Here is a 58,388-nt window from a genome sequence, read left to right on the forward strand (position 1 = left end):
GTTCTCTGGCCCGCTCTATACTTGAATGTCAATTGTTCTTTGGGCTGTTTATTTGGAGATTGTCTTTCTAGGTCCCCGAGGCCTGGAACTTTGAACTCAGTAAATGAAGTGGAGGGACAGGTGTGCTGGCGTGCACTTTTAATCCAAGCACTCTGGGAGGCAGAGGCAGGTAGATCTCTGTGAATTCTAGTCTACAGAATGAGTTTCAGGACAGTCAAAGCTACACAGAGAAACCCTGTCTTTAAAAAAAAAAAATCCAAAATCAGGCTGGAGTGATGGCTCAAGAGGTTAAGACCACTGGCTGCTCTTCTGAAGATCCTGAGTTCAATTCCCAGCAACCACATGTGGCTCACAACCATCTATAATGAGATCTGGTGCCCTCTTCTGGCCTCCTGGTTCACACACAGCAGAATACTGTATAGATAATAAATAAATCTTAAAAAAAAAAAAAAGTCCAAAACCAACCAACCAACCAACCAACCAATCAAAAACTAACTTAAACATAAATAAGTAGGAAGAAAGGAAGAAAGGAAAACAGAAAGAAAGGAAGGAAGGAAGAAAGAAAGACAGACAGACGAGGAGCATGAAAGTAAAGAGAATAACTTGGTAGAAAAAGAAGGGTTCCAAACAGCTAGCTCTCAGGACCAGAAATGGTGAGCCATTACAAACACACTAGTGCCTGGAGCATTCCCTCACACGTTCAGTCAGGTTTAGTTTTTCTGGATCACTGCCTGGCATTTAAAACTCTCTGAGCGATCCACTGGGAACGAAGTTTGAGGGTCTCTGAACTAGCCCTGTGCGATCTAGCTTTTTGAGCCTAGACATACGACTGCCTCAGTTTCTCTTGAGGCCACGTTTCTCATCTCTGTACTGAAGATAAGGAAGCCTACCTGTGCTGTCTCCTTCCCAACTGCTACAAGGTATGAGGTTTTGAATCTGTCTCACACGTTACATCTCTTATCTAAAATATAATCGGGGAACCACCAGAACACAGATACTGTCAAATACAAGGATGTAGCTAAGAATGGAAGAAGACAATACAATCCAACATTAATTTTGACCTGTGCCAAGCTTAGGCCTCTAGTTAAACAGCCTGCCTGATGAGAATATTATTATTATTATTATTATTATTATTATTATTATTATTATTATTATTATTTGGGGTTTATATTTCTGTGATGAGGCATCATAACTAAAATCAAGTTGGGAAGGAAAGGCTTTATTTTGCTTACACTTCTACATCTTTTTATTTTATTTCATTTTTAAGATGTATTTATTTATTACATATACAGTACTCTGCCTGCATGTACACCTGCAGGCCAGAAGAGGGCACCAGATCTCATTATTGATAGTTGTGAGCCACCATGTGGTTGCTGGGAATTGAACTCAGGACCTCTGGAAGAGCAGCCTCTGAGCCATCTCTCTAGCCCCCACTTCTACATCTTTAAAAATTATTTATTTATTTATTTATTTATTTATTTATTTATTTATTCACTTTACCTCCCAATTGTAGCCCTCTCCCTCCTATATTTCCACACCCTAGTGCATCATTGAAGGAAGTCAGGACAGGAACTCAAACAAGGCAGGAACCTGAAGGCAGGTGCTGATGCAGAGGCCATGGAGGAGTGCTCCTTATGGGACCTTTCTCAGCATGACTTTTTCAGCCCAAGGATAGCAGCAGTCCTCTAATGGGCTGGGCCCCCCCCCCCCATCAGTCACTAATTAAGAAAATGTCCTATAGCAGGATCTATGGAGGAATTTTTTTCAATTGAGGTTCCTTCATATCAGATGACAATAGCTTGTGTCAAGTTGACATAAAATTAGTCTGCACATTGTTGTTGTCATTTTGTTATTATTATTAAAGGCAGGGACCCCAGCTGTAGCCCCAGCTGGCCTGGAACTCCCTGTGTAGACTAGGCTGGCCTCAAACTCAGAAGATTCTCCTGCCTCTGCCTGAGTGCTGAGGTTAAGGATGTGTGCCACCACACTCGGCAAGAATGAATATATTCCTAAAAAGACTCTTGTGCCCTCTCTTTGGCTATGAGTCTTTTAAAACAACGAACCCAAAAACATTTGGAATCTCCCCGGTAAGCTCCTGCTGGCGGAAGAAAAATTCCTAAGAACAGTCAGAGGAGGAACTTTCTCTGGGAGGAAAATTACTTGTCAGAGACACAGGGGGCTGAGATGGTCCTCTGCAGATGGCCACACCTTGGTGAGATGATCCTCTGTGGATGGCCACACTTTGGCTGGACTGCTTAGTTACGCTGCTCATCTCTTCTATTTAAAAATTTAGAAAGCCGAGCAGTGGTGGCTCTCGCCTTTAATCCCAGCACTCGAGAGGCAGAGGCAGGTGGATCACTGTGAGTTCAAGGCCAGCCTGGTCTACAAAGCGAGTCCAGGACAGCCAAGACTACACAAAGAGACCCTGTCTCGAAAAACCAAACCAAAACAACAACAACAACAAAAATTAGAGAAATTTTACCATCCCACAGATGGACTGAGGTGAGGGAAGGTGGCTATATTGAAAAAAAAAAGCCTCCCTTTTCCCCTTTTTGTTCACCATTTATCTTTTGAAGGAAAGGTGGCTGGACCTACCTTGTGGTGGCACAAGCTGTGACCCCCAACTCCAGCAGAATTTTTATCCCCATGTTCTTATAGTATGGCTGAGGACTGGGGGACTAGGACCAGTCTTGGTTTTGAAGATTTATTTACTTAGATCTATTTTTTATTTGTGTATAGGTCTTTTGCCTGCACAACGTGAGCCTGGAGAGCACCAGATCCTCTGGAACTGGATTCACAGATGCTTGATAGCCTTCATGTGGGTACTTGGAAGCCAACCTGGAATCTCTAAATAACACATCAGAGCTCTTAACCCACTGAGTCATCTCTCCAGACCTCTTGAAGGCTTTTATACAGAACCTATGTGCCTGCCTTTGGTTTTTTTTTTTTTTTTAAGACTTTAGATCACTACAGTAGAGATCACATTCATTACAATAGGAACTATTGGAAGGAGTGGTTGAATTCAACTCTTAACACACAGTTATCAGTGAAGACTTTGGGAGGGGCAAGATGGAAGAGTGACGTATTATGAATGGTAGCAGCATTAGAGAAAATCTGGCTTCATAAGATTGTTTGGCAGGATCAGGCTCAGCAAAGCAAAAGGCAAGAAAAGGGCCTGATTAAAGATTTTCGTTAAGAAGTTGAGAGAGAAACTAGGTTGGTTTAGATCTACCTACCTAGTTTGACCTCATTTCCCAGGTAAAGGATAACAGCTAACCCTCACAGGATGCAGTCTGGCTGTGCAACTGTGAAAGAGTCATCGCCTTGGCACGGTATAAACTCTACACCTTGCACTCCTTCCTCAAATCAGTTGTAGCAAAAAAAAAAAAAAAAAAAAAAAAAAAAAAAAATCAAAGCGGTTCTTATCTGCCCTAGGCGCAGGCGGCGAGCTAGCTCTGGCAGGACTCCCAGGGCGTCGACCCAGGGCGTGCCGCGCGCACCTGCCAGGCGCCAATCACTGGCAGGCGCGCAGGGGCGCAAGCGCCACTGGCCTGGGCGGAGCCTCTGCGGGTTTCAATCTCTGCTCCTATTGGCATTCTTGGGATGACGTTCCAGTCGTCTCGACCAATGGCTACGGAGCCGGTCCGCAGGCCAGGCGGAAGTAGTGTAGGCAAGGCGGCCCCCGCCGTGAAGGCGCAGCGCCGTGCTGCAGAGCCGGGTCTTGGCTCATGAACCTTGGCCCAAGATGCCGCGCTTCGCTTTGACTGTCATCCGCCAGTGAGTATCGCAGTCGCCGGGAGCGTCCTGGCCTGGGTCTCTTCTAGTCCTTGCGCGCTCCAATCCGGGGAGGGTGGGCTTTCCATGTACTTTTCCTTTGCGTCCTTTCGTGTCTACTTTTATCCGCGCCACCGTGAGTGAGGAGGGCAGATCTTAATTAATTGTCAGTAGCTCTGGGTTTTTCTGGGGAAGCAAGTGCAGAGAAGTACATGATCACGATTCTCAGCCATTGAGTGAAGATCCGACCTGGACTCTCGGCTTTTTAGCGTGACCTTTCTGCTACCTAGTAGATTCCAGAGTTTGCAGAATTGCTGGGCTACATCTCATCTTTCCGCCCTTGTACCCCTCTTTCCCCTCGCATGGGGGTTACTTTTGAAATTTTATCTCCCTTCAAAGGTTATAGTTCTGAGGAGAGAAAGAGGGAGAGAGAGAAGGGGGGCGGGAGGGGGCGAGAGAGGGCTCCCCGAGCTGAGCTCTTCTTTCCGAACAGCTTGCATGGAACAGAATACGCCTTTAAGTCACCTATCATTTTCTTTCTCAGCACATGTTTGCCTCGTGATGATGGGAGGCGAATTCCGGGTAGGTAAGAGGAGGGAGGTTTTCAGGGCAGAGAGACATTGGTTGGTACTGGGGCTCCATCTTGGTGCAGCCTCATAGCCTAGGCTTCTGAGGACAGACTTCATCTTTCTGACCTGTGTCCGGATAAGCGGAACGGTGGTTGCAGTCCTTCAAATCTTTCCCTGGTTCACCGTGAGAATTACACAGAGAAGGTGAAGCTCACGGCGGCAGAGAGGGAGAAATACACGCTAGAATTAAGTAACTTGTTTTTCTATAAGCAAAGCTCAGATGAAACGCAGTTAATTCTCACCTATGTAGGCAAGGCTTATCAGAACAGCTTTTCAGAACAGGACTGGTTGCCGTTTTGCCTTCTTAGGGCTCGCCTGAGCTCTGACAACATTTGAACCTTGTCACACCGCCTTCTTCAACCGATGCCTTCTCTGTCTGCTTCCTCCTTTACAGAAAGTGAGTCCGTGGCATCATGCGAAGTGGGCCTTTAGGCTTCAAGGACTTTAGTGGCCAAATTAGAAATCTGGTTCTCTGTGTTTTCTCCGGCACCCCGTGTGCTTTCTAGAATGTTCTGGGGGGGGGGGGTTGTTCTTAACTTTCTTAAGCTAATACAGCCTTATTGGGAGTACTGTAGGAACTTGAGTCCCCATTGCCCCCATTTCAACCTGAGAACGTTCTGGACCCCAGCCGGCATTCTGTCAACCCTATGGGCAGGAAGCCCCTTTGCAGCTATAGGAAATCTGGGCCAGGGAAACCCCTCGAAAAGTAAAGGTGACTCCTATTTAGATTCTTAGTGGGCAGTATCTCTGTAAATAGGAAGTTTCTGGTTTTGACACTTGTGGTTCCCTGGTGAGTATAGGGAGGGAGTCAGACTGCAAGTCACTTGGTTGAAATCATGAGGCAAGTTGGGTAGGTAAGATTTGAACCAGAGCAAATTTAGCCCATTACTCTCTCTGCCTCTTAGTTACGTTAACTGTAGTGTTGGATGGTCACCTGGAAATATCACCAGCTTTGATGATGGTCACTTGAAACTGTCACCTCCTGATATAATTTTAAGGGGTGGTAAGAGTAGCCCCCCCCCCCCCACGGCTTTGGTGGCATCCCTACAATCCCAGCAGTCTGGAGGCAGAGGGGTTCAAAGCCAGCCTGGTCTACACAGCAGTGCTGGGCCAGCCAGAGATAACATAGTGAATTTTATTCTCTTGTAGACACAGGAAGACAGGGCTGTGGTTACTTGCTTTCCTGACATCCCAGCTCTCCTCTTTTTGTTTGAACCATGACAACTATGAAACTGTTGGTTCAAGAGCAGACATGCTTTCAAATTTGACTGGTAGTCATCATAATGACTATGATTAAGTTGGCTAATTATGTTGAACTGTGTTATAATGCAAGGCAATTTTAAAGCAACTTTCTTGTGCCTAACCAACTCCTTCATGAATCTTTTTTTTTTTAACTAATTACTTTTATGTGTCTAAGTGTCTTCTTCTCTGTGTAGCACAGGAAGCATGTCTGTGTGCCCGGTACCCACAGAGGCCAGAAGAGGGCATCAGATCTCCTCGAACTGGAGTTGTGGACAGTTGTTAGCCTACCACCTGGGTGCTGGGAGGTTAAACCTGGGTCCTCTGGAAGAGCAGCCTGTGCTCTTAGTTGCCAAGTCATCTCTTCAGCTTTGTATTAATATTTTGAAATGGAGGTGTGTGGTTTGTGGACCAGAACACCCTGTATTTTCAACCTCAGATCTCGCATTAGTACTGCAGTGTAATTTCTCAGGGAAAAGTTACAGCATTGTAACCCAACACAGGGAGGCTGATGTGAGTGTTCCTACATTACAACCTCAGATGCCTTGGTCCTCTAGAGTACTTGGGTTTGTAGTTACATGCAAAACCATTTCACTTCCATTTTTCAGCCAGCTCTTAAAACCATTAATTTTTTTTTCTTTTACAAACTAAATTTAATTTACTTCTTCTATGGATTTCCCCCTCTGAGCCTAGCGAGATTTGATTATGCAAATGAAGGAATTGGTAAAAGGGGATTAGGATGCTGACTAAGCATCAGATGATATACCAGGTGAGGCTGTAATTTACACACTGGAGTTAACGAGTTATGAAAACCCCACGTTTGTGCCAGTTCCCCAAGATTGGCTTCTCTGTAGTTTCTGCCTGGCAGCTGTCTATTGAATCTGAATCCGTCTAAGCATCTAGCAAGGGATTAAACACATAACCCTGAGCTACGGAGCTAGCTTTGAAGTAAGAGCAGATGGTAATCTGCAGCCCGGGTGGGGCCTGCCTTCTTATGTCTTGTGTGTCCCCATCCTGTCCCCTGCAACACCCTCCCCGCCTATAAATGGCTGGTCATGAGACCTCAGATCTTGGCATAACTGTCTAGGCTCCTGTGAAGCCCGGTGTTCTGTTTTGGAAATGGATAGCCCCTGCAGAGTTTGAAAACGAGCAGCGTACCTCTGACTGCTTCCAAATACATCACGCTGACCTTTCCACACACAGCCTCTGCCTTCTCTCTCTGTGACAGGCCAAAGTGTGGTTCAGGGAAGTGGGTCCCCAGCACAAGGGCGAAACTAACTTGGAACACCCGCCTCAAGGATTTACAGAAACCTTTTAAAGCTGCTAAAAGCTGTAAAACTAAATATGTACTCAGGAGGTTTGGGAGGAACAGTTCTATTTTGGGATGCCTAGCCTGTGTGTGTGTGTATACACTGCGCCCACTCGCGTGGGGGTAGGGAGACTGGAAGAGACTTAAGTGACTCACTGCACTGGTGCTAACTTGGCAGCTGGGAAGCCCCAGTGATCTCTCCCCCACCCGCTAGCACTTGGGGTGCAGGCATATACCCTGCCATTTATGTAGTGCCAGGATCTAAACTCAGTTCTTTCTGCTTACAAAGCAAGCGCTCTCACCCACTACGCATCCAGCAGATGATTAACTTACGGCTCAAGGAAACCCATTCACTCCCACATGTATGTGTTTGTTTCCGTCCCACTGAAAAGGATCACTAGGTGTGGGGTGGTACCTTCGCAGAACCATCATGTTGGATTCCTTTCAGTGAGTATTCAGGACGATGCACACTGCTGACTTTAGAAAGATCTCAGATTTTTAGTCCCCCTGAAAATGTGCTGAGTGGCGTCCCGGCCTGCGAGACAAATTGAACAGCGTTCCCTGGAAGAGGGAGTGGGGATTGAAAGTGGGAGACAGAGATGAGAAAAACTGAGTCAAGTCTGGAGATTTCTGATCAAGACTCACTTTAATGCAGGCGAGTAGACTTTATATAGCAAGGTCAACAGAAGATGTATTATAATCTCACTTTCCCCAGCCCTCAGGCAAGAATACAATCCTCTGAATAGCTCCCTGTAAGGACTTCCCTATTTCTCAGGGTTAGTAATCCAAAGATAGCCTAGAACACAAGACCTTTTTCAGCAAGAGTCAACAACTTGAAGGTCACAGCATGCAGCCTAAGCACGGGATTTCTAACATGACTGAATTTAGCATGGCTCCTCACAGAGTGGCAAAATTAGTAAACTTATCATTTGTGTGTGTGTTTAATCACTTTTTTACCCCCCTGCTAATATGGTCTATAGAATGTTTAAAATTAAGCCTTTTTTGAAGGTGTTAGGTTTTTTGTATTTCTTTTTTTTAACATCTACATATATATTACACATAAATAAACTACATACAGCAGGAAGAACCATGAAACAATCAGGAATTATGTAAATGTTACATTCGTAATGATTTGGCTATTTGTATTTGGCAAACTTGAAGTATAAGTTTTATTCTTTCTCAAGTCTGGTGGGGTTGAAGACCAGATAAGTCTTACAATTAAGCTTAGTTGTCACAGGGTTAAGATGTTTTTAGGTCTAAAGAGGTGTTTAATAGAGATGAGATATGATAGATATTGATTTTCATCCAGAAATTTAGACTCACCAAGATAGGAAAGATGTTCACTCTCCTTCTTTTAAAAAATATTTATTTTTATTTTACGTATGTGGGTGTTTTGCCTGCACAAATGTCTGTGTACATGCAGTCCCCATAAAGACCAGAAGAGGGCAGCAGATCCCTTAGAACTGGAGTTACAGCTGGCTCTCACTCACCCTGTGTCCTCCTCCACCTAATTTTGTGAGACAGATTCTTTCATTGATCCTAGAGCTTCCTGATTGTGTAGAACCAGCTGGCCAGGGAGTCCCAGGGATGTTCCTGTCTCCAGCTCTCCAGTGCTGGGATTATGGGACCACCCAGGTTTTCCCTTCAGGTATGGAGCAGGTGTGGAGCTCAGGTTCTGGAACAGTTTACTTGCCAGCTGAGCCATCTCCCTTAACCCCCCACCCCACCCCTAATACTTTCTTTTCTTTTCAGTTTATATATTCACCTCACATCCCAGTCGTAGCCCCTCCCTTCTCTCCTGGTACCCGCTTCCCACCCTCTTCCCCCATCCCCTCCCACCATCCTTGATTTTAAAAGTGCACAGTGAGATTGGGAGGATGAGGCTTCTACTTAAGAGCAGTTCTGTTTTATTTCTTCAGTTTCTGGAGACAGGTCTTCTGTAGCCCAGGCTGGCCTAGGAGATTCTGTGCGACTTGACCTTGACTCCTGACATTCCTGCCTCCATTTCTCAAGTTGCTAGAATTATGACTTGTGTCACTGAATCCAGCCTTTGGTCCTTTGAGAGAGCCTTGCTTTGTAGCCTGAGATAGCCTGGGATTCAGGCTGGCCTTGAGTTCAAGAAGTCTTTCTTCCTTGACCCCGCCGAGTGCTGGGATTAAATCATGGGTCACCGAGAGGCAGTTTTATTGATCTCAGGAGATTTTTAGGCTGAGATAGGAAGTAAGCCCAAGACACAATTCCTCTGATTCCTTTTCCTAGATTAGGAAGGCCAGTGTGCCCATGCCCGCCTTGGGATGCTGACCTATGTGCGTGTCAGAGGCTAATGTCCTTTTCTGTGGCTGTTTCTTAAGATGCTACAGGAATTTGGACTCTAAGAACTCTTCAATTAATAGTGGTCCAACAGTGGTCATGGTTTTGCCAAGGCCTAAATAGTTCTGTACACAGTAACTTCATGTATATATTCATACATTTTTTAATATCTACATGTTAAGGAACCAAAAATATTCTCATTATTCCTATTCTTCTAACCATATGGAACCACATTTATTTACTTATTTATATTTTAATTACTTGGTTAATTTTGAAATGCTGGGTATTGAACCTGAGGCCTTGCATGGTAAGCAATGTTCTACCACTGAGCTATATCCCTTATACTTATGTTAAAAAAAAATAACACTACATCTTTATTTTTGAAATAGATACCCTAGCCCTGGCTGGAACTCACTATATAGTCAGGCTAGCCTTAAACTCACAAAGTTCCACCTGCCTCCATCCTCCTGCATTAAAGGCATCGCCACCATGCCTGGCTCTAGTACTACTTATTTATTTATAGTTTTTTGAGACAGGGTTTCTTTGTCTTATCTTGGCTGTCCTGGACTCTGTAGACCAGGTTGGCCTTGAACTCACAGTGATCCACCTCTGCCTCCCAAGTGCTGAGATTAAAGGTGTGTGCCACCATGCCCAGCCCTAATACTTGATTATTTCACACTTTGTCTTCTAATACTTTATCGTGGAGTTGTTCTCTTTCCACACAAACTTGGTGGGTTTTTTAAATATGTGTGTATGAGTGCTTGCCTGCATAGACGTATGTGCATCACATGTGTGCTTGATGTCGGTTGAAGTCAGAAGGGAAGGTGTTGGGCCCTTCCGGGTTGAGCTGAGGCCCACCATGTGAGTGCTGGGAACAGAGCCTTGGTCCTCTGCAGGCGCATCAACTCCTTTTATCCAGTGAGCCACCTCTCCCTCTTTTAGATGGAATCTATGCTCCGTGGTTGTTTTAAGGGATGAGCTTGGTTCCAGGCCCCTGCATGTGAAGGTCAGAGATTGACAGTAGCTGTCTTCCACCTTTGTTCTTCCACGTTTGTCTTCACTTCCCTGGTGCTGAGATAACAGGTGCATGTCTCCATAGCATGGGGATCCCCAGCCGAGCCACCTGCCAGCCCCACTTGGTAGCTTTTAATTGTAGATCCAACCTGCCATAGGCTTGGCCTGTGGCTCCCTCTCACCTCCCTCCTTCAGCCTCAGTTTACCCATTTATTTCCTGGAAATGTTTCCAGTACTGTTGCTTTAAGATTTCAGGATTGTTTTCATTTTTTAAATCCCTAACCATGTAGCCACGCCTCAGTCAGGTCCACTGTGGACCTAGCCCTAACGTCTCAGTCCGGTTCTGTTGAGCTACTAAGTGGCTGTAGCTACCTCACAGCGTGACTGTCTCGGATCCAGGACTTGAGTCAGTTCTGGTTGGGTGCTAAGGGTCCTCAGATTTCTTTTTCTTCTCATTTTCACAGCCTCTCACATGCTTCTTCAGGGCAGCAACCCACAGACTGCCGTCCTGGCTGTAGTCCTGCTGGCTGTAGTCTTGATCAATCCTTGCGTTACCTCCTAAAACAAATATGTACACATCTGCATTCTTCTAGCTTTTTCCTCCAGCAGTTCATTTAATGTCCGCTTTCCTGACCCAGATACATTGGCTTTAGGGGTGGCTTGATTTGGAATTCATGAGCTTGGGGTAGCTGATCGGAAAGAGAATATTTAGATTTGGAAGTTGAAGATCTGTTATGAATACCATTATTCTTTGATGTTATATATATTTTTAACCTCTTTTCAAAAATAATTTGTTAACGACAATTTTTTTTCTTTTATTTTAGTGGCGAAACAAGACTTAATAAGGAGAAAATCATTCAAGGTTAGTCTAATCAAATTGCTGCCCGGCTTCCCTGTTAGTGCGGTGTGTGTGTGTGTGTGTGTGTGTGTGTGTGTGTGTGTGTGTGTTGGGGGGATGCAAGATGCGCAGACCAGCGGCACTATAATAGAGTTGGATTGGACTGGAATTAGGGGATGAGGGTACCATGGTCACCACAAAGTTTGGCCAAAACAGTAGGTGAGCAGGAGGGAACAGTGTGTCTCTGAAGGGCATGCGGGAGGTTCGCCAATAGTTTTCTCTGTGCAGACTCTCAACGGGGTCCTGTCAGTGCTTTAAAAAATCATGTTGAGTTCTTAAAATCTTGAAATACCACAGTTGAGATTGAATATGATCAAAAAGAGGTGCCTGTAATCCCAGCAGGTGCCTGAGGCAGGAGGATCTCTGTGATTTTGAGGCTAATATCTAGACTCGAGTTCAAAGCTAGTTTAGCCTGTAAAAAAATAATTTCATATTAGGAAGTGCTGTAGGGATTTCTCCACCGCTGCTGTGGAGACAGCCCGAAGCCCTGGCACTCCTCTGCCTTGCCTGTGGCTAGATCTAAGCTGGTGCCGCAGCCTCAGAGGAGATAGCCCGGAGCCCTGGCCTAACACCGCCACCCTCCCCTCCCTCCGAGGTGAAAGGCTTGGTGCCCTGCCTCAGCCTGGGGCAGCCATAGTAGTCTACCCCAAAGCCATGGCAGTGCATCCCTGAGCCACAGCAGCTCACCTCCAAGCTGTGGTGGCCTGCCGCTATCCACTGCGCCTGCCCTGCTCCCCACTTCATGACAGGATACCTTCCTTAAGCTGCAGCCCACTGCCCCTGCCCCCCCCCCCCCCGCCTTCAGCTCACTGTATCACTACCTCCAAGAGCTATGGCTAGCCCTTGAGCAGTGGCCACTAAAATTTCAAGTGGCTCACTGCCAGTCTTCCTTCCCACCACAGGGCAGTCAGCCCTTCCTTCCCGCCCTTGGGGCTGTGGAGACCAGAGACAAAATGGCGCTAGCCCCTGTCAGCGCCTCAGCGGGAGCTGTCCATGGTGACTATTCCTGCCTCAGCCCACTCTTTCCTGCCTCCTCCATGGGAACTGTTTATGTTGACTATTCCTGCGTCAGCCAACTGCCTTCACAAAGGACTCTGTAAATTTGGACACATTGTAAACTTTGGCAGAAAAATGGCCAGACCTCCGCCTGAGAAAGCTCCAACAGCCCAGCACCCCCACCTCCCACACCCCACCTCCGTAACTGCCATCTCCAGCCCCTCAGTAGGACTCATCCCAGATTATGGAAATTTGGGATGAGAAGTCTGGACAAAACTCCACCAATCCCTGAGCTTCCCCCAGCTCAGGCTTGAAATCCCACCAACCCACACTCTGGAAATCCCTGGCCCAGAAAGCTCCACCCCCTAAGAAGCCCTATATAAAGTCTGTGCCTGCTCAGTTCTCTGCTGTCTCCTCCTGAGAGCAGAGGCATGCATTCCTGCATTCCTGCCGCCTCTCCTGGATTCGTCCCTCCAATTAATCTCTCCTAAGAGATTTACTGCTTGCTGGGACTCTCATTGGAAGAAGAGGAAGAAGAGGAGGAAGAGGAGGAGGAGAAAGAGAAAGGAAGAAGGAATGGGGCTCAGGCTCCAAGGCTCCTCAGCTCCTCAGGGTATGGGGTGACCCTGGGAGCTGTATCATTTCTGTTGAGGAGGCCTCCTTTAAGAGCTGTGAGGTTCCTGGGCTCCCATGCCTCAGGATACCCTTGGGACACTGTCTCATCTCGGGGCTGGGATACCTTCCCAGCTCTCAGAGCTGTGGACAGCCTTCCACCCGAGGACCAGAAGGAAGGCCACATTACCCACACAACAAATAAGATGTTACAGGCTGGCATTAACACTTTGCCAACCACTTACTCTGGTTTCTGTACTTGCAGGATAAAATTTAGTCTGTTCTGGGGTGGGCCTTCCTTGTCCTCTTACAATGTGCTGGGCTCTTGTATCTGTGCTGAGGTCTGTTAGTCTGGCTTTTTAAGGAATATCTTTGTGAACTTCTGGGGCAGACTATTTCTGTGCCATGGCTGCTTCTGAAAGCTTTGGGTTTTAGTTTTGGAGTAGGGACTTCTGAGTTACGCGGACGCTGGCTTTCCTTTTCAGTGTGTCTGGCTCCCTTTCTGGAGACTTGAACAGGCTGTGTGCCTAAACACACCTTTGCTTCTAAGTACAGTGTGTGCCCACCTGAGGTATCTTTGGGCCTGGGTCCCTCACCACCCTGACCCACATACTACTCCTTTACTCTGTCTGTCAAAGCCCGCCCCTCTGGAATGTGAGTAACTGTAATCTCATTCACATTCATTTTCAGTTTGGTTATAAGTTGGGTGCTCAGTTGTCTCCCCCTCCTCTCCCTTTTTAAAAACAAACAAACAAACAAATAAACAAACAAAGCCCTACCCTGTCTTTATGAGGCCGATGGGATGGCTTAGTGGTTGAGAATGTGATCCCCTTTACCGAGAACCCCAATTTGGTTGCCAGCACCCGCACTGGGTGACTCACAACCACCTTTCACGCCAGCTCCAGGGGATCTGACACCCTCTTCTGGCCTCTACAGGCACCCACAGTCAAATACACATCCCCCTCCACAGACATACATAATTCACAAAAATTATAAAAATAAGTCCTTAAACACAACCCTTAGCTGGCAACAGGCTGTACCTTCCTCTGGTTACTGGTATGTTTAGGTGGGAGAGATGGACTGATAGTTCCCTCAGCACCCAGAAGACACTCTCTCCCTCCTCCTGAGCTGAGCATGCAGCTCTGGAGTAAGGCTCTCAGGCTGGCAGCTGCTGGATGCTGGTCTTGTCCCCAGCACCAGAGCAGCAGCACAGATGGCATCTTGACAGCGTCTGACCATCAGGGAGCCTCTGGTTGCCTGGGAGAGAACTTCTAGATTAGGTTCATTAAGTTGGGAAGAACCGTCCTCAGTGGGCAGTGCCCTTCCATGTCCCATAATGAGGGGTACACTTGTCTCTGAGCCCCCTAACTAGATGCAGTGTGTAATCAGCCGCTTCCTCCATCCTGCATTGCTCTCCTACCATATGGACTGTCTGCCCCTTTGGACTTTGGGCCAAAATATCCCCCCCCTTTTTTTTTTTTATTGTTTTTTATGTATGAGTGCCTTGCCTGCCTGTGAAACTATGGACCCATGTGTGGTGTGCAGTCCCCTTGGAGACCAGAAGAGAGCGCATTTGATTCCTTGGAACTGGAGTTACACATGGTTGTCGGGAAGAAGGAGAAGTGCTCCTAACTGTTCAGCCATCTCTGCAGCCCCTGCCCTCCCTCCCTTCAGTCGCTTTATCTGGTACTTTGTCGGAGCATTGAGATGCGTGGCCAGCATATCACGTCTTATGCTAGACACGCCGTCCCTGTAGCTGCTGTTTAACTCTTCTCATCAATACCGGTGTTCTTCACTTTCTCCCAGTGCATCTAGAAGGACTTTTTAAAGATTTATCTGTTATTTATCCGGGTAAATGTTTTTTCCCACATGCGTATTTGTGCACCACATGCAGTGCCCCCAGAAGGCCAGAAGAGGGAGCCAGGACCTGTGAAGCTGGCTGCTGTGAGTTATCAGCCAGTGCTCCCAATCGCTAGAGAGCAGTCAATCCCTGCAGCTCCTGAGCATGAGAGGGTGGGAAGGGTGTCCTTTTTAACCGACTCTGTTTCGTGTTCATTGTGTTTTCCTCATCCCTAGACTTGTGCCTTCTCTCAGTTTCAGAAAGCTGTCTGTCACTGTCTTCACACCTACCCCTCCACCCATCCACTTCGATGGGTATTGTTGCTTGTGCTGACATTCTGGTCCCAGTGTCCTCGGGAGGTGATTACATCATAAGGGGCATCTCTCACAAAGGAGACTTACAAAGCGACACCCCAGAGAGTTCTGTTACCTTCCTACAATTTGAGCTTTCATCACTGTGTGCCTTGGCAGAGGATCTCACCAGAAGGAACCACAGCATTCTGCGTACGCAGAACTTCAGTCTCCTGAGCAGTGAGAAGTAGGCATCTCCGGTTCATGAGCCACCTGACCCGTGGTGCTCTGTTATAGTGGCCAAAGCGAAGAGAATTCTGCCTGCCTTTCTATCCATAGCATGTCGCAGAATGTCCCAGCTCCTCTGAGTGCCTGTGTTGCCATCTTACTCGTGTCTTCAGCTGTGTTTGAGGCCCTACACCCCTTCTGCCAAACTGTTGCCCAGGGAGGGGTTTTCCTCATCAGCTCCCATATACATATAAATAAATATATATATATTATATATTGTTTAGAAGACTGTCACATGTTTGGTGTGCTGTGTTCACAATTATTCTGAATGTCTTTATTTCTAATCTCTCCTGCTCGTCTTAATATCTAAAGTCTTTGTGGTTCTAAATTTCTTAGATGGTGTTCCTCCTGGTTTTCATTCATGAGGTGTGTGTGTGTGTGTGTGTGTGTGTGTGTGTGTTGGGTAGTTAATTCTTTTAAAATTTAGTCTAACCTTTTTCTTTTGAGACCATATTACTCTGTAGCCCAGGCTGGCAGGCAGCTTACTATGAAGGCCAAGGAGACCTCTAAGCCATTGTAATCCTCCTGCCTCAGCCTCACAAGTGCTGAGGTTATAGGTGTGAGCCAGCGTGTCTGGTTTTACACCATCTCATTTTAAGGGTGAAACTGAGCAGGAGGAAAGGAAGAGACTATCATTACAGTGCTGGCCCTTAGACAGTGGAGTGAGGAGCAAGCAGTGACTCTGCCACCTGATACCGCCGGCAGGGACACAGCCTGCTTGTGTTCAGACAGCCATGGAGAGGTGGGCAGACCTGACTGAGGGAGGAGCTCAGATGGCCCAGGCCTCAGTGCGGCTTCCCATGAGACAAGCAGCCTTGGGCGGAAATATCTGTACAGTTACAGATCATGTCTTGGTGCTTAGAATCAGCTTCTCAGAAGTCAGGTGGCCTTGTACCCAAGGGGATGACGTCCTGTCACAGTCATCACCGCAGCTTCTGTCCCTTTTGTGTGACTTCACTTAGATACATCTTTGAATGGTTCTGTCCCACTACAGGACAAGGAGTAGACGAACCCCTCTCTGAGACTGGCTTTAGGCAAGCAGCCGCCGCTGGTCAGTTTCTGAACGGTGTGCAGTTTACGCACGCTTTCTCCAGCGATCTCACGAGGACTAAGCAGGTGAGTTCAGGCTAAGTGTCTAGGCTGGTGGGTCAGGATCTCAGCGACACGGAGCTTGACAACCCTGCTCCTAAACCTAGTGAGATGGCTCGGTGGGTAGAGGCACTTGCTGCCAAGTCTGATGACCCAAGTTCAACCCTGGGACCCACATGAAGGAAGGAGCAGACCGACTCTTTCAAATTGTCCTCTGACCTCCACATGCATGCCATAATGACATGTACGCGCGCGTGTGCCATGCACACGCACGTGCTCGCATGCCTACACACACAAAAATAAAACACTAAACACAAAAACAAAACACAACCCATAAAGCATGCAGAGGGGAGAGAGCAGGTCTTAAACAATTTCTGTCCATCAAAACTAGCTGGACATAAAGAGAGGAGAAAATGAACAAAAATGAGCAAAACAACATAAGTACAGTCAACTTCGTGTGTGTTATCAGGTATAGACCTTATTATGTTATGTTTTGAAACAGTGTTTCTCTGTGTAGCCCAGCTGGCCTTGAACTCACCATTCCTCTGCCCCAGTACTCTCATGTGTTCAGGTATCAAGCCTGGCTTACTGCAGCCATCATCAGACATGGAGCTTTCCAAATGTTATCTTAAATCCTTGTGAAAGATGAGCCCCCCGCCCCCCCCTCCAAAAAAGAAAGATGAGCCCAGAGACAAATCACAGATCCAGAAACAACGAGGAGACAGGAGTCGGGCGCAAACTGGGAAACTGACGATTGATTGAGCCTGAGGCTTAAAGGAAACAGCAGCCATTTAGTTAAGCTGCAGGGAGAGTTAGTAAAGAGTAGGGGTGAGAAGATGGTTCTGCGAAGAAAGTGCTTGCCACACCGCCGTGAGGATCGAGCTGAGAGCCCCAGAACCCAGATAAAAGATGGGCACACACGGCAGCCACTAGTAACCCAGCAACGGGGAGAAGGGAGAGAGAGATCCCTGGAGCAAGCTGACTAACGAGATAACTGATAAGCCAGAACTAGTGAGCTCCAGGTATCAAGACACTCTCCTCAGGAATAAAGCAGAGAGCCATCCAGGAACACATTTCCAGTCAGCGTAGAGCCTGCAGGAGCACACTAACGATGAACACACATGCATGTCTACACACACACACACACACACACACACACACACACACACACACGGGCCACAATGAAGGGCACTGTATCCTTTCTATAAGATACTAAGTATTGTAGGTTTGAGGGTTTCTGTGGTGTCTATGAGAGCCGTTCATGTCTGTCCACACTGGTACGGTCCGAGTGCGGTTGCACAGAGCGTATCAGCAAGTGGGTCGTGTGGCTGGGTCCTAATAAGCCTTTACTTATAAGAGCAGGTAATAGTGTGAACTGGCCTGTGGTCTAGACGTACCTAGCAGTAAATACCAGAGTGAGGCGTGAAGAGAAGCCCCAAGCCCTGGGCGTCCTGTTCGCTGCGCAGGCTCCTCTGCCACCAAGCCGCAGCCCCAGGCAGAGAAACAACTCTTGCCCAGCAGAGCTATTGCTAGTAATTTCAAAAAAACGATATGGCACGCTTTTGAAACTTCATGGTGACCCATTCTTACAGAAAAAGAGCGACATTTATCTTTTGGTTTTCAGACCATACATGGCATTTTGGAGAGAAGCAGATTTTGCAAGGACATGGCAGTGGAGTATGACTCCAGACTTCGAGAAAGGGTGAGCTGTTCGTGCTTGACTTCCTGCCGCAGACTTGCAGCAAGCCGTCACTTAGCTAAAACTCAGATTTAATGAATATATTTTTATGTGAGGATGTTTGGCCTGCATGTATATCTGTGCATCACAAGCATGCCTGGTTTCCACGGAGGCCAGAAGAGGGTGTTGGATCTCCAGGGAATGGAATTGCAGACCATTGTGAACTGCCGTGTGGATGCTGGGAATTGAACCGGGGTCCTTTGGAAGAGTAGTCGGCGCTCTTGACCACCGAGCGATATCTCCAGCCCTTTCTTGGGAATATAGAATCAAGTAATGTATGTCAAGGATCTGTAGCTGGTCATGGTAGCACACATCTGTAATTCCAGCTCCTGGGAAGTGGGAGGCAGGAGGATTATTAATTTGAGGCCAGCCTGAGCTCCGTATACCCTATTTCAAAAAAAAAAAAAAAAAAGTCAAGATCTAGAGGTAATAGCTCAGTGATAAAGTACTTGGCTAAAATGTTTAATTCTCAGCACAGAGAGGGGAGGATTAAGAAGAGGCTGGAAGGATTGGGGGGGGGGGCAGGAAGGGGGGGTCTTTTGAGCTATCTTGCTACATAGTATTACATAGCACACCCTAACTCTCTGACGTTAAGTGTCTTGAGTTATAAAAGGAGATCATACTGGTAATAACGTGTTATACTGTGGGGAAATTTAAAATGAAGGAGAACTCTCCTTCCCACGCTTGCTCCTCACTGGAGTGTGGGTAGGTTTTCCTCTCTACTCAGTTTGTGTACCCGAAATGAGTCTTCCGAAGGCCGAGATTTAAATTTAGGGCAAGTCACATGGTAATTTCCAACCTGAGATCTGAACCCAGGCCTCTTACCGCACCGGGGTTTTATTGGTTTGTTTGTGTGTTTTGTTTTTAATGCTCTACAATACCGACTCCGAACTCACCAGCACCCCAGCCAGTCCTGCTTCCTTCTGACCCTACGTAGGAATGGAACAGAATAGCGAGAGCGTTTTAAAAGTCCTGCCTCTCTCAGCTTGCACACGCTCTCTGTGGTTCAGGATGCATACTAGGTCCTGGCTGAAGGACGTTCCTGCTTTTTGCCTGAGCACCTGGGCTGAACGCGTAGAATCGGGCGTGACACTGGGTGGCGAGGCAGGGCCATGTGTTGCCCTGCACGCATTTCTCTCCACCCCCAGAATTGGGCAGATGCCTCGTTTGTCTGGCAAAGCCCCATAGCCACTCACATAGAGCATCCGTCTGGAGGTTTCTACCGTGTTCTAGGGCACAGGCCTCTGTTGAGCGATTCCCACTAGCAGTTCGGAGGAGACAGGGTAACAAGGGAACGAGGATGCGCTCCTTCCTGGGATGGTTTCAGATTGTCACAGGCCTTTGCTGCTATGCGGATGTGTAAGCCTCAGCTTTATCTACCTGGACTATTGCAGAAGTACGGGATCGTGGAAGGCAAGCCGCTAAGCGAGCTCCGGGCCATGGCCAAAGCTGCTGGGGAGGAGTGTCCCATGTTCACCCCACCCGGAGGAGAGACACTAGAGCAGGTAGGTTGTGTATCCCGCATCTGGGGAGCCGCTTCGCCAGCACATCAGTGAACTTGCCAGCGACATCGTCACTGAATGGCTTTGTAGCCTAGATGTTTGGAACTGACAGCCAACTGGTTTGCTAGCTTTGGAAACCACGCCCCCTGCCCCGCCCCCCCCAATCTTTTCCAAGTTACCCGGTCTGTCACAGCTGCTGTGGGTCAGCAGCGATCACTGCTGAGAAAAACTTATCATGAGGTGGTAGTGTAGGCCGCGGGGGAAGCCAGTAGATCTTCCCTCTGGACTGCCAAGGGATTTTCCTGCTGAGGCTTTCCCCAGCCCTCCTCATCCCCTTTCCTTCATATCTTCAACAACTAGTGGCAAACCTTGGGGTTTTAATGGTTACTTGTATTTCAGATTTCTATTTTAAGGATGTTCTTAACTTCACTTTCTTTCCTCATGTACTTCTTTCCTTGTAGGTGAAAACGCGTGGGAAGGATTTCTTTGATTTTATTTGTCAGCTAATCCTGGGCAAGGCTGGCCAGAGGGAAACCTACCTCCCCGGAACTCCAGGCCGCTGTTTGGAGAGCTGTTTGGCCGAGGTTTTCCCTGTAGGAAAACGTGGCGGCTTGGGTCTGCAGCCCGGTGGTGGGTCCCCCGGTTTAGCGGCCAGCGTCTTAGTTGTAAGTCACGGAGCTTACATGAGAAGCCTCTTTGGTTATCTCCTGAGTGACCTCAAATGCTCATGGCCGGCAACACTGGGCAAATGTGACCTTTCATCAATCACTCCCAACACGGGCATCAGTGTCTTTATCATAGACTGCGAGGAAGGACGGGGGCCAGCAATTCAGTGTGTCTGCATGAACCTCCAGGAGCATCTGAACGGAGTGACCGAAAAACGCTGAGGTTAAAACCCTGACACTCTGCAGCCCCTGAAGGGAGTGCCTTGGCCTGTTGTGTTTGTGTCCTCTGCCCCTGCCATTTCAGAAGCACTTAAGAATCCATGTGGTGAAGTCCTGCTCGGGTCCTGGCAGTATCTGACTGGTCCATTCCGTCTCTGAATTATTAGCGTGTGAGGACATGCAGCATTGCACACTGGGAGAGTAACGGCCTTCTTTCCACATTCTTCCTTTCACTGGCCTTTCTGATGTCTACATGATGGTATTGGCTTTTGACGATACTTGTATGCTTTTTCACAAGCTGATCAAGTGCAGTGATTGTGTCAGTCCAAAGCCCTTCCAACAGAAACTGTGACGTGAAATGACAAAACACTATACCATCTTCTGTAGACATCACCTCTTGGGATTTTTAATTTAATTTAATTTTTTTTATTCTAAAGACCTCAAAATACAGATAAGGGACTGGAGGGGTGAGTCAGCAATTAAGGGTACTTCCTGTTGTCCCAGGGGACCCCGAGTTCAGATCCCAGCGTGTTGGCCCTCACAGTTGTTTGTAATGCCAGCACCAGGCAGCCAGCGCCCCCTCTGGTCTCTGCGGGTATCTACCCACAGGCCCCCAAGCTAAAAATACAAGCAGCCTGGTGGGGGGGCATGAAGAAAGGTACACACCACCTGACCAAATCACATTAAGGAGCCTCTGAGTAGAAGGCAAAAGCAGCTTTCCAGGCAAACCAGGGGTGGGGGGCGGGGGGGCACCTCAAATCATTCTGTGCTTCATATCCACCCTGCATGTGAAGACTTTCCAGTTAGGGAGTGATGCAAAGTAACCCATGAAAATGGCATCCAGCCGGAGCAGATGAGGTAACTCCAGGTGGCGCTATAGGAAAGGGATTTTGATTGCCGCTCAGGAACCCTCAACTGGGAAAATGCCAGGCCGGCTCACATCTTCTCACGGAGAGGACTTAGGTGGGAAAGACGTAATTGTAACACTGGATCCAGCTATAGAGGAGTCTGGCAGGAAGAGCTAATGGGATGGGACACTTATTGAGCGGTAGGGAATCCAAGAAACCTAAGAAAGAATACAGTTCTCCTGCAAAGGAAGGCACAGGCCAAGGTGCGCCGCCTCTCAGCTATAAAGCACGAATGACTTTGCCGTGTTTAGACACTTTGTGGAGCTGGAGCCAACACTTTGCGTCCTGGTGACCTACGACTAAGGTCCAGATGCATGTGTGCCTGAAACAAAAGTATTGCTGACACCATGAGTCCAGAGTGTGGCCGTGTGCCAAGACATGATTAAGAGGCTGCAGAAAACTTGCTCCATCGGTGACAAAGAACTTCCGCTCAAATGTTGTGTTAGCACTTGGGGCAAGAATTGCCACAAGAGACGTCAGTCAAGCCCAAGGCTGTGGGGTTTTGGTTCTGTTCTACATCTAAGAGCCCCCACCCCACCCCCTAAGCCTCCAGTGCCAGGTGTGTGGCCCAGAGAGCAGCTGTGACAGCAAGTGTGGTGGGCTGGATTCATCTACAGGGTTACACTTGTCTGATCGAGTCCCTGATGCTCCCCTGACAGTGATTTCTCTTCCTCTTACTAAGCTGTATTTTCCCATCCCTAAAACTAGAAGGTAACCCGTTACCTTTTAACACGTTAAAAAGAATAAACAGCCATAAAAATGGACAGAAAATGCATAATGGATAAGATACTCCAAAGCAGTGGGAAGTGCTATTTTGGTCTAAGATCAGGTGAAAAGAAACAGCAGCTTTGCCTTCTCAGTATTAGCCAAGAAACAGGATAAATTGTAGAAGTCCTCATCCCCCCCACCCCCGGACAAGCTACCAGAGACGAATGAACACACATCTTACGCTGAGCTGCACCTCAACCAACTCCAGGGCCTCCAGGCAGACATAGTCATATCCCGTTACAGAGAGTTGTTGCAAAGATTCTTTTTAGCAACATCGTCTTTATTAAAAAAAAAAAAAAAGCCAAGCAAAAAGCAGGAAGTCCCTTTCCCACCCTCCCTCCATCCTTATTCCAAATCTTACTATAGTGCTTAAGAGAAGTCTGTTTCTAAGTGACATGGTCTACATGCCCATTTTGAGTAACCATCTTGATAACAGCATGGATCTCACGTCACAGGAGTGCTAAGTGTCCAGTGGTGGCCACCCTCCCATGAGGTCAGCATTTCCTTTGACTGTTGTCTACACTGAATATAAAGTTGGTACTCACACAATTCTTGATGTGCCCAGCACTTCCCACTTTTTCTGCCAGTATTGGGACACGGCATGAATTTGAGCACCAGAGGAAAGTGTTGTAAAAACCTGAGGGGTTTAGAGCTCTCCTGTGTTGCTCAGTGGGTCCTAGGTTCCATCCTCAACACTGGGGGCGGGGCAGGGGGTACCAAAACCTGCCATTTTAAAAAGAAACCCAACGCTAGTGAGTGAAGCCCCCTTGTGCAACCCAGGCACAGGGCACCACAGTAAGTTTTGTTTCTTTCCACTTTACCCAGTGTATGAGGCATCAGTATTGCTTTTACGCTTTTAAGATGTACATAGACAGGAAGCTGCCTGTATCTTTCATTTTATCTGTATTGTTGGAGCCATTATTTATTTGGAAATGTATGGATCTATTTAATTGTAACCACTATTCTATTGAATGAATGAACAACCTTTTGTTTGTCATGGGCGTTTATGTCTGTTCAGTATTCTGTAGGCACAATGTCACAGGAAGTCTTGGGGGGTGGTGAGACAGTCTCACTATGTATGTCAGATTGGTCTCTGTCTCACCCCCCCCACCCCCCGCCCAAATGCTGGAATTGCAGGTGTGCACCTTCATACTGTCCCGGGACTCTTACTGGGTTGATCTTGTGCAGTCTTGAGGTTCCAGATTCTGTTTGGCCCAGATGATGCCCTGAACCCATGCTGCTGGTCCACTCCACTGTTAGTGTTAAGTTCATTTGATTTACATGATTGCATCAGCATTAGATGCTGTCTCCCTCAATTTTAGTAAATAAGTGGAAACCAGGATTGCATGCTAATAAGCTCCAACTGCTGAGAAGCCCACACAAACTCTGTCACACGTGTGTGGACAATTCCTCTCACTGGTGACCCTTTGCTATTCTTTGCTTGGTTTTCTTGACTGTCCCAATGAGTTCCAGAGTAGCTTGGCTACCCTGTTACATACACACACATCCCCCATTTTATTGCACATTTTTCTTTAAAAAGATTTTAAAAAGAGATTTATTGTATATGAGTGCTTTATCTGCAGAAGAGGGAATCAGATGGTTGTGAGCCACCATGTGGTTGTTGGGAACTGACCTCAGGACCTCTGGAAGAGCACTTAACCACTGAGCCATTTCTCCAGACCAGATTTTTTTTAAAAAAAATGTGTTGGAAGGACCCTGCTGTTTTAAGTTGCAGTCCTCCCAGTCTGGATAGCCGTTCTGAGCTCTGCGTTAGGTGTAGGACTCTGCCCAGCAGGGCCTCCAGCTCTCTGCCTGACCCCATCTGGAGAGTGTCTTTAGACATAGCTGCCCCTAACCATGTTGGATATATGGCCCCTGACATAGCTCCCTGCTAGTTCTCCCCTCCCTGTGCCTATAGGATAATTAGGTACTGTGCACCAGGTCATGACAGGAACATGCTGCCACATGCAAACCAAACATCCTTGAAGTGCCTAATTCCAACCAATTAGGTACATCTATCTTGGGAGCCCCCACCTACTCCCCAAGGACCATATAGCCTTTTTTCTCCCCAAATAAAGTTGAACTATCTCCCTAAAGTGATTCCTAGGGCGGTCATTCTCCATCGTGCTCATGGCCTTCTGAGCCCTGCCCCTCACCTTCTGTCCCTCCTGCCTTCATGGGCTATTGGCCAGCAGCCCCCCCCCCAGGGAAGGGGAAGAGCATGGTTCTGTGTTTTGCCTACATGTATGTGTGTGCACTACATGCATGCCTGATGCCCATGGAGATCAGAAGATGTCCCTTGGAACTGGAATTAAGGATGCTCGTGAACCACCATGTGGGAGCCAAACCTAGGTCCTCTACAAGAGCAGCACAGACTCCTAGCTGCTGTACCGACTTTCCACTCCTTTTGTTTCTTTGTTCAAAGACTTGTTTTATGTGTATGACTGTTTGCCTACAATGTATGTATGCATGCTGTGTTTCCTGCATGTATGTGTGTTTCTGGTTCTCACAGAGGCCAGAAGAGGGCTCCACATCCTCTCAGACTGGAGTGAAGGATGGTTGTGAGTTGCCATGTGGGTGCTGGGAACAAAACTCAGTACAGTTAAGAACAAGTATTCTTAGCAGCTGAGCCATCTCTCCAGCCCCCTGTGTGCTTTTCTCTGCCTTCCTTCCTTTCTTTTTTCTTTTTCTTTCTTTCTTTCTTTTTTGAGACAGGGCTTCTCAGTGTGTAGCCCTCGCTGTTCTGGAATCACCTATAGACCAGACTGGTCTCAGACTCACAGAGATCTGCCTGCCTCTGCCTCCTGAGTGCTGAAATTAAAGGCATGTGCCACCAGCCCCTGGCCTTCTGTGCACTTTTTAATGTAAGTGTAATTTTCAAGTTAATCCAAAATGTTGTTTTTTAAGAAGGCATCAATATATTTTATATTATGTACATTTGCATGTATGCATATTTACATTTACACATAATGAAATTTGTGAGTTAAATGCCTGTGTTGTGTCTCCAGTCTGTTAATGTAGGGTCTTCCTAGGTGAATATACTCAGGGGTAATGGTCAGCTAGCTACGCAAAGACAGATGGCGCCCTCACCAGCCTGGGGGGAAAAACAGGCAGGACTGCGGGCTTTTTGATAATGTGACAAAATGCCTGAACCAGTCAACTTACAAAGAAAAAAGCTTCATCTTGGCTTACTGTTTTAGAGGTGCCAACCCATAGCAAGGTCACCCTAGGGTTTGGGGCCTGTAGTGAGGCAGCTGTTCATGGCAGAGAATGGGCAGGGTGGAACTCCTCTCCTCAAGCTAAGAAGCCAAACATAAAAGCAAGGCCCTGGAGTCGGCCGTTCCTTCAAAGACACCACTCTGGTGACCTAAAACCTCCTAAAGGTATCACCATCCTCAACTAAGGTCCTTAGAGACCTTCAAATCTAAACTACAGCAGGCTCCAATGTGCCCGTCCTGTTTTATGCAACTATTGCATAAAAATATCCCATCAGGGTGCGATGGCATTTGGATAAAGTATTCTTTATGAGATGCCACATCCTCTGTCCTCCTGAAGGATCTCCAAGCAGGTCATTCTAACAGCTCCCAAGGCTCAAAAACCAGACCCGCTGAGCTGCCTGGAAGAGGTGTTCTCCAACCGCTGAGCTGCCTGCAGGCTGTGCAGTGAGCTCCAGGCCTCCAGCTTTCAGGAGTCCCCGCCCATGCTGGCTCTGGTGAGTAAGTCATTTCTACTCCTATATGTGACCCCTCTGCCCAATCCATATTCCTGTAAGTAACTCTGATAAACTCATTGGTTCACCAAGCTGAACTCTGATGGTATCCGTACTTTGCACTGTTGTTGATGGCCTTTCCCTAGCTGAAGTAAGGAGACATTTGTTCATGACTCCTCAGGAAAAGTGTCACCCAGCAGTCCCGCTGTCACAGCTCACAGGGCACTAGTGTTGTATTTTAAGAACATATGCTGTGTTTCTAGCTTAGCCACCTGCCCCCCCCACCCCATGTGTTGAAGGCCTGGTACTGGTACTGGTACTGGTACTGGTACTGGTACTGGTACTGGTGGGAGGCAATAGCACTGTGTGAGGGGCAGGGCAACGTGATGGGTCCTTACGTCACTAGGGATGTACAGAGTAGTTGGGCCTCAGCCTCTTTTTCTTGCAAGTGACTGCTTTTGTTTTGCTTCAGGCTCCCACCACGCTGTGCTGACTATCTACCACAGTCCTAAAGGCAACAGTCCTCTGGGTTAGAGACTAGAACTCCCGGGCATGTGGCTCAAACCTTTTATCTTCATAAGTTGATCAGGCCCAAGTATTTGCTAATAGTGAAGAGAAACTATTATGAGACTTCAGCCTGGTCATGCCAGTATGTCTTTCTCAAATAAACAAAAATTCAAGAAAATCACTTGGGTAATCAGAAACCCAATATGGTTACCATTTCATCATATTTGAACAATTAAAGTGATTGGATATGGGGCTGGAGAGATGGCTCAGGGATTATGCTCTTCCAGAGGTCCTGAGTTCAATTCCAAGCAACCACATGGTGGCTCACAACCATGTATACTGAGTTCTGGCCTGCAGGTATACAGACAGAGCACTGTCTACATAATAAATAAATCTTAAAAGAAATAAAATTGTTGAATATGTTTATAAATGGAAGAAATCTTGACTGAAAATTCTTTTTCCTCCTCCTGTTTTCTCCAGACTTTCCAATTTTACTGTCACATCTCAATATGCACTTATGGAGTCATGGAGGATAAGAAACAGCAGCCGAGAGAAAATTTATTTTTATTTAAAACACGAGGACAGAAGTGGGGTTACGTTTTTATAAATAACTATAAATACAGAGTGATAAGCAAAAACCTTCCAAATAAATAAATAAATATTGGCACATGCGAAGGGACCTAAGAAATGACAAGGCGATCGTGGCTCTGCCAAAGACAAAGGCCCATGATGATGTTGGGGTTATGATTTTACAGCCAGTTTGTTACTCAAGTTCTTTCTGGGAGGGCCTCTGGTGGGACAGAACGCTACCCCGACAGGAAAGGAGAGCCAGTGAAGAAAAAGTTTGGGGTGCATGCCACCTACTGCTCTGCACAGTTGTAGTGTTTCAGAGTGGGAGCTGGTCCTTCACGCTGCTGTTCCTCTGATAAGCAAAGGTCCATGAAGATGGTGGGAAACACTTAGTTCTACTCTTTGGCTCTTCATTTAAACAGAGGTAGAAAAGGGGTGCCCTTTGTTAAACCATCTGATAAGGCTCAGCCTTCAAGTCTGCCAACACTTGCTGTTCACTGTGAGGCTGTGCTCAGCCCAGGATAGCCCTGGGGGTTCTGGGACTACTGAAAAGTGCCAAGAGTAGCTGCCATTTACGGGTTAACCCCTGCAGAAGACTTCCGCTGACATTGGTGAGCTAGTCTTTGATCCTATTTCACTTAGGAAGGGGTGGGGAACGGTTTTCCCCCTCAGTCCACAGAAAACCTAATCTAGAGCGACCGCAGGTCTCAGGGCCGCCTCCTACCCGGATGCATTTCCACAGTTCACTGAGAATCTATTACAACTCAGCCTGCTAGTGAGGCTTTCAAGGATTCCTGCAAAACACCCTAGCAAGGTGGACTTTGCTGAGCCAGGGCAAATCCAGGAAGCCATCGACAGGGCAGACAGAAAAGGACTTTGTATCGCCGAGAACTGGGAACTGGGCAGGGGCAGTCCTAGCTCTGCAAAGGAAGGCCGAGCTTTTGCGGACCCTTGTTTCAGTTCACGGTGCATCTTTGTGAAAGCTCTTCCGGAGGAGAAGGGAAGTAATCAGTGCTTTCTTGACTCACCAGGGAAGCCATTAAGGTCAAGGTGCTCAAACTCAAAAAAACGCATGCGGGTCCCAGAACAGCGACAAGAAGATGTAGAGATGGCCTCTTTCCTGTGTTCAAGGTGTGAACACGGAACCACTGCTTTCTTCATGCTAACTGATCGATGAGAATGCTAGGCAGGAGACAGGCTTTTACTAAAAGCCAAGTATCTAGTTTACCTGTTAGTAAAATAAAGTAAGAGCCACGTGTCTAAGTTTACCTGTTGTGGGTCTTTAAAACAGATTAACATTTAAAAAATTGTGTGTGTGTGTGTGTGTGTGTGTGTGTGTGTGTGTGTGTGTGTGTGTTTCCCTGGAGCTTGAATTACAGGTAGTTGTGGGCATTGGGAACTGTCCTCTGCGAGATACAGCAGTACAGGCTCTTAACCTCTGAGCCATCTCTCCAGCCTCCCACTGTTCGGTCTCATTCTGAATGTTGGTGCCTGGTTGGGACCTCGCAGGTGACTCTCAGGTCCCAAAGGGAAGAGAGAGAAGCAGACATCCTCGGGGCGCGCCGGCCTTCCACCTTGCACGGGAGCTGAGCCGCCTGGAGGAGGATGGAGGCAGAGGCCGCCGGGGCTGGTGGCCTAGATGAACCTGGGAAAGGGATGGCAGGGATCCGCGCCTCCGGCGCCCCCGCGCGCGTCCCCGCGGCCTCTGCGCAGTACGCCCAGCGGGTCGCTGGCCACCACGCCGCCTTCCTCGGCGCTCGGCAGCTCCCGTGAGCAGGACACTGGCACGGGCGTGGCACGTGGCCGCGGCTTGAGCACGTTCAGTGGGTCGCGCTCGGGCGGGTCCTCGGCGCTGCGCGTGTGGCGCCGCGGCCGCGCGGTGTAGAAGCTCAGCAGCGGGACCTCGTTCCTGCGCGTCAGGAACTGCGAGAAGGGCGGCGGGTTGGTGCCAGGCTGGAAGATGCGCTTGGCGCGGCCCAGGCTCACCAGGTAGTGGTGCTGTGGCGACAGGTAGATGTCGTAGCCGTTCTCCAGCGTCCACTGGCGGAACCTGCAGTTCTCTGGGCTGAATTGATGCTGTAAGAGAAGGAAAGCACGGGGAGGTGAGGGCCGCTGCTCCTCCACTACCGGGAGCTGCTCAGCCCAACTTCGCACCGCCCTCACGCCCTCTTAGGAAAGCTCTGAACTTGGCTGCAGCCTCCGGAGAGTGGCATCTATTAGGGCGCTGGAGGGCACCATCGGAGGACCTTGGTCTGGCGCCTAGCTTGCTGGGGCAGGACTCAGAAAGAGCTGGTGGCACTCCTCTTGTTCAGTGTCCGCGGGGAGAACTAAACATTCGTATTCTCATTCATATTCGTGTTCATCCTTTCTGGCTAACGTCTCTGTCTGCAGGGAGGACTAGGCTAAGGTTCATTGTCTCCAGCCCCTCCCCCTTCCTGGGGTCTGACTATGATTTCAGATTTGCTACATCATGTCCCGGACCATCAATCTCTATTATTATGTTGTGATGTCAGTACCCTCTCTTATGTTTAACCCCTTCAAAGTCCATCCCAGTTCCAGTCTCTAGGCAACACCACCTTCCAGCCACAACCACCTCCTGGCCAGCAGAACCTTAAAAAAAAAGGGGGGGGGGGTATGCAGTCCAGGCCCAGTGGCACAAACCGTCAATCCCAGCTGACCGAGGCAGGAGAACTGAAAGCTCAAGGTCTCCCTAGGGTACACAGCAGAGTTCAAGTCCAGTCTGGGTGGCTCAGGGAGACTCTGCCTCAAAACGAAAAGAATAGATAAAGGTCTGGGAATGTACAGGTATTCTGGGATTGAACCTCATTCTCCCTTTAGTATGGATTTTTCCTGCCTACCTAAACCTTTACATATTACATTTATTTCCCAAACGGCACAAAGAATTCTAGAGGTGAGGGCTCTCTGTGTGCATAGGTATCAATCTGCTCTGGACAGATGGTATTGTTGGTGCCTGGGCACACACAATAGTAAGAAAATAGACAACTCTGACCTCAGGAACTTCGTAGAGTGTATTGATACGGTGCATGACTTTAATCTCAGTAGTTGGGAGGCAGAGGCAGGTGGATCTCTATGAGTTCGAGGCCAGCCTGGTTAACAAAGTGTGTCCAGTACAACTGAGGCTACTCAAAGAAACCCTGTCTCGAAAAAAAACAAAAACAACCTTCTGAATCAATCGGGTCCTTCTTCATTTCAACCTCAAAAATTACTCAGACTGCGCTTCAGCCTATTGTTTTGATCTGAAAGGCCAGCCATCACCCAGAGGGCAAAGGTAATTAACTGGAGGCGGGTAATAGGAGGGAGAGCTGAAGGCCACACGGTCCGCTCCACTTCACTGTTTCCAAGGGAGAAAGATGAAGTCTGGAGAAATGAGAGGACTGCCCAAGGCCACAGCAGGTAACAACGAAGAGACACCGAGCGCCACTCACCCCTTCTGATGGATAAGTGACAAGCATTTATTGGCATGGCTTTAGAACCTACAACAAAGCAGGGACTGTGTTCCATGCAAGAATGGGGACCAGGGGGGCTAGGGCAGACTAGAGGCCCAGAGCCTCGTGCCAGCTGTGAAAACCTGAATATTTCCTCCTGAGACTGAATAAGTACTTAGTGACAGCAAGTAGTGCCCAAGGGACACTGTAGATGGAATCTCCAAAGTTGGAAATATCCAAGCCCTGAGGAGAAATCCGGTAGGGGCTGGAGAGACGGCTCAGCTGTTAGGAGCATGTAGATATACTCCTTTCCCAGAGTTCGGTTCCTACGCAGGCTTGTGCTTTTTGAAAAAGACAGAAAGTCAGTATAAAGTGGTGACCGACATGAAAGAGAAACTCACCGATCCGAAAATGTTGCCTCTGAGATCCATACAAAGGAACCTTCTAGTCATGGCTCCTGTTATGACCACAAAGCCAGGGTCCTCTGATCTAATCATCAGGGCACCTGCAAGAAAATGTTCTAGGTCAAAATAGGCAGTTACCCTTTCTTTGAAACACTTTTCTGAAAACACTCCTCCATGGCACCTCTCTGCTGGGGCTGGCATCCCGTGACGCTTGGTGTCTAACTGTTCCTCTCATTTCCGGTGACCCCAGCTCCAACATCAACACCTGCACACCTCCTGTGTCATCCTCCTATCCGCACGGGGCACCTGCGTCTCTGCCTCTTTGAAGCACACAGGTCTCCTTCCACCTGGAGGGAAACTTACCTCTTTCCCTGGCTAATATCTCTTACAGCTTGGGGTGGCTCTCGCGTCCTACTAAGACATCTGCTTCTATGATTTTAAGATCTATGTTGAACTGTCATTGGAAGAGCCAGCTTGTGTAGAGTTTGATTCTCCCTCACTGTCCCAACTTGTTTGCTCAGCTCTCTTCCTGCCTGTTGAAGTTGCTTTAGCCTTCAAGGCCAGCTGTAGCCACCTCTGTGCCTTCTTACCACCCTAAGGAGAGCTGACTGCTCTCCCGCACAATGCCCCTGCTGTTACTACAGTGTGTGTCCCTCACCTGGCTTTACCATATTCGCATGCTGGAAACTCCCCCCCCCCACACCCCCCGCCTCGCCCAGGAGCTGAGCCCTTCCACGTGTTTCGTAGATACCAGAGGTAGGTAGAAGTTGCTTTTGGAACCCAGCCCTTTGTGCTTTTCTCACTTGGAGATGCTCTATGGATGCTGATGCTGGACATCTTTCAATAGCCCCCTTGTCTTTGACTACAGCCTGAAGTGTGCAGCACGTCATCTGAACCTTAAACAATGGTTAATACCCTTAAAATGGGCATTCCATAACAAAGGTAAAATTAAGCCACATTGGGCTGGAAAATGAACGGCGGTTCAGCAAGACGACATTTTCTGTTAAAGATGATTGATTTACTTAGATCTTTGAGGACACTTTCAAGCTGCCTGCTGCGGAACTTGACAGCCCCAAGGAGGCTGCCCAGGCAGGTGTTCTAATTCCTTCTCTTGAGAGAACACAGGGGTGATGTGACACCTAAGGCCTCTTCCCTATTCCATGCAGGCTCAGAATAAAGACCTTCAATGCAGGTGAGCAGGCAAGGGTCACCTGACTACAGAGCCTGGTATAGACAGAGGGAGTGAAGGAGGACCTGAGCCCCGAGCAGGACAGCACACGGGGAGTGCTGAACTCCATTTCAACACAGATCGTAAAACCACAGAAGCAGACATCTGAGGAGGACAATCAGGGAAATTCATTTGTTTCAAACCCATTTGTCTGCGGGCTAGCTTTCAGGAAAACTGACTAGTGGGGAGAGGTACCATACGTGTTCTTCCAAACTGATGTTGGCCTCTGTATCTCAAATATATAGCTGGTTTTATTTTTAAAAGATGTATTTATTTATTATTATGTATACAGTACGCTGCCTGCATGTACACCTGCAGGCCAGAAGAGGGCATCAGATCACATTATAGATGGTTATGAGCCACCACGTGGTTGCTGGGAATTGAACTCAGGACCTCTGGGAGAGCAGTCAGTGCTCTTAGCCTCTGAGCCATCTCTCCAGCCCTATATAGCTGGTTTTATGTAAATGCAGGCAGATATAAGAAACCCAGAAGAATTTATGTCCTGAGATCTCTTCATCTCAATCGGGGAGGGGGGGGGGGAGTGGCAGGGGACTGCGTTTAGTGAGTGGTTTCTTTTCTTTCTTTTTCTTTTTTTTATTATATTTCTTTTTTAACATACACATTTATAGTATTACACATAAATAAAATAAACTATACATAACAGAAAGAACTACAAAACAACCAGAAATTACATAAATGTTAAATTCATAGTGATTTTGTTATTTGTATTTGGCAACCTTGAAGAAAACATCTTTCCTATCTTGGTGAGTCTAAAATTCTGAATGAAAATCAACATCTATCACATCTCATCTCTATTAACTTAAAACGTCTGTGTAGACCTAAAAACATCATAACCCTTAAACAACTAAGCTTAATTGTAAGACTAAACTATCTGGTCCTCAACCCCATCAGAGACTTGAGAAGGAATAAAACTTTTTTTTTAAGTGGGTGCCCTCCTAAGCACTTTCTTTTAAATTCTCAAAACAACTGTTATTTTGTTTAAATTAACATCATTATCATATTAGTAGCTACTGAAACATCTTTAAGAGACAAAACAGGACTCAAACTCAGGTCAGTGACCTCTTCCTGCCCTGCAGCTGTGGCCTCTAACAGGAAAGATGCTAAAACGCCACCAAGTTTTGGTGCCTACTAAGGATGGTGGTCCCAGTTTGGCTCCTTAAGAACCCTGTAGCCATGGGAGTCTCACTGCTATAGCCCCTGTTTCTGGAATAGTCTGTGAAGTGAGGATAGCATAGCAGCTCCCTCAGGGTTACCATCCAATGAGATAGTGACTTCAGAAAACTTCAGGGGGGGGGGGGAAGCACCGTGACATTGTGCCAGCCTGCCTGGCGGTTGGAAGCACCACAGGCAATGAGCACAGCACACATGCCTCCTCTCTAGTGCCAGTCCTGATAGAAAGCGCACTGCAGAGTGAGTGAGTGAGTGAGTGGCTTCCAGGCCGGGTACTTGGGCTTTCGAGTGAAACCAAGAGAAACCAGCAGGAAAGTTTGCTTGGCCAAGCACACGCTAAGCCGCACACCAGAAGAAAAGAGCGGGCTATCAAGTGAGGGCAATAAGCAACCCATTTCTGATGTTTCCACAAAGTGAACACCATGATGGGGGAGTTGGAAGCTGGCCTTGCTCATATTAGGAAAACCGTACTGACCCTGGAGATGTCCCAAGAGCCTTCTGAGCTCAGGGGAGCTTGCAGTATTTTGGGGGCGGAGCAGTCCATCTTGTCGAGACCAATGACCCAAACAGGAGTTGGACACTCAACTCTCAGACAAGAATACACTAAATCAAAACTTTTAAATGAGACAGTAGAAACTCTTGCCTCATTTTGTCTGCTTGAAGACGTAATGAGATGAGCTGACCTCCAATGGCACTGCACGCATGTGGTGCACAGGCATACATGCAAACAAGAGAATCATACAGATGGAACAAAGGAAATGGATAAAATAAATAATGATTTATCCATAAATAAACTAAGCTCTGTTGTAAATATGTAATTAATTACGGGGAAGGTTATATTAATAATAGGTAAAGATAGGAACCAGATAAACATAAAAGGTTGCAGTTACAGAAATGCACATGGTAACAGAGTAGGTCGTCAGGATTAGTGCTATTGTCCCCCAAAAGGCAAAGCTTACACAAGACAAAATCACACACAAAAACTGTCAGGCCAATTCATTTCACTGCTTCTCAGCCACAGTCACTGCTCCAGGCATCCTCCAGCCCAGAAGTCTGTGAGCACTCAAGGACAAAGGCCAGCCATTCAGACTGCTTTCAAAGTAGGCTGACCTCACACATCCTCCCCGACCGCTGCCCTGCGCTGTTCTGAATTGACTTCCTTGGCCTCTGCAGAGAGACGGCCTTTCAGAAAAAAGGGAATCTGTGATTCTAGGAAAGTTTTGTGTGTATTCTTTGTAAGCAAATTTCTAATATCTAGAACCAAAATAGTTCACCCTTCTCCCCTGTCCAGCATTTGAAATCATGGCGGAAACCAGGGCAGTCTTCCAGGGGAGGGACGCAATGACGTTTCCTAAAAGTTTGATAATGTGCAGGGAAAGTGTGAGGTCTATGAAGAACTGTGTCACTCTTCCCGTGACAGAGGGCTGTGTGGCGTCAGGTGCCTTGTAGGTCCTGCTCCACAGAAGACAAGCAGTTCTGGGTACCCATGAAGTACACCCAGATTTACTCCAGATTCTCCCCACTAAGGCTCAAACCTGACTTCCAAGATGTGTCTCCAAGGCCCTACTTTATCCCCCTGAGTTCTGGGCATGTGAGGTATTGGAAGAGAGCCTTTCTCCTCCTCAAATCCATCAATGAAGCCCTTGGGCAGGTATAAGCTGTTGGCTTTGTGTGTGCCTGTATCTGGCTGCTAGGTTTAAGGATTGTTGGTTTCTCGCAGCAAGGTCACACCCCTAAAATGGGCCCACCTATTACAACAGCACAGAGATCATAACTCTTACAGAAAATTCTTCATTGCCCCTACTCAGTGTTTTATATGGCACAGAAGAAACTAATTGTGTCTTCTGTACTCTCTTGAAGTAATGTTTTAGTTTTTCTTTTTTATTTCATGCATATAGCTGTCTTGTCTGCATGGATGTCTGTGCGCCGCCTTTGTGCAGTGCCACTGGGGGTCAGAAGAGGGCATTGGATCTCCTGGAACTGGAGTTATGGACCACCGTAAGTCACCACTTAGGTGCTGGACTGAACCTGGGTCCTCTGCAAAAGCCGCAGGTACACTTAGCTGCTGGGCCATCTCTCCAGCCTTACTCAGAATATTTTTCATATACTTTTCCAATACCCATCTCCCTTGTACCGTCTTTACTACATATTATTTCATATGCTGTCTGGGGCTCTCTGTTTAATACATCTAGTTGACTGGCTGGTATGTGATTCAATTTCCCATAGACTCCATCCTTAAGAATACTCCAATTGTTTCACATCACCAGTGAGCTCCCAGCTAAGCCAGCTTGTTAGCAACTAAACACACTTCGGCTTCTTGGAGAAGAACCATCAACCATCCGGGATGCCCCTGAAGCACCCAGCATACCTGCTGGATGGAAGCATTCAATCTGGCTTGCTAAGACAACACCTCTTGGTGGTCTGTCTTTAACGTACGTCTTTCGAGAAGGTTTTGTTTTGTTTTGAGACAGGGTCTCACTGTGTAGCCCTGACTAGCCTGGAACTCACTATGGAGACCAGGCTGGCCTTGTGCTATATTAAGGATGTGCCTGGCTCCTGAGACTTTTTTACAAAGCCAGAACACTAGGAATTTGGAGTTGAAATTCAGCCCCTTATTTAATCTATTCTAAATCTTAGGATACTGAAATTCCCACCCCCCATATACACACACATACAATTTCCCCCAGTTAAGTTTTATTATCTTTGGTTCTGTTTGGATTATTCTCCTCTTTTGATCCCTGTCTTTCTAGCCATCTTTCCCTCCAATTCTTGAACAGAAGGGGGAAAAATTGCCTCTCATTATTGGAAATGGGTTGTGATAATGATTAGGGTCTCTCTCTCTCTCTCTCTCTCTCTCTCTCTCTCTCTCTCTCTCTCTCTCTCTCTCTCTCACACACACACACACACACACACGATGCACACACACAATGCACACAAGAAGCTAGAGAATTTGACCTGACCTCTTGTCTAGCCCAAGGCTTCCCCAACACCCCTGCAGGTCAAAAACAGAGAGTTAGCCCTCAACCCAACCTGGAGCCCAAACTCACTGTAGATGGTCTGATGGGGCGTGCCGTCCACATGGCCATCCTTATGGATCTGTAGGTGGTAGCTGTTCCTGGCTGTAGCCGTGTACAGGTGGGCCAGGCTTCCCCAGTGGGAGCCGAGCAATGGGGAGGTGTCTGGATAGGCTCTAACAGAGCTCAGGCTGCAGACACTGCACAGAGCACCCACCAGGAGTCTGAGGCAGGTCCCCAGCATTGCACTGCTCTCTGAGTGGCTAAGGCTGAGTTTGAAATCTGACACTCGCAGACAGGCCAGGGGGGACCTTCCTGGCCTTTCTCCCTTCTTCCTAGGAAGAAGCTGAGAACTGAGGTGGAGATCCTGGGCTAGATTCCCTCCTTTTTTCCCTGGGACTTTTAAAGGGTGCTGGAGTGACATCAAACAGGAAAAACAGTGCTGCCACATCCTCTGTGTTGTAACCATCTATTCGAAGAAAAAGCCCAGACTTCTTAGGCTTGCGGAAGGCACGTCGGTTCCAGGCACACACATGCATGCACGCACACACCCCTCAATTTCAAGCCAGTGCTCCCAAAAGTGAATAATGCGTGGGCAAAAGTTATCTGTGACCCTGGGCCATCCGTTGACCTGTCCCACTTCCATCAGGAAATGTGAAGGCAGCCAGCAGTCCTAAAAAAACAAAAAACAAAAAAACAAAAACCAACGCCTCCTCGGCAACTCATCTCCTTTCGCTGTGCTCATTTGTTTTGCTCAGGCCTTTTACCTCCAAATGCCAAGAATGTTCCCAGAGCTACTCCTGGCTACTGCATTGGCCAGGCATCTTGACTGATGTAAAGATGTGTGATGCCATCAGGTAAATGAGACCACCCCCCCCACCTCCCACCCCCCTCCCCCGCTACACACACATACCTCAGGAAGGATGTGCTATGTGTGAGCAAGAGCTTAACACCCCCCATTACCATTTGTGAAAACTTCAAGACAAGGAAAAAAAAACCAAAAAAACAACGTCTTGCGGTCAGTAAAAATGGCAAGATCTGGTTTCTCAGTTTCCCTCATTTGGATGATGCAGGGAGCTAAACTGGCAATTATGGCTTTGCCAATAGGAAGGAGACTCGTTCGGAGGATTGGAATGGCACTGCTGGCTGAGCAGAGGAGCCAGAGGGGCAGGAGGCATCCAGGAGCTGCAGGGCAGGGCATCTCCACAGCCAGTGTCCGAACACTGAGACCTTGTCGTGTGAGCGAATGCCTCACTGTAGAAATTGCTCTTTGCACACCCTCTGCAGAGGTGCATTTAGTGCAGGGGGATGAAGAGTTGTGTGTGTGTGTGTGTGTGTGTGTGTGTGTGTGTGTTAAAACTAACACATACAGTCCATTGGAGGGCAGGATGCTGTAACGACATCAGAAATGCATGACGACAAAGAGAGTGCTCTTCACCCAGTGTCCCAGTTTACTGAATCCCTAACATGGATGGCTATCTGCAATATAGACATCAAAGTGGATGAAGGAGAGCAAGATGGGACAAATCCAGTGGAGGACGTAGACAAGGACAAGCAGCCATCGTGTAAAGCACTGCTCGAGACAAGTGGAGGCACCAATGCCACACCCAGATGGGTCCAGGCTTGTGGAGTTTACAGTGTTTCTCATTTGCTGTTTCTTTGAACTTCATTGTCACTCTATAAGACAGGCACACCATGCTATTAATTTCCTTACTTACCAAGACAGGGTCTCATTGTGTAGCTCTGGCCAGCCTCACACTCACAGAGAGAGAGAGAGAGAGAGAGAGAGAGAGAGAGAGAGAGAGAGAGAGAGGAGAGAGAGAGAGAAAGAGAGCTGCCAGCTTCTGTCTCCTGATTACTGGGATTAAAGATGTGTTTGCCATTTCTTGCCTTTAAAAAAAAACTAAAGTGTGTGTGTGGGGGGGGTGTGGTGCCATGTGTGGGGGTGCCCATGTATGTATGTATGTATGTATGTATGTATGTATGTATGTATGTATGTGCATTCAAGTAAAGGTCAGCAGTCAACCTCAGGGTTGTTTCTCAGGAACTTTTTTTTTTTTTGAGGCACGGTCTCCAACTGGGACTTAGTGTTTGACAATTAGGCCAGGCGAGGCTGGCTGGCCAGCAAATACCTGGGATCTGACAATTTCTCCTTCCCAAGCCCTGGGCATCAAACTCAGGTCCTCAAGCTTTTGTGGCTGGTGCTTTGCCAACTGAGCGATCTTCCCAGCATGTGTTTCAATGTTGTACATGAAGAAACGGAGAGCTGGGTTGTGTAATTCTGAAGCCACAAAGTGATAAGTCTACTGATGCCCCAGGATGCTTCTCCAGCAAGAATCATAGCCACAACTAATGTTCACCAAGGGACCACTAGCCCACTTAATATCTTGTTTATTTTCCATGTGTACTAACGCATTTAATAACTGCACGGAGACAGTGATTTCCTTTTTATGAACATGGAAACCAATGGGAAGGGCTAAGTTACATGACCAAAGACAGACAGCCATTGCATACAGAGAGTGGTAGTGATCAGGCTGGACCCTGGATTTCCTAAGCCCTTTGAGTGCATGTACTCCTACAGGCCATCAGAACCAGAGTCATGTGACCTACCCATTGGTGAAAAAGAGCAGATAGTAAAGAGAGTACTTTTTTTCTTAGTAAACCAAGATTTCTCCTGGGATACAGCTTTAGGAAATATGTGCTTGCTTGTCACTCCAAGGTTCGATAGAGGTTGTCTGGCATTTAATTGTTGATATCTGAGTCTTATTTAATGGACTATTAATTAATCTTTAATATCTAAGGGTCGTAAGGGAGAGTGGTGACACATACCTGTAATCCCAACATTTTGGAAATAGAGACAGGGCAATCAGGAATTCAAGGCCATTGTCAGCTATGTAGGAAGGTCTGAGGGCAGCCTGGGCTACGTGAGACCTTGTCTCAAAAGCTTAATAAATGCCTCCAGCTCCTGGTACTCTCAGACTTGGGCTGCTCTCAGTGTTGGTTAGAAAAGCTTTATTTTGCAGTGAAATGCAAAGACTAATGCTGAGACACAAGTGGTCAAAATGCTGAGAAGGAGAGACCGAGCACTCAGCCCCAAACTGATCATCTATATTAACACCTGCCCGCACCGAGGTGCAAAGAAATCCACAGAAGAAAGGGTGGAGGCAACGCAAGAGTCGGAGGATGCTGAGGTGTGCTGTGAAATGCTCTCTTCTAGACCGCACACGGCGACTGCACTCACAAAATGGTAGCAAGCAACTGTGGTGGCCTATACAGGGTCAAACCAACCAACCCCCCGGCCTAGATGGAATAGAAGACTTCCAGGCTCACCCTTTACTGAGGAACTGTTGGCAGGAAATTGTTGCTGGGAGACAGAGAGTCTCCAGTGGGTGCTCCCACACCTGTATACATATGGACAAGCCTGACTGGACTTGATGGGTTATCAAGAGAAAAGATAAGATATCAAGTTGGGAGGGTGCATACTGAGAGATATGTGGGAAGTCTGAGGCCATTCGTGAGGTGGATGTGATCATAATTCATTATATACATGTATGGAATTATCAAAAATTAAAAAACATAAAAACCCAGCAGCAATAGTAGCAGCCACAAAGTAGCTCATAAATGTAGTCGAATGCTTAGCTAATGGAAGGAATAACTTGGCTTTCGGAGCTGAAATGCAAATTTCTCGGAAACATTTGCTGCTTGGTAAGCCCGCGTTTCCTCTTCTGCTTAAGAATAGTAAAGGGCTGGGAAGTTCCTGTGAGCCAGTCCATGGCTTCTGAGAATCTTCTCGGAGAAGAAAAGTGAGAAGGAGGGAGTTTTGGGAATAAAGAATAGTAGACATATTCTTTTTTTCCTTTTTTTTTTATTAATTTACTCAGATTACATCTAAATTTTTATCCCCGTGCTTGTCTCTTTCCGTTCCTCCCACCCTCCCTCTTTCACCCTGCTCCCATTCCTTAGGTCTGTGACAGAAGGGACCTCCTCTCCCACTATATGGTCACAGCCTATCAAGTCTCACCCTGGTAGCCTTCCTATGCTTCCTTTGAGTGCTACCAGGCCTCCTCACCAAGAGGAAGTGGTCAAATATGGGGGACCAGAGTTCATGTCAGAGTCAGTCCCCACTCTCCACATGACTGTGAATAATGTCCTGTCCCTTGGCTAGATCTGAGTAGGGGAGAAGACATATTCTTCCAGGCTTCCAATACCACCGAGAGAGAGTTCGCTCACTCCCGGGCTCTGTAGAAGTGCCAAATCAGCAAGATGGACGAAATGTTAAGGGCATTCACAAAAGCAAGGCCATCAGAGAAAAACTGCAGCTCTCTGGCTTCAAAGGAAGGGCAGAGTTGAATAAGCTTTTCCGGAATGACAGGAAAGGCTGTCGCCCACCATCGCTGTCTGGGTTCCTGGAGAGACTGGTAGCACAAGCCTCTGTGTCTTTCCAGTTTCTCAGGAGGAGGAAGTTTCCCCAGACTTTCCTTCACAGAGATGCAGCAGCAGCATCTGAAGGCATAGCCACATTTTTGCAGGGTGTGAGCGGCGCACTCCCCACTTGTGAAGAGTAATGGGAGACGCAAGGCTCTCCGAATAGTTCTTTGCTTGTTGCTACGTGGAAATGTTGAGAATGAAGATGGCATTTTGCCCATCAGAGGAGGGTGGGGGCAACGTTTCCAGCCCCCAGGTGCACTTCCTGCTGGAGGACCCCGTGGAAATCCCAGAAGAATTAAAATGCCCAAACCTCCTAGGATTGGTCGGATTTTTATTCCTGCTGAACCAGAAGGGGTCAGGATGGGGAGATTCATTGTCTGCGCTCTGTTCAGAAGAACTTGGTATATTCTGATACTCAAGTGTTTATCAGCAAATGGGCCATGAGAGTCCTGGCATACACTAGATTTAGCGCACAGAAACCAAGGCTCCCTTTATCAGTTGACACACATCCTAGTGCCTTCTAGAATTCTCCACTTAACTGCAGGTTCAGATGTACCTGGCTAGAGAGGGTTAGTGTGCATGCACACAGCCTTTCCTTAGAGCCTGGAGTGTAGTCTCTAAGGCTCCAAAGGGTGAGCTTTGGGGACAGCCCTTCAGGCATGTGGGTTTTGAGTCCTTGCGTTGACAGGGAACTGCACTGTCACTGTTCAGAAGCTGAGAACTAGTGTGAGCATCTGAGTTCAAAGCTGACACTTACACACCAGGTGTGAGAATGGACCTCAGTGTTGTGTTGCTTAGGATGTCCCAGATGTTGGTTCCCAGAGGATGCCTGGATGTGTCAGGAAGGCTGGTGCCATCTCTGTTCTGCGTCTGGAAGCCCTGGGTCTGGCCTCAGAAGTGTTTGCTGGGGAGCTCTGTGGTGGCCTTTGTTGTAGCCCCTGCCATTTCACTCACAGATCCAGGCTTCAGATGAAGCTGTCTTTAGGGTTTTTCCCCATCAATCTTGCTTGTTAGAAGTAGTCTTAACATTAAACTTTAAAAAGTTTATTTTTATTTTATGTGTGGTGTATGTACCTGGGTGAATTTATGTGTAACATGTGCATGCAATTGCCTGTGGAAGCCAAAAGAGGGCACCTTATACCTTGGATTTCAAGTTCCAGGCAGCTGTGAGCTTCCTGGTGTGCACACTGGGAACTGAAACTGGGTTCTCTGCAAGAGCAGAAAGTGTTCTTAATGGCTAAACCATCTTTACAGCCTGACATGAGGCATTTTTGTTTTGTTTTGTTTTGTTTTTGAGACAGGGTTTCTCTGTGTAGCTTTGTCTGTTCTGGACTCCCTTTCTAAACCAGGCTGGCCTCGAACTCACAGTGATAGGCTTGCCTCTGCCTCCTGAATGCTGGGATTAAAGACATGTGCCACTACACCTGGCTGACTTGAGACATTTTTAAGGGGAATAAAAATTAGTAAACAATTCACTTCTGGCATTCTAGCCACATCAGCTCTAAGGGCACATATGTTAGCTGTAAATGGTTAAAACAAAACAAAACCAACTAACAAACCAACCAAACAAAAAACAAAAACAAAAACAAAAAAACTCCTAAACCTCCAAAGCTGCTACAGCCCCAAGACTGGCAGAGAACTGTTAAACTGTTAAACTGCCATGACAATTTAACACAGAGTGACTCTGAACGACTTCATACGAGCCCAGGTAATCCAAAAGATGAAGAGTTACAAATATGAAAAAAGAAGTTAAAATCTATCAAAACGATTTAAAATATTTAAATGCAGAAATCTAAGTTTTCCTGCCAGGTCAGACACCATCACACACAAAAATCATGGTCACAGCCTCAAACTGCGTGAGCGGAGTGTTTGTGTTGTGCCAAACAAAAACACCCCATGTATCTCTTTAGTATAATCTTTTTCTCAAATATACTGTAGGTGAGAGTGGGCAACATGGGAGGCAAAAATTAGTTTGAAAGTGAAATTTCTGGGAGCTGGAGAGATGGCTCAGAGGTTAAGAGCACTGACCCCTCTTCCAAAGGTCCTGAGTTCAATCCCCAGCAACCACATGGTGGCTCACAGCCATCTATAACATGATCTGATGCCCTCTTCTGGCATGCAGACAGAGCAGTGTATTCAAAATAATAAATAAATCTTTAAAAAAAAGGAAGTGAAATTTCTAGACGTTCCTAGAAACAATAGTGCCCCATGTTGCAGATGCAAACGCCAAGACAGCTGTGATGGGAGTTGAAAGTGCTCTTGTTTGTTGCTTCTCACAGCGTGAACTTTGTCCACTGCCGGTGGACGCTGCCTGTTCTGAGGGCCGGTGGACTCAGAAGAGATCAGATCCTCCTAGGCTAGGAGGTCTCAGGACAACTAAAGTCATTGCCTGAACCATCCAGACCATTGAAATCCTACTGATACTGATGCCATTGTCCCCTGGGGGTCCGGGCGAATCTGCAGACATTCTGTGTATGCCTAGTGAATGGAGACCAGCATGCCAGGTGGTCCACGGGAATCCATCCACCTTCTGTCGTAGTTATCTGGCTTGATGTCACTTGATTGCTTAGACGGAGTGTGCACACCATGTCAGGCACCTCTCAAATAACTTCTTCAAATAAAAAAAGAAGGTCGTTAACGTTAGCTTCATTCTTATATCATTGTATCTGGTCAGTCTCTCCTACCCCCACCCCCATACCTACTGTTTGTTTGTTTGTTTTTGTCAACTTGACACAAGTTAAAGTTATTTGTGAAGAGGAACCTCAATTGAGAAAATGCCTTCACCAGATTGCCCGTAGACAAGTCATTTTCTCAAATAATGATTGGCAGGGGAAGGTGAGGGGGAGGGGAGGGGGAGGGGAGGACCCAACCCCCCACCCCCACCCCTGGCCAGGTGACCCTGAGGTGTGTAAGAAAACGGGCTGAGCAAGTCCTGAGGAGCAAGGCACATTCTCCATGGCTTCTGCTTCTGTTCCTGCCTCCGGATTCCTTACCTAAGTTCCTGCCCTGACTTCTTCTGATGATGATAGACTGTGATGTGGCCGTGTTAAGATGAAGTTAGTTTCTTTTATGACAGCAGTGGAAACCCTAACTAAGGCATCTCTCGTGATGCCGTCCCTTTAGGTCCTTGTTTCTCTTCACCTTTTTTTTCTCAGAATGAGTCTTGCTCTCTCAATGTGAAGACTTTACAACAACTTAAATGATGACGGCGTTTGCTTGACTGTCAATAGCTGTGGTGGAAGACGCTGGCAGAACGGAAATGATGTAAATCCTGACAGAGAAGAGGTGATCTACGGTGGCTCTCAGTCATCTTTTCTTCTGGAAGGATCTGTCTTATGGTCCCGTCCCGTGCACTGATAATAGGACTTGACAGTCCCTGTGTGTCACTTCCTTGTGACTCTTTTTCCATCACAAGCTTCACGACATCCCACTGCTTTGGTGACTAGCACACGGTCCCTGGATCCAGGCAGGTGGACCACTCAGCCATCCTAGACAAGTGCTTGTTTGTTGAGTCTTTGACATTCTCAAGGGAGATGCCATACCCTTCCTGAAGCTGCCGTCTGTGACCACTTGATAGTCAACTCCTGGTTGTTGGAATTGCTAGGTGGCAGCTCAGCGGCAGAGGACATGCCTAGCATGTGCAAGAACTGAGTCTCCTTTCCAGTACCACAACACACTAACCAACTAAACCATGCCAAGACATACATCTTTCTACTCAAGCAGATTTGCTTTAATATGTCAATCAACACTGTCAGAGAGGCCTACGAATGAGGGGCACAGTCTCGATCCCTGAGGAACTTGCAGTTCTCTGGGTGGAATATTCTTACTGACAATGTGTAATTACTGATCCTCCATTAGTGCTCAATACAGCTCTGTGAGCTGGGCTGGTGGGTGTGTGTGTGACTTCCCCAAGAGCTTCCTGGCTCCTGTTATGTGTGCTCTTTATTATAGGGACCTAAAGGAAATGAAAAAAAAAAAAGCACTGTTTTTAGTTGGGATTTATTAAAAATCAAATCAAGAAAAAAATCTCTGAAATAGAAAGTGAAATTTTTTCCTATAGTTTCTGGAGATAAGGTGTTATTAAAAGTAAGATGGGGACCTAGAGGACAGTGACATATATCTCTATATATTATATGTTGTATTATAAATAGATATATATTCATCCACACACATTTAAAAGACAACATTAAGTACACACTGTATTTAGTATAAGTGTATTCTGAACATCATTCCAGGTCAGTATGAATTTCTCCTGCTCCTTTTCCTTCTCTCTCTCTTCTTCCTCTTTCCCCCAAAGTCTTCTTATATTAGTAAGAGCTTGGCTTTGAACTCGCTATGGCTAGTTCTGTCCAGCTTCAAACCTCCCAGTCCTCTTCCTTCAGCCTACTGAATGCCAGGATTCCAGGCATGCACCACCAAGCCCAGTTACATCTTTTTACTAGTTACAACAGCATATATTCACCGTGTACCTCTCATTCCTGTAACGTCATGAGCAAGTCACTCACCAAACCCTTTCATGTGTGTTAGCTTCCCTGCCAGTACAGTGCCTTTCCCAAGGCTCTGTCACTGAAGCACTCTGGGAATTTCTCTTGTCTTCCATCTTTCTGGTGGCCCCTCATTCATTTATTTGTGCTCTCTATTTCCTAGTTCACTTTTCTGTTACTGTAATAAACACCTTGACCAAAAGTGCTAGGGGGAGGAGAGGGCTTCTTTATGGATATTCAGTACTGAAACCACCAGGGCCACTCCAATGGCAGGCAGATGACAGTGACAGGAGAGGCAGGGAGGTTCAATGCCCTGGGGACAAGGTCTCTTTGGGTCAACTTTGGAGGAAGGCGCAGAGGGACCAATCCTCCAGGGTGCCCCCCAGGCTGCATTCCCTGTGTACCCTCCCCCTCTGTTCCTTTGGCCAGCATCAGGGAAGACAAACATGCTTCCAAGACCGGGAACTGTGTAGGGAGGTGGCAAAGGAAGATTAGGACTGCATAGGATTAGTGCTCAGACGCCACTTGTGGGACCCAGCCCACCCTTCCAGGATGCCTGCGTTTTTGTCACGAAGCCCACGTAGGGAGCAGCTTTCCTGGTTCCCACTCACCTCTTTGGAACCGGTGACCTGAGCTAGCCTACCCACAGTCAGGACATTACATATCCGGACTCTTGTTATCTTGGGGTCCTGGGACTCCTTGCCTCCCTGCCGGCCCCGCCTCCTCTCCACCCTGTGGACACGTAGCCACTGCACACTTCTCGGAGGGCTATTTCTAGCTGGGACAGGCAGTTGACTGGGTTGAGGGGTTCAGCAGAATGCAGGATGTTGGGGCTTCCGGAGGTGGGCATCTCTTCAGCCTGCTAGAGGTCAGGGCTCCTGAGATGTGGGGGGTGGAGGACAGGCAGGACGCTCCAGCGACAGACGACAGAAGCAGTTGGAAGGAGCTGGGTTGCATGGGAGAGTCCAAAACCCTCCACTCGCTCGTTTGTCCTTAGCAGAGCAGAAAGTTAGTATTACCCTGTGGCTGAATGCAAGCTCCGGGGGCAGACAATCTTGGTCAGAAGTGAAATTCTTCCTGCACCACGCAAGTCAAACTGCTAAAGCATCCGCTTAAGCCTGAAGAGAGGGATGGCTCAGTGGTTATCTTAACTTCCAACACTAGCCTCCTGGAAACTGCTCTTCTGAGAGGACCAGAATTCGGTCCTTAGCATCCATGTTTGTACTGATCACAACTATCCATATCTCTTTTGGCCCTCTGCTGCACTCAGGTGCATAAGCACATATATATGCATAATTTTATAAAAAAACTAAAGATAAAAATCTTCTTTAAAAAAGAAAGGAAGGAAGAAAGAAAAAGTATCCACTAAGTAAAAGGATGACTTCTTCTCCTTTAGTCTGAGACTGCAGAAAGAACAGTGAATTTAAAAAGAAAGCAAAGTGGAAAAATAATAATAAACAAAACTGGGCTCCCATTTTAGCTGTGACCAACTGAGCCTTCCTCGCATCTCACGGTAGCGTGTGGACTAGCGGAGTCTCTTGTTACTGAAATAAAACACACAGGAGAAGGAACTCCAGAGGAGGATTTACTTTGGCTCACTGCTGCAGGGAACAGAGACCATCGTGGAGGAGGAGACCGGGTAGCAGAAGCTGCCCAAGGGTGTGGTGGTGGTTGGTGGTGGGGAGTGCTTGTTCACATTTGGCAGAGAGAGATTGGGACTATACTCCGGCACCCACCCCCACAACCCCAGAAGTTCCTCCTGTTAGAACCACCACACCCTTAGAGTTTAAATAGCTTCTTTCAAACAGTGCCACTGCCTGGGGACCAAGTGTTCCATCACACGAGCCTGTGGGGACATTTCCCATTCCAGTCATAGCATGGTAGCACCTACCTCTCTCAAGGAAGCGTGGTCCCCCCCCCGCCCCCCCCCCCCCGCCTAAATTCTTCCCGGGTTCATGAAGATGAAGGGGCACAGGTGGGGTGCTGCTTGGAATCACAGCAGATGCACACTTGATGACAGCTTAGCCGTTGTCTCCAGGGACTTTACGTTTCCGGGGTTCCCATCTCTTCCCTAGTACCACATTTTAAGCAAGCACTGAGGTGTGCCTTAGGCATGCTATGACTTCTTCCACCCGTTTTCTCCCTCAAAGTACAGGGCTCCCTGCTTTCCAAACTGAGCCAATTCACTACTCCTAACAGCTCTGTGAGAAACTGAGACCCACATTCCTGTTGCTTTATTTTTTTTGTTGTTGTTGTTGTTGTTTTTAAATGCACAAGAACACCGAGACTTAAAACAAGCTATTGAGGGACTCAAGATCTCACGGACAATCAGCGCCCTGTTCTCCAGCGTCCCGTGCACTTTAGCTGTGGAATCTTGAAGGAGAACTTGGTGTTGGTTTCTCCTATAAGATCATGTGGTCTCGGGTTCTGGCTCTCTAGCTTGTCTAGCTGAAGGTTTCCAACCCAACTTGCCTTCTCCCTGGGCCAGGGCAAATTTCTTGGTCATTTCAGATTAGGCAATGTGTCTATAAAGTAAGGATACAATAGCTGCCACACATGTCAAGTATCTGCCTCCTTGTGCCTCCCCTGTACTTCCACTCTTTGTATTTCCTAAAAACATCTGTTCTAATTTGCTTTCTGTCGGGTGCTAAGCCACTCTGTCTAAATGCAAAGAGTCGGGGGTAGTATTTGGCTTCCAATATGAGGCCGTAATCTATCACTGAAGGAAATCAGGGTTTAAGCAGCAGGAGCAGCAGGAAACATGGAAGACCACTGCAGTATCTTGCACCCAGACTCACATTCTGCAGGTTCACCTGCTAGGGATGGTACCTACCATCCTGGGCTGGATCCTCCTACATCAATTAGCCATCAAAATAATGCACCACAGATGACTCACAGGCCAGTGTGGTAGAGACAATTCTTCAACCGAGGTCCTCTGTTCAACCAAGATAAATCCATCACAACATCCAACTGTCTCTGCAAAGTGTATGCACATTAATACGGTGTCCATCCCCAGTCCACAGAAGTCCTCCAGGGTTAAAAAAACAAAAACAAAAACCAAATATCCCATTACCTAATGTATATATATTGATTTTCTAATATATTCTAGGCACTGTTAAATTCAGGGATAGGTGAGTAAAAAGACACTATGCTTGCCCTCAGGGAACTTACAGCATAGAGGGAGAGCCTCTAATGAGGGCACTAATGTAAGGATGGTTGCATATGACTCAAGGGACTCTGGAACTCTGGCAGTTAGGGCCTCCATACCACCCGAGAAGAGTGACACTGTTCTTAGATCTATGACCCAGCTTTATCACTGCTGGGCACATACCCAGGACTCTGATTCCAATGATAGAGATACATAGCCATCCACATCCACAGCTGTTCTAGTCACAATAGCTAGGACACAGAAACAGCCTAGGTGCCCATCAGCTAGTGAGTGCCTAATGAAAACTGGGTGCTTAAACTCAGGGAAACTGTATATAGCTGTGAGTACAAATAAAGCAATTATTTGCTGCAAGGTAGATGGAGCAGGAAATATATAGAGAATGAGATACCCCACATCCAGAAAGACAGACAACACATTCAGATTTATATGTGTATCTCAGCGGATCTTTAGATTTGCGTGTTTGGCTTGCAGTGCCTGCAGAATCTAGGAAGCCAGAAAAGGCCCACCGTTCAGGAGGGGAGTAGTTTCAGGGGATGATAGGACACAGGCGTATGAAGAGGAAATGGAATTTTTATGGAGGAGGGGAAAGAATATGATCAAAATATGTGTTATGAAAAATATTTAATACAAAATGCATTTGACTGGGCATGGTGGCGCATGCCTTTGATCCAAGCACAGGGAAGGCAGAGGCAACCGGATTCATATGAGTTACAGCTCAGCCTAGTTGACATTTTGAGCTCTATCTCAATATAAGACAACAACAAAAAATGAATTTTGAATTAAAAACCAAATTTCTTTCTTAATTATGCGCCATGCAGTCTGATAAATCTACCCAAACCAGAGGATTCAGGTTAGAAAATAGAAGGCAATTACTGTCTATGGCTGCAGAGTGCTTAGTGAGAGAACTTCATTAAAAAAAAAAAAAGATGTACTTGCTTTGATTTTATGTGCATGTCTTACCAGTATGTATGTCTGTGCACCACGTGTATGCAGGGTCCCCAGCAGCAGGACGAGGATGTTGGATCCCTTGGAACTTGTGTTGCAGATGATTGTGAGCCACCATGTGAGTGCTGGGATTCAAACCCAGGTCCCTAGGAAGAGCAGCCAGTGCTCTTATGCACTGAACCATCTGTCCATCCATCAGTGAGACAAGTTCAGCTTGTCTCTCAATCTGATGTTGGGTAGAACCACTTCATGATACGGTATCATTAAGAAAAAGTGTGAATGCTTAGAAATGTTGAGTTGGGGGGGTTGTTTCTTTATTTGGTTATTTTACCCCTTTCAGTGTGTTTATGGGTATAATATTCACATAAAAATGTTCCAGGAAAGAAAAAAGACACTCCAAAAGCAGTGAGCCGAAATAAGTTTATTTCTGGAAAGAACGTATATTCTTTTTAATGCTTTGTTTTTCTGTGTTTCCCAGAGTCTTTCTCTTTCAGAAGTCAGTTTAACCATGTCCTTCTGGTCTTTGTATACCCTAGATGGGACCCTTTGCATCATGTTTTCCTGTGTCTGTCTTCTAACCCATCACCACCTTTACACCATGACCTTTACCATATGTTAATGGGCTGATAGAATTGCCTTCCCCCCCCCAACCCCCCCGACACTTTGAGAGCATCTCTGTCTGCTTTTTAATGATGAACTGAACTCGGCAAATGCTGAGCAAGGCCTCACGCCTAGGTCTGTTAGTATTTGTGTTCTGTCTCTTTTATAGCAATAACCAGGTCAGGGGAACTGGGACATCTTGGTCCACCTCTCTGCTCAGTGCACCTTGTCACCCTTTCCTCATAGAGGTGTCATTTAATCCTCGTTACTGGGATGTGACTTCTGCTGGGGGCTGCCATTGGTGGGAATTGGACCCGGGTCCTCTGCAAGAGCACCAAGTGCTCCTAACTGCCTAGCCATCTCTCCAGCCACCAGCAGGTTTCTTAAGCATCTGGGTATTTTGTTTGTTTGTTTCATTGTTTTTGGAGTTTTGTGGTTGTTATTTTGTTTTGTTTTTTGGAGACAGGGTTTCTCTGTGTAGCTTTGGCTGTCCTGAACTCACTTTGTAGACCAGGCTGGCTTCAAACTCACAGCTTTCTTTCAAGTGTTCTTTTGTATGCTTCTGTATGTACCTTGGGCACGCTAGTCAGAATTCAAAGTCACAAGAAAAGACTCACCCTACAAGTTCAGTATCTTAAGGCCACTCCTTTGGTGACTCTTATACTTTTGGTTATGAAAAGTAACATTACTATGCAATGTTGTATTACAAACCTATGTACATTTGGTTATGGAAAAAATCTAAGCCCAGCCTAGTGGCTCGCTCCTGTATTCGCAGAATCCTAGAGGTTGAGGCAGGAGTATTGCCTTGAGTTCAAGGCTAGCCTAGTGGGGAAAATGAAAGAAAAAGAAGAAAAGAAGACACCTCAGCCACTTTTACATGATGTGTAAATATGCCTAACAAATATATTTCTATCTGTTGTCCTTGGGTATGGCTGTGGAGATGGTATCCTCATTTTCACTGAGGTATCCAGGAGCTAGGAGACAGGGGCCCAGCAAGAAGGTTGTAAGATTGTCCCAGCTTTCGAGGCTTCCGTGTGACAGTCTCAAGCACGATGTGGAATAAAACCTGGCTTTGAGGCTGGAGGGCAGGGCCCACAAACTTAACGTTAGGGAAGCTGTTGAAGCCACTTCATGAGGGTCACTTCATTAGTTCTTTATTGATATTTAGGATTGTGTGTGTGTGTGTGTGTGTGCAGGCGTGAGCGTGTATGCATAGTCATGGGTGTGCATATGGACCCATGGGTGTGTGCAAGTGTGGCTTGAAGCCAGAGATTGGCGCTTGATGTCTCTCACTGTTGTTCTCCACTTTATTATTTATAAATTTGTATTTTATTTGAGTATTTTAGGTGGAGGAGTGTTTGACCGGCATGTATGTCCATATACCATGTGTGTGCCTGGAGGTTGAGAGGGTCAGGAGAGAACCTTGGATTTCCTGGGATTATGAATGGTTGTTATCACCACGTGGGGCCAGCAGTCAGAGCCTGGTCCTCCACTGATAACCAATTCTCCAGCCCCATCCTCCCTAGTTTTTGAGAAGAGGTCTCTTGACAAACCTGGGACTAGACTGGCTGTCCTGCAGCCTACTGTACCGACCTGTCACGGGCCCTGCCCACTCCCCCAGTGCTGAGGTTACAGGTGTCTGCAGCCATAACCTGGTCCTTCATGGCCACGAAGGTGTGGTGAGGTAATTCCCACCATGGGGGGGGGGGAGGAAGCAGAGCACCCCCATTCCATCTGGCTTCCAGCCCATGGGATGGCACCACCCACATTCAGAGCAAGCCTTTCCTTCTCACCATCTTCTAAGTGACTCTAAATGCAGTCAGCTTGTCAATGAAAGCTAATCCACCATTGCACCAAGCCAGGAGGCTTTTTTTTTTTTAAATCAATCATAACTGTTGCTTATCATTTTTCTGGTTAGAAGAGGAATGCATTCTTGAAGTAAGATTCTACTGCTGCTTGGTGCACGAGTATCCCCTCTGCTCCCCTTCAAGGGAAGGCCACAGGCGAGAGTCAGCCCTGTATCTGGGTCTGTTCAACCAGGCTCATGTCATCCAGATGCCTAGGTTGTTTCCAACTTTTCATTATTAAAGATAACATTTTGACGAATATCCTCCTACGCAGACTCCACTCGCATGTGTGGTTATTTCCTTTGTGTAGATTCCTAGAAATGGGATCACGGGGCTAAAGGGTGTGACATTTTCAGAGCTCCTGACACGCACTGCCAAAGTGCTTTCTGGAAGAATCGTATCAATTGCACTTTGGCCAGCGCTGAGGAGCATGTGTGACTTTCTCCACCTTCGCTGGGATTTCTCATCTTCCCTCAGCTCTTTTACAAGAAAGTGATGCAGCTTTGCAGAAAGTACTGGAAGCCCAACTCAGTTGACTGGGACTTAGAGGACCAGATTTTAAGTTCTGACTCCACAAAACCCTCTTGTGGGAACTTGCTAAATTGCCTCATTTCTCAGTTTAGTTTCTTCTTCTTCTTCTTCTTCTTCTTCTTCTTCTTCTTCTTCTTCTTCTTCTTCTTCTTTCTTCTTCTTTTTTTTTTTTTTGAATCACACACTGCGGCAGGAACTGCTGACTTCCTCCTAACAATTATTTTCCCTTTTCTTTTGTTTGAGATGGGCTCTCATTATGTAACCCTGGCTGGCTTAGAACTTGCTGTGTAGACTAGGCTGGCCTTAAATTCATAGAGATCTACCTGCCTCTGTATCTTGAGTGCTGGAATTAAAAGCTTGCACCACCATGGCCAGCTCCCTCTATAACCTCCTAACAGAACCCTGATGGGACATTTATGCGTCCTTTGAGCCTCAGCACTGTGGGGCTGTAGTCCTCAGACAGTGGGTGGATGCTATTTGTGTGAGCGGTGGTTCTCAAACCTTGCCATCTCAGGACCCCTTTATGCTGTTGGGAACTACTAGGAACCCAAAGAACGCAGGTGCATATGAATTCGATCATTTTTTTTGTATTTGCCTCTAAATATGAAAAAAAAAACCTTAAAACTATTTGTTAATTTAAATACAAACAAGCCTATGAACACACTTTTACAAAAAGTTAAAACCAATTAAGCTTTGTGATAAAGAAAAACAATTTATTTTCAATCTCTTTATTGTCTGACTTAGAGAAGATAACTAGGCTCACACAGCTGTCTTTGCACACAATGGGGTGGGTGGCTGTGCATCTCGTATCTAGTCCGCATATGACATGGTATCTGTAAAATTGTCCTGGGAGAGAAAAAACAATATTCTGCAAACCACTTGACCTTACGAATTCTTAAAAAGATGGCCACAACTTCAGGGCACTGCAAAGCCCAGCAGGAAACCTGCCGTGGTAACGTTGTTGTCCTAGCCAGTAATTGGCTTGGGAATAGCAAATGACCTAGTGTTGCCCTGTGGGGCACCGGCAGAGGCTGCTGGGGAAATGCTTGCTCCCACAAGAAAAAAAAATGAAATAAAGATGGCATCATGTTTGGACATAAGGTTGAGAAATACTATAGCTGAGGCTGAAGCCGGGAACCGTGAACAGGCAAAGCTGGTACCTGGTGGGCCATGCTCAGGGTCTGGCCTCATGTGAGGTGGATAGACATGGTAAAAGAATGTTGTGTTAGAAAACAGAGGCATCTTAGTGCATGTTCTGAAGTGAGGCACGTGTGGCCTGAGGGGCGTGGTCACAGGCAGAGAGAGTCCAAGCCCCTGCTGGAACCCCAGGCTGGGGAGTTGGTGTTATGTGGCCGAGAGTTAACTGACTCAGCCATTTGCATAAGATCTATGGAATAGCAAGTTCTCACTGAAAAGCAGAGTGGTAGAGGAAGATGCTGGATGATTCAGGATGCCGGGCTGCATTCGCTGTTCTTGGGTGGATCCTAGTAAAGGCCTTTTCGAAAGGTGAGGGAGTGCCAGACACCTTCCTTTTAGCTTCTGCACTTGGAACACTGGGCAGGCTGTGGTCAAGTTCAGCTTGGTGGTGGTGGTGGTGATGTCCTGCTTCAGAATTTACTTGCATCACCTCTGCGCGGGGATCTTTAAGCTGGGTGAGGGGATGGACAGAGTGTAGAGGGAGACCCGCATCCTGGATCGAGATTATGCCCATGACCCATGCTTAATAAGTGGTGGAACTAGAGGCAAGCTCATGAAAGCCTACCAAAGTTTCAGAACCTGGGTCACCAGGCTTGGCCAAGAGGAGCCATGTTAGAAATCCACACAGCAGTCCCCATTCTGTGAACTTGTGCTGCTCAATCTTTGCCCCTTCTCCAGTGACTATCTGCAAAACATTTTTTTTTTTTAGAGGGCTGGGGATGCTGTGACAAATGAACACAGATGGGGTTGTTTAAGCAACAAGCATCTGTTTCTTACAACACTGATGACTGGGAAGCCCAGATCAGGATGCTATACATGTGTTTTTGGGGAGAGCTGGCTTCCTCGTCTGTAGAAGGTTCTCCTTGTGCTGTGGGTCCTTATGTGGCAGGGAGTAGAGAGAGCGAGGGTAAGTTCTCACCTTTTAGGAAGGTGCTGAGTATCCTCACCAAAGAGTCTACCTTCTAATACTAGTACAGTAGGAGTCATGATTACAGCAGAGAGTTGGGGGCTGGGAGAGCAATTCACTCCATATCACCAAGGAGCTATCGCCAAAGATTTATTGATTTATTATTATGTATACAGTGTTCTACCTGCATGTACGACTGTAGGCCAGAAGAGGGCATCAGATCAGATTACAGATGGTTGTGAGCCACTAATGTGGTTGCTGGGATCTGAACTCAGGACCTTTGGAAGAGCAAGTGGCACTCTTAACCACTGAACCATCTCTCCAGCCCCAGAACTCAGTGTAAATGCAAATGCTTCTTAAGGCACGGCAACAGAAAACACCAGTGCCTTTCTTATTGCTGTGCTATTTCCTTTCTATTTCTGTGATAAAACATCATGACTAAAAGCAACTTGGGGCGGAAAAGGTTTATTTGGTTTACACTTCCATGTCACAGTCCATCGAGGGGAGTCAGGACAGGGACTTGAGCAGGAACTTGGAGGCAGGAACTGAAGCAGGGGGCTTGGAGGAGTGATACTGGTTTGCTCTCCCTGGCTGGTTCACTTTGCTTCCTTATGCAAACCAGGACCACTTGCCCTACAACGATGCTGCCCACAGTGAGCTGGACCTGCGCACGAACCTAGAAAATGCCCCCATTGACTTGCCTCCAGACCAATCTGATGGATTTTCTCAGTGGAGATTCCCTCTTTCCAAATGTTCCAAGCTTGTGTCGAGTTGACAAAAACTAACCAGCAAAATCTCACTTTTGTACTCACAATAACCCTGGAAATTTGATATCAGGGTTCCTGTCGGATAGGATGGCTTCAGGTAGTATAAGAAATCTTCTGGGTTATCTTTAGAACATAGCTGATGCTCTCTTCAGCTGCTGCAGCCAGTCAACTGTTGCCTGTCTGTGTGCTGTGTGAGAGCCACCTGCCTGTGTGTATTGTGTGAGTGTCACCTGCCTGTGTGTGCTGTGTGAGAGCCACCTGCCTGTGTGTACTGTGTGAGAGTTGTTTGCCTGTGTGTGCTGTGTGAGGGTTGTTTGCCTATGTGTACTGTGTGAGAGTTGCCTGTCTGTGTACTGTGTGTCACCTGCCTGTGTACTGTGTGAAAGTCACCTGCCTGTGTTTTGTGTGAGAGCTGCCTGCCTGTGTGTGCTGTGTGGGAGTTGCCTGCCTGTGTGTATGTGAGAGATCTGCCTGGCTGTGTTCACTGTGGGTGAGAGTAGCCTCCCTGTGTGTGAAGCTAGCCAATGATACATAGAAATACCTTGTCTAAACAACAACAAAAAATAAAATAAAATAAACAAGAAGTAAATTAATTGTGGCACTTAGCAACACAAAATGATTCCTATTTGCTAAAACTCAAGTGATGTGTCTTATCTCAAAACAAGCTCACAGGTCAGAAAGTTGTCAGGCAAGCTGTGGGGAGGGCTGGGCTGGGCAGGTGGGAAGGCACTCCTCCATTCTGAGCACCACACATCACTTTATATAAGTTTCTGACTCTGCTGGCCGTTTCTGGGTGAGGGCCATTCCAATCGATTCCAGCGAGCATCCCAATGACTGCGGGACATAGAGTGCTGGTCCTGACCTCCATCCTGAGTCCCCAGTAGGGTTCATCTCTGAGACAGCCTTCCCACTAACATGGGTCCCGCTGACTCCTGATGGCGTTCATGTCCCTCAGTGACAGAAACCGCTGAAGGGACACCGGAAGCCCCAGTGCTGACAAGAAGTGTGCACAGAGGTTTCTTTTCAGAGCCCCAGAGTTACCCTGTGACATCTTGCCCTTATATTCTGTTTCTCCCATCAGCTCCAGATGATGGTTTCTTGTAATGGTTGAGGACAAAAGACTTAGAAACTTCCCAGGATAATAATGCTTCTCTCCACAGGTAAAACATCCGGGGCTCAGAGAGAGCAAGCAACATGTCCAAGTGTTCGCAGCCCATGAGTGAAGAAGTACAAGTTGGGTGAGGGCACCCCTCTTTGGATGCTAGCCTTTGGTGCCAAATGACCCCAAACATCTCTATCATGACACGTTATTCACTGAACTGTTGAAATTTTTCTTAGGTTTATTTCTCAATCTACATCAACATTAACAACTATAAATCCTATGACTTTACCACGTCTGTTAAACGTCTTAGCACTTTGCGTTTATTTTCAGCTTTTCTAGAACTCTGAAAAGGTGTTAATAACGGGACTTAAAATTTTTTTAACCTTTTAATATTTGTTTTATTTTAAGTGTGTGTGTGTGTGCTTGGAAACAAACTCAGGTCCTCTGCAAGAGCAGTGTATGTTCTTAACTGATGAGCCGTGTCCTCAGCCCAAATGTTAATATCTTGAGACTTGCTATAGGAACCCCAGATTTAGCCTAATTTTGCGTAGTTTTAGACTTTGATCAGATTGTATCCCTGCCTTTGCATTGATACTAGTTTTTAATCCTCGGTCTTGAGGCTTAAGCTACATATGTGTTGAACTCAAAGAGTCATGAAATGTAAAAGCCAAGAAAGACCACAGGACTCACCACAGCCTTCTATAGCACTGAAGGCAACTTCCTCATTGACTTTAAAAGAGTAATTTACTTAGTATGTTTATAATGCAATTTTTGTGCACTAAAATTGTTTCTGAATGTAGTGTTTTATGAAGGCAGTTAGTACGAAAGATGATGTTTTTCAGGGCTGGAAAGATGACTCAGGGCTTAGGAGCGATTGCAAAGGGCCCGTTCAACCCCAGGCACCCACACTACAGCTCACAACCTTGTGAAACTGCAGTTCCAGAGGATCTGAGAGCGCTGCACACATGTGGTGCACAGACATACATGCAGGTAAAACCCCCATATACACAAAATAAAAACTTCCTTTAAAAATCTATTGTTCTTCACTAAGCTGTTTCCTGGAAGCACCTTCTTAATGCTCTTCAAAGTCCTCTCCATATGTGCTGTCTTTCTGGCATGACTGACCCTCTGAAGGGTAATGGTTTACCCTGAGTGGTGGTGGCCATAACCCTCTCTGTGGTGCCAATACTGATAAGAGCACATAGTAGGCATCATAAGCAATGCTTACTGGACAGTGGACTAAGCAAGCACACACCACCCGGAGGGTGATGGGTAAAGAGGAGAGAGGCAGGAGTGACATGCTGATTCCAGCAAGAGCAACAAGGATGCCATTCCCGTAAAGTCAAGAGAATGCTTGTTTCCGGCCAGCATCTGCCAAAGATGGTCCAGGAAGGAGCACAGGGATGCTAATCATTTCTCAGAAAATGTTTCTGTTCAGGCACGAATTCAGTTGGCCCGGGAAACGAAACCGTTCAAGGGAGCAGAAAGGGAGTGTGGGGGTCTTTCTGGTTACTCTCCCTTCCCCTCGCTCCAGCTTCCTCTGTCTTTCCCCGCCGTCTGGCCAGCGGTGAACCCGGATTCGGACTCTAACAATTGTTGTGACTCGGGGAAGAACCTGAATTATGAAAAAAGTGAGGCCACAGCCAGAGGCCTTGACCGTTGCAGAGTGAAGCACAACTGATTTTAAACTTTCGTTTCCTCGTTAATGCAAAGAGACAAGTATGGTTCATATGGGCAGGAAGAAACAGAAACCACATGAACAAAACCGAGGGAGCATTTCAACAGTGCTAGAAGCTGCTGTTTGGAGCATATTGGCTGAGGGTCTCCATCAGAGAGAACCAGCCGAGTCAATGTGGTGAGGCCTGATTAGAGGAACTTCACTTCGCTAGTGGTGTGCCGCCATGACTGCTAACTTTTATTTTGATTGTTCAACAGACTGTCTCGCCTTGGGTGTGTAAGTTCTCTCCGTGTGCATTTGACCACTTTGGAGTGATTCTGTCATCTTGGTCATTCTAAAGAGTACAACCCAGCATAAAAATCATGTAATGATCTTCTCTAATTTTAAGGAAAAATTCGAGTACTTGACTAATTTACTGAAGACATACTCAGTCAAAACCTGTGTGTTGGAGACATGAGATAGGAAATGATCTGCACTTCCTTTTGGGAGGGGGTTATAAAATCATGACAAGTACAACCCCCCCTTAAGTGGTTGGATGAAATCAAGGGTAATTTGAGGGGAAAATAGTGGAATGTC

At 47.0% G+C, this 58,388-nt stretch overlaps 2 protein-coding genes across 3 annotated transcripts; one reads left to right on the forward strand and one right to left on the reverse strand.

Annotated features, from left to right (window-relative positions):
• The first annotated feature begins 3,618 nt into the window (after positions 1-3,618).
• On the forward strand, positions 3,619-23,083 carry TIGAR (TP53 induced glycolysis regulatory phosphatase). The gene is made up of 6 exons (XM_084765964.1): positions 3,619-3,777; positions 11,100-11,137; positions 16,194-16,315; positions 17,913-17,990; positions 19,421-19,531; positions 19,990-23,083. The coding sequence occupies exons 1-6, from the start codon at positions 3,746-3,748 to the stop codon at positions 20,413-20,415; spliced, it is 807 nt and encodes a 268-aa protein (XP_084622090.1). The 5' UTR covers positions 3,619-3,745; the 3' UTR covers positions 20,416-23,083.
• Positions 23,084-26,998: 3,915 nt separating this feature from the next.
• Positions 26,999-36,473, reverse strand: FGF23 (fibroblast growth factor 23). Of its 2 annotated transcripts, XR_014776157.1 has the most exons (4): positions 36,191-36,473; positions 30,722-30,825; positions 27,559-28,950; positions 27,446-27,503 (listed from the first exon to the last, which is right to left on the reverse strand). XR_014776157.1 is itself a non-coding variant. In XM_084765920.1 (3 exons), exons 1-3 carry the CDS (start codon positions 36,399-36,401, stop codon positions 28,510-28,512), a joined length of 756 nt encoding a protein of 251 aa, XP_084622046.1. In that variant the 5' UTR covers positions 36,402-36,473; the 3' UTR covers positions 26,999-28,509. The 2 variants fall into 2 exon arrangements, 1 of the variants encoding a protein (XP_084622046.1); XM_084765920.1 differs by having other exon boundaries at positions 26,999-28,950.
• Between the last annotated feature and the right edge of the window lie 21,915 nt (positions 36,474-58,388).

Source organism: Acomys minous (assembly GCF_964271855.1).
Source record: "Acomys minous genome assembly, chromosome: 17".
Taxonomy (NCBI): domain Eukaryota; kingdom Metazoa; phylum Chordata; class Mammalia; order Rodentia; family Muridae; genus Acomys; species Acomys minous.

What these genes read in the sequence shown, in the direction of transcription:
- TIGAR (XM_084765964.1), top strand. Translation starts at nt 3,746, where the DNA reads ATGCCGCGCTTCGCTTTGACTGTCATCCGCCA. An exon ending in GCTTTGACTGTCATCCGCCA is followed by an intron (nt 3,778 to 11,099) that starts GTGAGTATCGCA and finishes CTTTTATTTTAG; the next exon opens with TGGCGAAACAAGACTTAATA. An exon ending in GAGGAGAGACACTAGAGCAG is followed by an intron (nt 19,532 to 19,989) that starts GTAGGTTGTGTA and finishes CTTTCCTTGTAG; the next exon opens with GTGAAAACGCGTGGGAAGGA.
- FGF23 (XM_084765920.1), bottom strand. Translation starts at nt 36,401, where the DNA reads ATGCTGGGGACCTGCCTCAGACTCCTGGTGGGTGCTCTGTGCAGTGTC. An exon ending in GCCCCATCAGACCATCTACA is followed by an intron (nt 30,826 to 36,190) that starts GTGAGTTTGGGC and finishes ATTTTCTTGCAG; the next exon opens with GTGCCCTGATGATTAGATCA. An exon ending in GAGGCAACATTTTCGGATCG is followed by an intron (nt 28,951 to 30,721) that starts GTGAGTTTCTCT and finishes CTTCTCTTACAG; the next exon opens with CATCAATTCAGCCCAGAGAA.